Consider the following 72,089-nt stretch of genomic DNA (forward strand, 5'->3'; position numbering starts at 1 on the left):
AAAATTAATGTGTGCTAATTGAAGGGAATTTAAGAAATATGGAAAACCATGGCAGACTCTGGGTTAAAGATGAAAGAGTAACTAGGCACCGTTAACTTCCGTTCCCTCCTGGAACACCCGTAAAGCACAGCAAGGTGGTGGTGGTTGGTTTGTACTGACAGGTGTGATGTAGCAGATAAGCAGGAGAGGCCTGACTTAGCAGACCTAGGAAAGTCGGGGGAAGGCGAGAAGTAACCCATTTGCCTTGTAGAACCTCTCCCACCCATCAGGGCTCAGGAATTTATAGCACGCAGCACAGCTGGAATTAGAGATGAAGATGAGGCTAAAGAGGTGAGGACGGGTAAAACGTACATTTAAGAAGCAGTTACCTCTCAGTGCCTTTCTGCTCCCTTGGCAGGTAACTGACCCTCCCTAACGCCACTAGGTCACTGCCTGTTTGGCATCTGGAGAGGGGGAAGCAGAACTTTTCTGGATTGGGGGGGAAACAGGAGAATTAAGTGAAAGTTTACTTTCTCAGTTTTAGGACCCTCACTTTTTCTCCTACTTGGTTCCCCAGGGCTCTGGAAGCCAGGCTTGAAAGCTCTGGATGGGAGATTGGAAAGGACACGAAATGATCAGGGCACCTGGGAGGGCTACAGTGTCTCCTCCCTTCCCCACATCAGTTCTGCTTTATCTGGTTTTGGTTTTGGTTTTGTTTTGAGACAAAAATCCACATACCATAAAATTCACCATTTTATTTTTTATTTTTTTATTTTTTAAATTTTATTTATTTATTTATTTATTTATGGCTGTGTTGGGTCTTCATTTCTGTGCGAGGGCTTTCTCTAGTTGTGGCAAGTGGGGCCACTCTTCATCGCGGTGCGTGGGCCTCTCATTATCGCGGCCTCTCTTGTTGCAGAGCACAGGCTCCAGACATGCAAACTCAGTAATTGTGGATCACGGGCCTATTTGCTCCGCGGCATGTGGGATCTTCCCAGACCAGGGCTCGAACCTGTGTCCTCTGAATTGGCAGGCAGACTCTCAACCACTGCGCCACCAGGGAAGCCCAAAATTCACCATTTTAAAGTATGGTTTTTAGTATGTTTAGTGGTTCTTAGTAAATTCACAAGGTTGTTCAATCATCATCACCACCATCTAATTCCTGAACATTTTCATCACTCCAGATAGAAACCCTGTATCCATTACAGTCACTCCCCATTCCTTCCTCCCCCAGGTCCCTAGCAACCATAAGTCTACTTTCTGTTTCTATCATTGGCCTATTCTGGACATCTCATATGCTTGGATTGTGATTGGCTTCTTTCACTGAGCACTGTTTTCAAGGCTCATCTCTGTTGTGTAGCATCTATCGGTACCTCATTCCTTTTAACGGCTGATTATCATTCCACTGTATGGATAGACCACATTTCGTTTATCCATTTTCCAGTTGATGGCCAATTGGTTGTTTCTACTTTGGGGCTATTATCTGTTTTACAGATAATACTTGGTTTATCATCTGTCATAATAGCTTGGTTTTTATGTAAGCTTTTCTTTAAACAGAGATCTCTAGCTAAATAAAAGCCTGAACATTACTGACTTAGTGGAACCCCTTCATTCTAGGATTTGAAGATGGTGGCTGTTGATTGCCTGAATCTTTTCATGAGGATTATGAATACACCTCTCTCTAGGATGGCTCCTGACACCCTCAAGGTCTGACCCTATTTCCACATCTATGTGGCACCACATGCAGTGTGTACCAGCCACATGGACTCTTCATGTCACCCCATGTGGCACTGTCTTCTCTTGTCACTGTGCCCCTGCTGCCCCAGTACCTTCTGCCCAGAATGCCTTTCTCTGACTGTCCAAATTCTGCTCTCCATTTTACAGAGTTATCTTTTGTCTAGAAATTTAGGGCTCCCGCCAAGTGGCCCTCTCTGCAAAATCAAAAAAATGCCTGCTACGCAGAACCTTGCAAAATGCACAGCTGAGTCCTGTGTCTGAGGGCCAGGAGGAAGGACTGTTGCACATCTAAATCTTGGGGAGGGGGTTGGGCTTGACAGGATCCTTTTCTTTTCCTTCTGCAGCCGTTAGAAAGCCCTCCAGTCCCACAAAGTCCTGTTTTTTCTTTTGTTTTTCTGTTTTTACTGTAGATGTTCTCTCTCCTACAGAGGAGAGTTCAGTCAGTTCTGGGTCCAGAGAGCCCAGTCGGCCCGGAGCACACTCTGCCCTCCCTTTTTTTTTTTTTGAATCATAATTGCTTTTATTTTTTTATTTTTATTTTATTTTTTTAAATTATTTTTTAACATCTCTATTGGAGTATAATTGCTCCACAATGGTGTGTTAGTTTCTGCTCCACAAGAAAGTGTATCAGCTATACATATACATATATCCCCATATCCCCTCCCTCTTGTGTCTCCATCCCTCCCACCCTCCCCATCCCACCCCTCCAGGCGGTCACAAAGCACCGAGCTGATCTCCCCACGCCACGCAGCTGCTTCCCACCAGCCATCGGCTTCACACCCGGTAGTGTACACACGTCTATGCCAACCTCCCACTCCGTCCCAGCCTACCCTTCCCCCTCCCCGTGTCCTCAAGTCCATTCTCTAGTAGGTCTGCATCTTTAATCCCATCCTGCCCCTAGGTTCTTCATGACCTTTTTTTTTTTTTTTAGATTCCGTATATATGTGTTAGCATACGGTATTTATTTTTCTTTTTTCTGACTTACTTCACTCTGTATGACAGTCTCTAGGTCCATCCACCTCACTACAAATAACTCAATTTCGTTTCTTTTTATGGCTGAGTAATATACCATTGTATATATGTGCCACATCTTCTTTATCCATTCATCTGTCGATGGACACTTAGGTTGCCCTCCCTTTCGCCTGGGGCTATGCTGACTCCCTGGATGAAAAGATAGTGCTGTTCAAGGGCATCCTTCAAAGTGGAGAAAGGGCTTGGATGTGAGCTGGTGCTGCCTCATCTGCACCGCTCAGCCAGGTCTAAAGATGATGCCCTGTGGTCCCCATTTGCCTGACACAGAAATACCACTTGCCCACAGAATAGGGAGCCCACTTCACTGCCTGACCTCAAATTACGGAGGCATCTTTGTCGTCTTGAAATGGAGGCTACCTCATTGCCTGCCCCACCACTCCGAGTTGTTTTCTCCATGTGTAGATGCCATGGAAAAGAACACAATGTGATGGATCAGAGTGCTTGAGCACCACCCCTCCCCCCCACCCCCGCCAGCTTTCAGTGATGAAAATACACAGGATGTAAAATGATGAAGTTACTGAAGCCTCATAATTATCCAAGTTCTGTTGCACTTTTGATTAGAAAATGCAGTTACTTTTTTTTTTTTTCACACACACACACTGTATTTTATTTTTACAAGAGATAAATAGACTGACACCAAGCATTGTACATGGATGACCACAACAAAAGCAACAATGATTGCAATTACCAAACACGAAACACACTCATACTGTGTCATAATATTGACATTCAGTCCAGTAATCCTCCACTGTAACAGCTCCTTTACTTTGCAGTGAAAATTGATTTGTATATTCTTTGCCTCTGAGTCCTTGTGGGATTTTTTTTTTTTAATTCAAACAGAAAGTCACAAAAATTATAATCATCCTCATCAGTTCACTCAGTCCCATGTAATTAATTTTTTTTTATCTTGATCTTTTGTTAGCACTTTTATAAGTGCTATAAGTGCTAATAAGTGTATATATGTTCCTATAAAAGGGTTTCCTCTTCAAGAAATTCATGGAAAAGACTCTGACAAGTACAGGTTTCTGGTAACTGACTGTACTGCTGAACTGAAGGAATAAGCATTTTCAGAACTCTAATGAAAAACTGATGAACTTATAACAGTTACGTTTATAGTGTTATAATCTCACCTGTCTTTGTGTTTCTGAGGAAACTGCAGGAGGATGCGTCTTCTGGAGCAAGCGGCCCTTGCTAATCAGTTGATTCATGTCTCCGGAAGATCTCAACACACTTACGCTAATGAAGAGAGACTGCTTCTCCCAGGCCCTCGGCTCCACCCGCCCTCCGCCCCAGAATAGGGCTCGTTTTTCAGAACAAACATTCCTGCCTCAATTCTTTTTTCCTCCTTATAGTAGGAGACAAAAACACCTGGCATCTGAGTGTGAAAAAACTGATTCCTCCCTGCCCCCCCCCAAAAAGATCTGCCTTCCGTTTTTTCTTATTGTTTTCTTTCATTCATTCAATCCTTTATTCATTCATCAAACTGCCATTCGGTGCCTTATTAATTCATGCTAGGTATCATAGTAGGCACTGCGGATACAAAGTTTAAAAAGTTAGGGTCCATGCTGTTCAGAAGCTCACAGGACCGTGAACGTGGCAGAAAAGCAGAGACAAGTGAAAGCCAGCGTGCCTGGGGCCGTGATTGAGGTAAGAAGAGGGTGTCAGAGGGGCTCAGCTGAAAGGATCAAGCCAGTCTAGAGGGAAGAGTGGAAGAGTAGAAGAATGAAGAGCAGGCTTCTAGGGCAGAGGTGGTGTTTGAGTTTGAAGTTCACATAGAAGTAAGACAATGGTGGGACAAGGGGAGGTGTCCCATGTAGGGGAAAGGCGTGGATAGGCTGCAGGGTGGAGCTGCACGTGTTTGGATTCACCCAGTCGTTCAGTATGACTAGAGCAAAGAGTGCAAGTGTGTGTGTGTGTGTGTGTGTGTGTGCACGCGTGTGTGTGTTGGATTGGAAGGGCAGGAGGGCTGGTAAGAGGTGAGATGGAGCATGGATAAGGGCACATCATAACGGTCTTCTCAGCTTCCACGTTGGACTTGGTGCAGAAAGCTTGGTGAACCATTGGAGAATTTTAAGCCAAGAAATGACATGCTCAGATTTGTGCTTCATAAAAAAAATCCTTCTGGCTGCAGTATGGAGGAGGCAGGGGGACCTACTGGAGGCAGAGAGATTAATTACTTTTAAAAATGCAAGGTGTTTTTATGAATTCTCTTCTCCCAGGCTTGGCTGTAATGGAAAAGACAGGGAACCATGTTGGAGCAAATTTCTATCCATGAGGCCCATTTCTTCTGTTCTTGGGTAACAGACTAATAATCCCACGGCTTCATCGGCTGTGTTAGGGTACAATGTGGTGCAGAGTCTATGAGCACAGGATTTCTTTGGTTATGCAGAGAAGTCAGGGATTCCCATGAGGTGTGATCCAGGAGCCCTGGCAATGGGAAGACCTTGACTTCCCAATCTGGCCTTGACTGGGTTTGTGACTTGGACAAGTCACTTCTTATCTTTGGGTATTAGTTCTCCCATCCAAAAATGAAGAGATTGAATTAAATTGTTCCTTAGGTTTCTTGCAGCTCTGAAACCAATAACATGATAGTTTGGAGAGCTGATTGTAGAATCATATGGATCTCAGTTTGAATTCTGTTTTTGCTACTTCTCACTGCAAGACCTTGGGTAAGTTACCTAAACATTCTAAAGCTAAGTTTATTATCTATCTATCTATCTATCTATCTATCTATCTATCTATCTATCTATCTATCTATCTATCTATCTATCTATCTATCTATCTATCTTTGGCTGTGCCATGCAGCTTGTGGGATCTTAGTTCCCCAACCAGCGATTGAACCCGAGCCCTTGGCAGTGAAAGCGCCAAGTCCTAACCACTGGACCTCCAGGGAATTCCCTAAAGCTAAGTTTATTTTATATTTTTTTTAAATTTAATTTAATTTATTTATTTTTTATAGCAGCAGGTTCTTATTAGTTATCAATTTTATACATATTAGTGTACATACGTCAATCCCAATCTCCCAGTTCATCCCAGCACCACCACCACACGCCCCCACTTTCCCCCCTTGGTGTCCATATGTTCATTCTCTACATCTGTGTCTCTATTTCTGCCTTGCAAACCAGTTCATCTGTACCATTTTTCTAGGTTCCACATATATTCGTTAATATACGATATTTGTTTTTCTTTTTCTGACTTACTTCACTCTGTGTGACAGTCTCTAGATCCATCCATACCTCTACAAATGACACAATTTCGTTCTTTTTTATGGATGAGTAATATTCCATTGTATATATGTACCACATCTTCTTTATCCATTCATCTGTCGATGGGCATTTAGGTTGCTTCCATGACCTTGCTAGTGTAAATAGTGCTGCAATGAACATTGGGGTGCATGCGTCTTTTTGAAGTATGGTTTTCTCTGGGTATATGCCCAGTAGTGGGATTGCTGGGTCATATGGTAATTATATTTTTAGTTTTTTAAGGAACCTCCATACTGTTCACCATAGTGGCTGTATTAATTTATATTCCTACCAACACTGCAAGAGGGTTCCCTTTTCTCCACACCCTCTCCAGCATTTGTTGTTTGTAGATTTTTTGATGATGCCCATTCTAACTGCTGTGAGGTGATACCTCATTGTAGTTTTGATTTGCATTCCTCTAATAATTAGTGATGTTGAGCAGCTTTTCATGTGCCATCTGTATGTCCTCTTTGGAGAAATGTCTATTTAGGTTTTCTGCCCATTTTTTGATTGGGTTGTTTGTTTTTTTAATATTGAGCTGCATGAGCTGTTTATATATTTTGGGGGTTAATCCTTTGTCTGTTGCTTCATTTGCAAATATTTTCTACCATTCTGAGGGTTGTCTTTTTGTCTTATTTATAGTTTCCTTTGCTGTGCAAAAGCTTTTAAGATTCATTAGGTCCCACTTGTTTATTTTTGTTTTTATTTCCATTACTCCAGGAGGTGGGTCAAGAAAGATCTTGCTGTGACTTATGTCAAAGAGTATTCTTCCTATGTTTTCCTCTAATAGTTTTATAGTGTCCTGTCTTACATTTAGGTCTCTAATCCATTATGAGTTTATTTTTGTGTATGGTGTTAGGGAGTGTTCTAATTTAATTCTTTTACACATAGCTGTCCAGTTTTCCCAGCACCAATTATTGAAGAGACTGTCTTTTCTCCATTGTATATCCTTGCCTCCTTTATCATAGATTAGTTGACCATAGGTGTGTGGGTTTATCTCTGGGGTTTCTATCCTGTTCCATTGATCTATATTTCTGTTTTTGTGCCAGAACCATATTGTCTTGATTACTGTAGGTTTGTAGTATAGTCTGAAGTCAGAGAGACTGATTCCTCCAGCCCTGTTTTTTCCCTCAAGATTGCTTTGGCTATTTGGGGTCTTTTGTGTCTCCATACAAATTTTAAGATTGTTTTGTTCTAGTTCTGTAAAAAATGCCATTGGTAATTTGATAGGGATTGCATTGAATCTGTAGGTTGCTTTGGGTAGTATAGTCATTTTCACAATATTGATCCTTCCAATCCAAGAACATGTTATATCTCTCCATCTGTTTCTGTCATCTTTGATTTCTTTCATCAGTGTCTTATCGTTTTCTGAGTACAGGTCTTTTACCTCCTTAGGTAGGTTTATTCCTTGGTATTTTATTCTTTTTGTTGTAATGGTGAATGGGATTGTATCCTTAATTTCTCTTTCTGATCTTTTGTTATTAGTGTATAGGAATGCAAGAGATTTCTGTGCATTAATTTTGTATCCTGCAACTTTACCAAATTCATTGATTAGCTCTAGTAGTTTTCTGGTGGCATCTTTAGCATTCTCTATGTATAGTATCATGTCATCTGCAAACAATGACAGATTGACTTCTTCTTTTCCAATTTGTATTACTTTTATTTTTCTTCTTCTCTGACTGCTGTGGCTAGGACTTCCAAAACTATGTTGAATAAGAGTGGTGAGAGTGAACATCCTTGTCTTGTTCCTGATCTTAGAGGAAATGCTTTCAGTTTTTCACCATTGAGAATGATGTTTGCTGTGGGTTTGTCGTATATGGCCTTTATGATGTTGAGGTAGGTTCCCTCTATGCCCACTTTCTGGAGAGCTTTTATCATAAATGGGTGTTGAATTTTGTCAAAAGCTTTTTCTGCATCTATTGAGATGATCATATGGTTTTTATTCTTCAGTTTGTTAATGTGATGTAGCACATTGATTAGTTTGCATATAGTGAAGAAATGTTGCATCCCTGGGATAAATCCCACTTGATCATGGTGTATGATCCTTTTAATGTGTTGTTGGATTCTGTTTGCTAGTATTTTGTTGAGGATTTTTGCATCTATATTCATCAGTGATATTGGTCTGTAATTTTCTTTTTTTGTAGTATCTTTGTCTGGTTTTGGTGTCAGGGTGATGGTGGTCTCATAGAATGAGCTTGGGAGTGTTCCGTCCTCTGCAATTTTTTGGAAGAGTTTGAGAAGGATGGGTGTTAGCTCTTCTCTAAATGTTTGATAGAATTCACCTGTGAAGCCATCTGGTCCTGGACTTTTGTTTGTTGTAAGATTTTTAATCACAGTTTCAATTCCATTACTTGTGATTGGTCTGTTCATATTTTCTATTTCTTCCTGGTTCAGTCTTGGAAGGTTATACCTTTCTAAGAATTTGTCCATTTCTTCCAGGTTGTGCATTTTATTGGCATAGATTTGCTTGTAGTAGTCTCTTAGGATGCTTTGTATTTCTGCAGTGTCTGTTGTAACTTCTCCTTTTTCATTTCTAATTTTATTGATTTGAGTCCTCTCCCTCTTTTTCTTGACGAGTCTGGCTAATGGTTTGTCAATTTTGTTTATCTCCTCAAAGAACCAGCTTTTAGTTTTATTGATCTTTGCTATTGTTTTCTTTGTTTCTTTTTCATTTATTTCTACTCTGATCTTTATGAATTCTTTCCTTCTGCTAACTTTGGGTTTTGTTTGTTCTTCTTTCTCTAGTTCCTTTAGGTGTAAGGTTAGATTGTTTATTTGAGATGTTTGTTGTTTCCTGAAGTAGGATTGTGTTGGTATAAACTTCCCTCTTAGAACTGCTTTTGCTGCATCCCATAGGTTTTGGATCGTCATGTTTTCATTGTCATTTGTCTCTAGGTATTTTTTGATTTCCTCTTCAGTGATCTCTTGGTTATTTAGTAACGTATTGTTTAGCCTCCATGTGTTTGTGTTTTTTACGTTTTTTTCCCTGTAATTGATTTCTAATCTCATAGCGTTGTGGTTAGAAAAGATGCTTGATATGATTTCAATTTTCTTAAACTTACTGAGACTTGGTTTGTGACCCAAGATGTGATCTATCCTGGAGAACATTCTGTGCACACTTGAGAAGAAACTGTGTTATCTGCTGTTTTTGGATGGAATGTCCTATAAGTATCAATTAAATCTATCTGGTCTATTGTGTCATTTAAAGCTTGTGTTTCCTTATTAATTTTCTGTCTGGATGATCTGTCCATTGGTGTCAGTGAGGTGTTAAAGTCCCCCACTATTATTGTGTTACTGTCGATTTCCTCTTTTATAGTTGTTAGCATTTGCCTTATGTATTGAGGTGCTCCTATGTTGGGTGTATATATATTTATAATTGTTATATCTTCTTCTTGGATTGATCCCTTGATATTATGTAGGGTCCTTCCTTGTCTCTTGTAACATTCTTTATTTTAAAGTCTATTTCATTGATATGAGTATTGCTACTCCAGCTTTCTTTTGATTTCCATTTACATGGAATATCTTTTCCCTCCCCTCACTTTCAGTCTGTATGTGTCCCTAGGTCTGAAGTGGGTCTCTTGTAGACAGCATATATAGGGGTCTTGTTTTTGTATCCATTCAGCGAATCTGTGTCTTTTGGCTGGAGCATTTGATCCATTCACATTTAAGGTAATTATTGATATGTATGTTCGTATGACCATTTTCTTAATTGTTTTGGGTTTGTTTTTGTAGGTCCTTTTCTTCTCTTGTGTTTCCCACTTAGAGAAGTTCCTTTAGCATTTGTTGTAGAGTTGGTTTGGTGGTGCTGAATTCTCTTAGCTTTTGCTTTTCTGTAAAGCTTTCAATCTCCATCGAATCTGAATGAGATCTTGCCGGGTGGAGTAATCTTGGTTGTAGGTTCTTCCTTTTCATCACTTTAAGTCTATCATGCCACTCCCTTCTGACTTGTAGAGTTTCTGCTGAGAAAGCAGCTGTTAACCTTATGGGAGTTCCCTTGTATGTTATTTGTCATTTTTCCCTGTTGCTTTTAATAATTTTTCTTTGTCTTTAATTTTTGTCAGTTTGATTACTATGTGTCTCGGCATGTTTAACCTTGGGTTTATCCTGCCTGGGACTCTCTGTGCTTTCTGGACTTGGGTAGCTATTTTCTTTCCCGTGTTAGGGAAGTTTTCGACTATAATCTTTTAAAATATTTTCTCAGGTCTTTTCTCTCTCTCTTCTCCTTCTGGGACCCCTATAATGTCGATGTTGGTGCATTTAATGTTGTCTCAGAGGTCTCTTAGGCTGTCTTCATTTCTTTTCATTCTTTTTTCTTAATTCTGTTCCACGGCAGTGATTTCCACCGTTCTGTCTTCCAGGTCATTTATCTGTTCTTCTGCCTCAGTTATTCTGCTATTGATTCCTTCTAGTGTATTTTTCATTTCAGTTATTGTATTGTTCATCTCTGTTTGTTTGTTCTTTTATTCTTCTAGGTGTTTGTTCTTTAATTCTTCTAGGTCTTTGTTAAACATTCCTTGCATCTTCTCAATCTTTGCCTACATTCTTTTTCGAGGTCCTGGATCATCTTCACCATCATTATTCTGAATGTTTTTTCTGGAACATTGCCTAGTTCCACTTCATTTAGTTGATTTTCCTGGGTTTTATCTTGTTCCTTCATCTGGTACATATTCCTCTGCCTTTTCATTTTGTCTATCTTTCTGTGAATATGTTTTTTTTCCACGGGATGCAGGATTGTAGTTCTTCTTGCTTCTGCTGTTTGCCCTCTGGTGGATGAGGCTATCTAAGAGTCTTGTGCAAGCTTCCTGATGGGAGGGACTTGTAGTGTGTAGAGCTGGGTGTTGCTCTGGTGGGCAGAGCTCAGTAAAACTTTAATCCACTTGTATGCTGATGGGTCTGGCTGAGTTCCCTCCCTGTTGGTTGTTTGGCCTGAGGTGACCCAACACTGGAGCCTGCAGGCTCTTTGGAGGGGCCAATGGCAGACTCTGGGAGGGCTCCTGCCAAGGAGTAATTTCCAGAACTTCTGCTGCCAGTGTCCTTGTCCCCATGGTGAGGCACAGCCTTCCCCTGCCTCTGCAGGAGACCCTCCAACACTAGCAGGTAGGTCTGGTTCATTCTCCTATGGGGTCACTGCTCCTTCCCCCTGGGTCCTGATGCACACACTACTTTGTGTGTGCCCTCCAAGAGTGGAGTCTCTGTTTCCCCCAGTCCAGTCAAAGTCCTGCAATCAGATCCCGCTAGCCTTCAAAGTCTGATTCTCTAGGAATTCCTCCTCCCGTTGCCGGACCCCCAGGTTGGGAAGCCTAACGTGGTGCTCAGAACCTTCAATCCAGTGGGTGGACTTCTGTGGTATAAGTGTTCTCCAGTCTGTGAGTCACCCACCCAGGGATTTGATTTTATTGTGATTGTGCCCCTCCTACTGTCTGTGGATTCTCCTTTGTCTTTGGATTTGGGGTGTCTTTTTTTGGTGAGTTCCAGTGTCTTCCTGTCGATGATTGTTCAGCAGTTAGTTGTGATTCTGGTGCTCTCGCAAGAGGGAGTGAGTGCACGTCCTTCTACTCTGACATCTTGAACCAGTCTCCTAAAGCTGAGTTTAAAATGGGGATAATAAAACTTCTTTCAGGGTTGTTGTGGGGATTAAATGTTATACCGTTATGTATAGCATTTAGACCTGTAACTATAAATGGATGATGCTATTATTATAATACCTTCAAAATGAAACCTTGAAAAATGAAAATGGCTACCCTGTAGATACCATGAAACAAGGATGCTCACCCCAAGATCACACAATGTCAAGGCACTAGGCAACCAAATGATTTACAGTGTTTACACATTCAGCCAGATGTGCAATCTTCTCTTTGTAAAGCCAAGCAACACTGCAGGGCTGAGATCATCGTGCTCATAGACTGTGACGGAGGGCCCTCTAGTGGTTTTAGATATTAACATTTTCATTAAAAAGATTGAAGAACAAATGGAGTTTTGTGGATTTATAAGCAAACAGCAAGGATTTGGGGTTCGTTAATCTTAGATAAAGCTAATAAAGCTAATCTTAGATTAAAGCTAATAAAGGGCCATTAATTATATCACTTCTAATAGTAATTCTTTAGTCAACTTTTTCCATAAAAGTCATGTTCTGGGCATTTATTAGATCTTGCAGTTCTGAAAGACAAAATTACATTTTAAATTAAAACATAAATTATATTGAAGATTTGAATTGCACATAAAATCTTCAGAGTAGTTCTTTATGCCATGAAATTAAAAATAATTTGGAATCACTCAAAAGGATGGTGCAATAGCAAAACTGTGGTTTTTCTAGACGTAACCTTGCTACAATCTTGACTGTATGACTGGGCAATGCCTTGCTTCATTTCTATGGACCTCGGTTTCTTCATATTAGAAGATAGGACTCTAAGCCTAAACGTTTCCAAGGTCCTTTCCAACTTTTAAGATTCTTTGATTTTAGGCGGATACGTTATCCATTTTCTTTTAATACTCGGGCTCTGGCACAGTAATTTAAAGTCCATTTGAAGATGAATTCATAACATTCTATAAAACCAACCCTAGCCACCTGTAACAGAGATGGCTAGTCACTAACAAAGATTCGTGTTCTCCTTCCACAGTGTAGAATCTTGTGAAGCAGTTGTGCAATCAGGACTCCATTGAGCGGCCCACCTTGGCATCAAGGTAGGACCATATGACTAGTTCTTAAAGAAATGTGAGCAAAACCGTTGTGTGTACTCCAAGCCAAGGTCAATTATCATGTGTGATTCTGTTCTTTCTCAACCACCTGTCCTCAAATGGATGACACCTGCGCTACTTAGAGTCACAAGATGCCAGAGCCACATGGGAAAGGAATCTGGGTACCCGAACTACCTGTGGGAGTTGAGCTGCTCAGGGGAGCCACCCAATCAGAACAGCTGCAGTGCACTTTGTGTGAGAAATAAACCAGTGTTAAGACACTGAAAATTAGGGGTGGTTTGTTCTAGCAGCTAGCTTTAATTATCCTAACATACTCTCCAAATCTGTGATGTTGCAATCTAATTAGAGGTTTTGCCTAAAAGCAATCTCTCTCTCTGTCTCTCTCTCTCTCTCTGGCAGTGCGGGGTGGGGGTGGGGGGTATGTGACAGGGACGATTAGTCTACTCATTGTTTTGTGATTAGGAAGATGGTTCTGAAAAAGGTCTTATCAAGATTTCCTTTATTTTGTTACACAAAGGGAGTCTGATGTGGACAATCTTCTGGGTATCGATGGTTCAAGATGCCACAATTACCGCTGAGTCCTAATTATGAGGTGTTTTGGAACAAAAGAAAGTTCAATGATCACTAATCTAGGTAAAATGAACTAAGCAGTGAACTCGCTTTCAGAAATTGTCCAATTCTTCCGCATTTTGAGGTGAACTTGTTAATGGGGGAAGGTGGGAGAGGAATCATGGATTATACCCAGTAACAGGTATCAGAGTTATTAACTGATAAGTTTTGTTTTTGATAGCAGGAAAAATATGGAAGACAAAAGCAAGTTTTTTATTTAGCTATATCTCTCTGCATATACTGACAATATTGCATATACTGACAATATTGTATTTAAGCTAGCATTCTATGGGAAGATAATTGAGAATCAGTGATGTAGAAACACATCAGCAACAGTAAGAAAAACCATCATTACAGTACAAATTAGATTGTGGGACAATGCTGGTCTGGAGCTACAGGCTATGACGCTGGCCAATCAGAAAATTATAGCAAATGCTTAATTAGCAGGAATCCATAACAGCTGTACAGCCTTGTGGAATTAGCACTCTTAGGATTTTATTATACTTTGCCACCTAAATTACTTTCATTTAGGAGCCTGAATTCAAATTGGTTCTGTAAACAAGATGATGAACGTGGCTGTACTACTATGAGAAAAATTAGCTTGTGGAAATTGAAATTTTTTTCTGCAGATACTAACAAAATGTAAGGGGTACATAGATCTTCATTTAGCAATTAAACACCTAGGAATCTATTCAGAGAAATTTTAGAAGTGTGCAAAAATTATTTTTCATAGAAAAATGGGAACATCTAAAGTTCATCAGTTGAAAACTGATCAAATTAATTATGGCAAATCTATACTACAGAATGCTATGCACCTCTTGCAAAGAATGAATAGATGTTTATGTGCTGAGATGGAAAGAAGTCCTCAATAAAAGGACAGACATTGAAGATACGTATGTACTGAATATACACAAGTCTGATCCTGTTTTTCTGTTTTTGAAATTGATAGGTTTTGCAGAAGATAAGGACTGGGAAGTTAAGGACCAGTTAATGAGTTAATTCTAAGGTGAGAATTTTCTGTCAATTTATACCTTTTGTATCCTTAGTTGGTTGACTGAATGTGAATTACCTTCATAATTAACATCTTCACATACCCTACCCTCTGGCCAAAGACTCACCACTCTAAATCTTTTTTCATTCCTTACCTCCATGCCTATGCTCTAAGATCACTTCTCTCTGGAACATCTTCCCCAAATGTCATTTTGGTTTAAAGGTGATCTCTTCCGAGCAATCTCACTGCTTACATTCTAGAGGATTCTCATTTATCTAAAACACCTCTTACCCTTGAAGTCTTACAGGCATTTGTAATCAGTTCCAGTTTGTATCCTAGTGTCTTAGCTACCTATGTCAGGTTTTATGTTTCCCACTTATTACGTAGTAGGTAGTAGGATTCTTGTGGAAAGAAACCAAGACATTCATCTTTGTGCCCCTACAACGCCCAACAAATGTTTGCTGAATTAATGGGGCACTGTTTGTAATTCAGTGTGCATGCTGCTAATGATTTAGAAAGCAACCAAATGATTCACCACTTTACTTTCAAAATTTTATTTATATAGAATCTTCAGAATGTTTCCCTTTAAATTTTACAAGCTAAAACCCCAAAGCTTAAAATCAGATATTTTATGTCACAGTACATAAAATAAAGTACAAGGAGGAGAGTTCAATCATTTTGAGGAAAAGCTTTCATAATTGTACAAACATTAATATTTACAATATTCTTTATTACAGATATAGACAACATGGCATATTTAAAAGCACAGAATAGTTGAAATCATTATATTTTATTACAGAACATTCCAAAATTCAAACTAATAAAGAAATCCATAAACACTGATAACATTTGGGGAAAACAACAGCAACAGGTTTACCAATAATCATAGTAAACTTATACATAATACACAATTTACACATCAAATCGACAAATTTAAAGATATATATGACCTATCTATTTAAATCATGCTACCATCTAAATACTATTTTATAATCCATAGGTTGAAACAAATGTTCTGTGGTAACCTATGAAACAGGAATACAAACTATAAAATCATAATTAACATACTTCTTAATTCGTAAGAGAGTACTCCAGGAAACCTCAAAGACAGCAGATCAGGCATTTTTTGCTGACATTAAAGTTCTTATGAATATATTCATAAATATAGTCAAAGGTATAAAATAAAACAACCCAGATACCACAAGTTAAGTTTACCTTCTCAAATTTAGTTTGGTATAGAGCCCCTGGCATAATCACAGCTTCTCTGGGATATTCTGACTTTCTCCTGACTTAGGGGGGATGACATATTTATTCTTTGCCTTGTTCCAGAAAGGATTTAAGGTAGCTTAAAAGATAAGATTTAGAAAATACCAGAAAGCACAATTATAGGTTAAATGAAAAAACAGAATTTGGGGGAACAGTACACATAAAACCATTTAAGAAAAGGTCAGGAATTAAGCTAAAGTATATTACATTATTCTCCACAGTGATTTTCTGGAAATATTGCAAAATATGGCATTAATTTGTAAGAAAACTATTAAACCACTGGTAAATTGGAGGTGCAGATCAAATTTCTTTGTTAAATTTTGTATTAACCCTGATGAAACAGATGATGTTACAAATGTATGTGCTTTTTTCTTCGTGCTTGTGAGAAAAAAGTTTTCCTAAATGTCATAATATGTGACTCTAGATTTAGTGTCTAGTTCTGGGTAGAGAAGAGCATAGGTAAAAAAAAAAACAAAACAAAACAAACCACAACATTTGGGTACTCTGACTTAATTTCTACTGAGAAACCCACCAACTGGACGCTTGCTGATGACCTGAGGATGGTAGCTACCTTCCAGGTGGCCAGGTGTCCTATGGCTCTATTGTAGGGACAGGACAAAGCATCAGTTCTAGGGCCTCCTGACTGCATCAGTTCCTCCAGGTCTTACAGCTCACTTCATTAGGACCCAGCAAGACAAAGAAGAAGAAGGTAAACTGAAGAGCAGGAAGCCCACTCAGGTTGGCATGCTGAGACCACAGTCTCCTCTGCTGCCCAGATGGTCTGCATGCCACAGCCCTTGCCCCAGTCCTTTGGGGGAGGAAAGTTATGGAGAGAGGGCTGGGGCAGCATTAGTCAGCTTCTGGGAAATATGAATGGGTTTGTTCAACTCTATTCTTCAGGCCCTGCTTTCAACACATGACAATGAAGGATCTTGTACCTATACACTGTCAGGTAAGAAGTGAGGGAGTGAGGATGAAAAAAAAGGGCTTGACGGAAACACAGGAAGAAAAGGCGGCAGGACATGTGGCATGAGTTTCAAAACTATCGATTAAGAATAGAATAAAATATCTACCTGAAAACTGAAGTTAGCCACAGCGGCCTATCGTTCTTTGGGGGATGAATGGTCCCAAGTAACACTCCTGAATTTTGGTCACGTCGGTAAAGAACAAAGTTCAAGTCTATGGATCTAAAGCTGCAGGTACTGCAATGTTCTTGGCTGTGTGGCAAAGTTCCTCTAGGGTTTGTGAGGTGGGTTTATAGGGGAGCGGGTAGTGACTGCCATTTTCCCAATAGTACCCTTCATAGCATAGGCAGGGCCAACTTATCTATTAGGCACCAGGTCTCAGGCCCATAATACATTCAGAGGCCCCCCAAAATGTTTTAATTTCTTTTAAATTCGTAAGAAAAAAACCAAACTTTTAGATTTAAGGATGTGTTTATATATAATATAAAATTCATTTTATACAAATGCAATTGTAACATTAATTTTTAATTTTTTATGGAAGAAGAGGCCTAAGAAGGCAAAAGTGTCTAAGGCCTATGAAAGTCATAAAGCTGCTCTGAGGGCCAGTGGTTCAAGGCTAAAATTACAGAGGGGTAAGGAGAGTCTGATCTTGTGGGTCTCATTCCACTGATTTTTCTTTTTTTGAATGTTACTTTGGGATTAGATTTTTAAGAGTGCTAGGTCAAATACTAGTGAAGTATTTGTGTCAATTTCCACCAGGCAAGCTGGAAAAGGAAAATAAATTAAGCTCATTATTTTATTGTCATTGTGCAAAAGAAAGAACCAAATCAGGATGAAGAGACTTGGATGTTTTCAAGTCCCATCTTCACTCTGTAAAAATTACTAGAGGTAGGTTTCCCTCTGAGACCCTCCCTGCCTCCTAAACTTCCTGCATTACACTGCCACTCTCAGCCCTAGACATCCTCTGTGCTTCTCAAGGCCTAGCTCCTACTGCCCTCAGCAGGCCAAGGTTGGCAGTGACAGGAATGTGGGCACCTGTAGTTACAAAAATGTTTTAAGAATATGATGAGAGAAAAAAAAAAACAATGAATGAGGGAGGAGGGGAGGAAGATATCAGATTTTAATCTAAAATTACATGATGCAAAAAAAAAAAAAAAAAATGGGGAAAGATTTATACCAAAATGTTAACTGTGCTTTCTGCTTTTTAAAAAATATTTTCTCATAAGTGTACTCTATCATCAGAAAAAAACAGTATTATTTTAAAAATTGTTCTCTCAAAGCTCTGAACTCTGAATATTAGCACCTTTGAGAGTCCCTTATAGTATGGCTTCGGTTACTAAATGTGGTGAACCACCAGCATGCAGAGGACCCAGACTGAGAACAGAACTTTCAACAATTTCCACTAGTTTCCAACCCCAATTCATCAATATTACTGGGAAATGTCAATCAAGAAAGCTAATTAATACCACTTTCTAGGATCTGTTCCTGATACAATGAAGAAAGTATGTCAAAAGGAAGGGTAGAAAGGAACGAATCACTACCCTTTTACAGAATCACAGACTTTCTGCCCTTGAATTACAGGTGAAGATTCTGAGGTCCAGAAGGTTATGTGATCTTACCACTGCCACACAACAAAGCTGGTAAGAGAATTAGGGTAAAAACTCAGGGTTCCTGATTCTTGGTCTATAGCTCTAATAAGCCCAGTCCCAAAAGTAACTGCTTTGTAAGTTATGTTTCACTGTTTATCCTAAATACATATAGAAAAATGGAAAATACTACCACTTTTCTTTAAAAACATTCATTAATTTGGGAACTGTAACATCTCAAAATACAAGCTCCAGGTGGGTAAGTCCAACAATCAGAGTGAATCATAAGATTTTAGACCTGAAAGGATGCAGGGCAGATAATTTAGACCTCGGTTACACATGAATTTAGGCCCAGAGAAGGTAAACTATATCCCCCAAATCACAAGGCTGAGTCAAGACCCAGGTCATCTAAAACTGGCTCACTGCTCCTTCCAATACTGACTTATTTTCCTTGGATATTCATTAAACCAAAAAAGGCAAAAGTACAGAATCATATGCAGATTAGAAGTAATAAAACTGATATTAATAAGAATGCTTGGAGAAAGGACATTAGTCAATTCTTTAGTTAACAGAAGTAAACTAAAATCTATCAGAATAAATCAGGCAGCATGACTACCAACTTTCATTTGAAAACAAACTTAAATGTAAACCACAATTTTTAGTTTTATTGTTGTTTGAAGATGATACAAGACCTTTCAATGTCTCAGGCTCATGCATTTGAAAATAAATTCTAAATGTTTGCAATTCTCTGGAGCAGGGTTTGGAAGATAATGGCCAGCAACCTGTTTTCTGTGAGCCTCATGAGCTAAGAATGGTTTTATGTTGTTAAAGGGTTGTTAAAAAACATAAAGAAGAATGTCTGATAGAGATGGTGTGTAGCCTGCAAAGCCTAAGTTACTAACTGCCCCTTTACATAAAAAGTTCACTGACCCCTGTTCTGGATTCAGCAAGTACATGAAACGGGGCTGAATACATAATATGTCCTGGAAGGATTTTTTGTTTTTAAAATTAAATCTGATCTATTTAAGCTTTATTGTAATCTGCCTCTTTCTCCTCATAGCAGGTAGTAGGAAAAAATAAAAGTCTAGTTTAAGGGTTATGATTACCTGTGTTCTAGTTAACCGAGGCTTTATCACACAAATGAACATAAGTGGACCTATAGTTGAAGCTTATTATGTTACGTATCTGAAATCCATACAAAATGTTTCAGCTGAGAAAATGGCATATCCTATAGTAGTGTTGTTATACAATAAAATGGAAGCAAATATCTGTAATTAAAAAACTGGTAATTTGATTCTCTCCTTTAGGTCTCTAGTCTGTTTTGAAGATTTTCTCCTGATGCCTCCCCTGGCCTCCCACAGCATGTCCTTAGATTCATTAAACCAGCAGTTCTCAACCATGTTAATTACCGCTGTGACCACCCACCCGTATCTCATTTGCAACCATAAACAAGCCTCACCAAAACACATGAAAAGAATAGAAGTGCTCCTCATGAGACAGGAGACAGCAAAACTGGAATGACTAGTTCAGGGGGAAATAACAATCTGAGACACACTGCACTTATCAACCTGAAGAGAGCAGGGGGGCCGCCCTTCAGTCCACACCCTGCTGACCGGCCGAGGAGGACTGAGCGCCACATATGAAAACAAGTCCAAGCCCGTGTCTCTTTCTTGTCACATGGTTTATGTGGCAAAATTTGGATTTCATGAACTAGCAAAAAAATAAAAATAAAAAAAAAATCACAGCTGTACCACTGTTAACTGAATTACAATAATTTCAAGGCTATAACTCTGAAAGTACGGTCTACTGTGTCGCGGTTAAGACGTCTTACTTTAAAATAGTCACGTTAACAGCACCTTTGGCTCCACGGCGCACTTCTCTTCGGCCGCTCCGTTCTCTGGCTGGCTTTTGTAATTGGAAAGGAATAAATTTTCTATTTGGGTCAAGAATTCTTCAGCAATGAAGCAATTGGCCACTTTGCTCAGAGTTTTCCTCAGACACTCCAAAAGCTAGTTGAAAAGGAAAGTTTTATATTTAAAACAAAAAGTGGTAAGAAGAGGGTTTGCATCACTATCACTATTTTATCCCTTTCCAAATCTCCCCTTTTCTAATGCTTAAATGAGAAACATTCTCCTTAAAGGTGACTGAGGATAAACTTGTGTTTAATAACTGTACAGCTGAAGTGCAGGAAGCCATTGCTGAGGAATGCTTAGCAAAGCTTGTCCTGAGCCCAGCTCAACAGAAGAAGCACAATTCTTCAGTCTGCTACAAATTGTTTGTGGAACTTCTAGGGGTTCCCAGGACCCCGGTCGCCTCCCAACTGCTGTCCATGTCCTCACCCCACCCCCCATCCTGGGGCAGTGCCTCTCCCCACAGCGGCCTTAAATCTAGGTGTGTTAGTCCAGCACCTCCTTGGTGAGTAATTCTTTGAGACTGGGGGGTGGTGTGGGCGTCAGGCCTGCCTCTTGCAGGGCCTGAAGCTGGGCCTCTGACTGGCGTTTGTCCAGGCCCAGGTGCCAGGAGAGTCGCACTTGGGCTTCCAGAAAGGGTACCAGAAAAGGGTGAGGGCTCTTGTCCCACAGCAGCTGTAGGGCCTTCTCACAGCGTGCCCGGGACTCCCCAGGGTCCTCCAGCTCCTGGTGGCACACAGCCAGCCCCACCAGGGTCAGCAGAGGGCGGTCTGGGCCCGACGGGACACCCAGCTGGGCCTGCAGCTGCCAGGCGTTGGCCCAGAGTGCCAGGGCCTCACGGTAGAGGCCAATGGAGGTGAGGTGCAGTTCCTTTCTGATTTTATATAAGGAGATAAAACTGAGATTGCATGTATGATGCTTTCTACTTTGGACAAACTTGTGACTTTGCTTCTTTTTTTAGTAGTTTTATTTACAAAGCCAAGAATCCTATGGGATAAAAATCTATGTACATAAAAATACAGGATTCTACCATTTCAAAAATAGGATGATAGAGTCTATTTCCTGGGAAATGTGCATATTAATCTTCCAACAGAGCAAAGAAAAAGTGGCTATAATAGGAGGGGGTAAAAAATATTAAAAAGAGGGACTTCCCTGGTGGCGCAGTGGTTAAGAGTCCGCCTGCCAATGCAGGGGACATGGGTTCGATCCCTGGTCCCAGGAGATCCCACGAGCAACTAAGCCTGAGAGCCACAACTACTGAGCCCGCGCGCCACACTACTGAAGGAAGGCTACATGCTCTAGGGCCCGCATGCTGCAACCACTGAAGCCCGCCCACCTAGAGCCCGTGCTCTGTGACAAGAGAAGCCACTGCAATAAGAAGCCCGCACACTGCAGTAAGAGTAGCCCCGGCTCGCTGCAACCAGAGAAAGCCCACGTGCAGCAATGAAGACCCAATGCAGCCAAAAAAAAAAAAAAAGTTAAAAAGAAATTTAATGTTAAAATTTTCTATTCCCAAACTGTTACCAAAGGAAAAAAAGAAAGACCAATGTTGCCAATCTTATTGAAATTCATTATACTCATAGAAACAAAACTAGAAGTGAAATAAAATAATTCAAGACTCTTTTTTCCTACCAGAAAGTTAAGTAAAATGACCATTTAAATTTTTTTTTTTTTTTGTTAAAGGAATTCCTTTATTTTTATTATTTATTTATTTATTTTTGGCTGAGTTGGGTCTTCGTTTCTGTGCAAGGGCTCTCTCCAGCTGCGGCAAGCTGGGGCCACCCTTCATCGCGGTGCGCGGGCCTCTCACCACCGCGGCCTCTCCTGTTGCGGAGCACAGGCTCCAGACGCGCAGGCTCAGTAGTTGTGGCTCACGGGCCCAGTCGCTCCGTGGCACGTGGGATCCTCCCAGACCAGGGCTCGAACCCGTGTCCCCCGCATTGGCAGGCAGACTCTCAACCACTGTGCCACCAGGGAAGCCCTGACCATTTAAATTTAATTGTTAGATTTATACTACCGTTTTTAAAAATGATCAATTGTTAAAGCTAAATGGAAACATGGCACTTTTGAATTTAATAAAATAAGAAAAATGTTCTCCATTGTGTACAATAATAATCTGCTAAGAAATTTATCAGCCAACATGAACAAATTTTTTCTAAAACAGCATTATTTCTATATGCAAGCATGGGCACCAAAACACATTACTAATTATCTCCTAGAAATTAATTTTAGAAAGAAAAAAGCAATAAAGGAAATACACAGAAGGTGTATCCACAAAGCATTAGGCATCATGGGAAAACACATCAAGATGAATAGCTTTGGAATCTGTGAGCAATGAAACCAATTAAAGTGAAGGCAGCTTACTTTCTGCAAACAAGTCAGGTCAGAATCCCGGCGAAAGATTTTATCCATGGGGACACTGCTGTTGGAAGAAATATGAAAACAAACCAATGAAACAAATACTATAAACGAATCAGTTTTGTAATAAACTATCACTGATGCCATACATCACAATTTTATATTTAACTTGGGTTTTTCCTAAAACGTAATTTAATGAGAAACACTGCAGATGTGCAACCATCTCAAACCACAGTACATACCTCCGGGATAGCCCGTATTTTTCTATTATCCATTTTGTCTTTTCAAACACTAATCCCCACCGAGGTTCTTCTAACATCTGTTGTACTTCAAATTTATAAGGTAAACCTAGAAAAGCATAAAGCAGCACATTTTTACCAACTATTTCTTAAATCTCCAATCTCCTTTTAATTACTTAAAATTCCCCTTCGTGTTTTCACAACCGCAGTTTGGCAGACCAGCTAAACAGCACGTTAAAACATAGTGGGCATTCATTAAATATGCACTGCCTGGCTGAACTTGGTTCATCAAGCGTATTAATGCCAAGCAATTAATAAAGAAAAGTAAAAGTGCCATTTTCATGACAATTCTATGCAAGGAACTGTGACAGGTAAGATGATCACATAATTTATCATCCAAACCAAGACACTTTTGGAGTGAAAGCTGGCACTATTAATAATTGTGCCAGAACCACAGGCTTAAATTGGGATTGACCTAGGCAAACCAAGATATATTCCATCCCAGTGATATTTTTTTTTTAACACATGTTATCAAGCTTACAGCACTGCTATAAGGTAGGTAGCATTATTCCTATTTAACAGATAAAACTGAGGCTGAGACAGGTTGAACAAGCTCCTTCCACTAGTAAAGCAAAGAGCTTGGATTTCAAACCCCACCAGGCTTGCCCGACTTCTGAGCCCACATTCATTCCACCTCCCTCTCCGTGCTGATCTAAGACTAGACAGGGGCTAGGTTTAATTCTGGAGAGCCAGTAACTGCACTTGAGTCACGCTAAACTCTGGAGGAAACAAGTCCAAGGGGTAGATATCACGTACATAAGTTAGAAAGGAAAAAATACCAAAAGACGAGCCTACTTAGACATTTCTCACATATCTTTCAAAATCTCCATGTAATTGTATTTGCAGTATATTAAAGGCTCAGCTGATTCATTACCAAAGGCCAATACCATAATAACACTTATATAATGCTTACTCTGTGCCAGGCTTTATATATAAAGGTGCTTTTTATATAGATGTAAGGCCAGTTACATGAACTAGCTACCAGTGTTGTCCCCAGTGTTTTTTTTGACGAGGACACTGAGCCACAGAAAGGTTACTAAATAACCTGTTCTTGGACATATCTAATTAGTAAGAGGTAGAGCCAGGATTTGAACCCAGGCAGTCTGGCTCGAGTTTATGTCCTTAATCTTTACATTATACTGCCTCTCAACTTGCATTTTTGCCATCGTAGGCTTTTCGAGTAAACAAAATGTCAGCAAATCAGAAGGTATTAAGAAAAAAATCATAATTCTACTTCCACACAATACAAGCATAATTTGTCAATGTGCCCTAAAAAGGCTTTTTCTCCCCATTTTTTTTCAGGTGTATGGAAGGAGAGAAAGGAACAGCAAGCCTGATGATAACTGATCTTTTTTCATTTCTCAATTCTCTTCTATTTCATTTTCCCCCTCCAGGAACTTAAGAAGAGTGACACATTATAGTACACAAGCTATTACACAAACTCCTTTTGTGATAACAATCATTTACTTGATATGTTTTGATTACCTACTAAGCACAGACAATAGCTATGATCATAACTACCTATTTTAGACCTATTATTTACTAAGCACCTTACATACATTACTGACAATCTCTACAACCTCCCGTAAGCAAGTTAATAATTTTTTCTCATTTTACAGATGTGGCAAATGAGAATGAGAGGGATTAAGTAACCTGCCCAAGGTAAAATAACTAATAAATATCAGAGCTGGGATCTGAATCCAGGTAAGCAACTCCTACTCTTAATGAAAGTAAAAAATGAGACTAAAAGAGAGGTAAATAAATAAATACATTTTCAGTCTGTGCTCATAAAAAAACCATGAAAATACACACACACACACACACACACAACACGTTATACACCTCTATTTGGTATTAAGAATACTTTCTAAGTTAAAAAAACGGCACTAAAACCAGTAAAAATTTCTTTTTTGTACTGATTATTTTTTGATATGCTTATTATTTTTTTAAATTGAGGTATAGTTAATTTACAATGTTGTGTTATTTTCAAGTGTATAGCAAAGTGATTCAATTACACATATATGTACTGATTATTTTTATCCACTAAAGTGTCAGAATAAAACGAATCACTAAGTATATTTCTGGCCTATTACAAATAGAGAAAATGATTAACCATTAGACATACTGTAAAGATAGGATTTGGGTACACACCTAATAGAGGGGGAAAAAAAAGAATGAATCAATGAATGAACAAATAAATAAGTAAAGGACCCAGTTCAAAGTACTGTAACACAAGGTATCCCAGGGCTTCTAGGAAATTTTAATTCTTGAACCAGAAGGTTTCCAAGAGGAGCAAAGAGAAGAACCGAGGATTAAGACCTAACAAACAGGGTTAACAACGGTCAAGTCATGTAAGAGGCAGCTCTGCCCAAGAGAACTTTCTGCAATGATGGTAACGTGGAATACTTGTGTGCTGTGACGGTAGCTTATGCAAGAATCCAGCACTGTGCCCGCTAATCTTTCGGGTGATTCTTTCCCATCTGGGGTAGTCTGTTCACACACATGCATTGGTCTTTATCTTGCTAAACAATAAATTTGAACCTTCTACAAATCTTTGGAGTCTGCTCTCTAGGCAGCTTTCTGCTCTCTGGTACAATGTCTTGCAAATTTAGTTGCCCTGGTCTCCTTGCTCTTACCTCCATCACCTCAACTCAGAGTCTGCTAGGCTCTGGGTGGGTTTCTCCACCTTGTGCCACACCTGGAAGTTCTTTTAAGTCAATAAGCTAGGTTAACTTGGGCTCACTTTGTTTCCCATCTCTCAGGAATCATATTCCTTCACTGTTTGATGTTATATCCTAAATACCACTGTTCTCTATATTTTGTCCAGTTTTTTGGTTGTTTCAGACAGGTCCTTGTTACTTCATTTTGGTCAGCAGTAGGATTCTAGGAACTGAATTTTAAATTTCATTTAATTCTAATTAATTTAAACAGTCACACGTAGCCACATGTGACTGTATTAGACAGCATCAGAGTAGAGGCTCACTCCCCAAATCTAGCAGAATGTGACAGTAAGACATGGTTTAAATGGAGGACAAGTTCACTGTGATTCTTCCTTTTGTTAACTTTTTGTAAAATTATACTGGCGTAAAGAATGATGTATATATGCGCTATGTTCAAAATGGGCATTTTGGACTAAAGTTAATGTCAATACTATTCATTCAACAAAAACCTATAGAGCACTGACCACTCCTTAGGTATAAGGCAATTGATTAGGTACTACAGGAGATACAAAGAAGGCATAGTTCCTGCTCTTTGGGGCTCACAATTTAGTGAGACAGGCTAAATAAATAAACTATATTAAAACATGCAAGCAACCATGAAGGCAGGAAACAAATGTTGCAGGTGCACAAAGAATAGAGCAACTAATAGTAAATGACATGAGGGGTGGTAGTGCTGGGGTCTTTGCCAAAGAGGGTATTTTTGTGACATTATTAAGAATGAAGAAATTAATTTGTTAAACATTCATTTAGTACCTACTTTATGCCAGGCCCTGTGCTAGAAACTGAGAATAGAAAAATGAGTACAATATCATATCTACCTTCAAGGGGCTCATGAGCTAATGGGGAAGAGTATCATGTAGAGTGACAGTATCCAGAGAGGACAGTCAACCAGAGCAGTGGTATTAAGGATGAAAAGAGAGTATCCTAGAGATGTAATTGTTTCCTCTCATCTTTTCCTTCCATCCACACTTGCCTCTTACACTCCCCTACTTTCCCTAGTCTGCTACACTAATTCTCTATCCAGCCAGAGCTGACTGGAACAGCAGCGGACATAAATTCCAAAGGAACCAAGTCATATGATGGGCTAAACCAACCAAATTCTTTCTTGAGAGAGACAGATATAAAAATCGTTAGGCACTGTTGAGCCTAAACTGGGAGATCATGGATAGCTAGTGGTAGGGTGGTCATTATTCTTTATTAATATTATTTTTTCATTTGAATGTCATTGCAGAGAAAGCCAATCTGCATTTATCCAGAATTTTCAAGAGAACAGAAGGGACTTTGTTTTGCTTACTGCAATGTCTCCAGGACCTAATACACACACACTGCTTGGCCATAAGTTTTCTCTACATGGTAATGTTTTTGCCCAGTGGCCATGGTAACACAGTGGGAACTTTAATGCAGAAGGAAATCATAAAAGGAAAGAGGGTGGCTGCACTACATGGTATGCAAACAGTGATTCCCTAGTTGAGGACACAAACTTTTCCATCAAATCGCTTTCAACAGGTATAAATTCTGTGATTTGTAAGATTCAAAAAAAATGAAAGTAGAAGTCGGATTATTTTTGTTGAAAACTTACGATAAGAGCCATCTGGGCTAATTTCATCACTTATAACCAGGCAGGTAATCTGAGAATAAGGTAAAGGATTATTTCTATTATAAGGACTAACAATCATTCCAATGAACTTTGCACCGCCTCTGGAGAAGTAACTCTACAATTTAAAAAAAAGTATAATTAGTTTCAACCACATAAATTTAAAAGTCAGTATTTACCCATACCAACATTTTAAACATCCAATAGAGGAAAAGGGAATGCAAAAGTGTGTTAAAAACTTCACTTCCGAACAGCAACTAAATTTATTCCATACCCTAAAATTTTCAGGCCAAAACATGTCCAACCCAACCTGAACAGATCACTTTTTTTTTAAGATCACCCTTAAAAAGATCACCTGGCCTGCAAAATCTATATTTGCCATGAATACATTTACAAATTATATTCACTAGCCCCTCAGCTGTAATCTTTATCTATATGGTAATAATTTACAAACAGCTGTCTACAGCAGAAACATCCAGATATCAAACATAAAATTGCAGAATAAAACAAAACTCTGTTTTTTCCAGAGGTGCAAAATATATTATATTTCCAATTATTTCAATTGTACCCAGCCCCTATCTTAGTTATCCCCATCATTTTTAAAGGCTCTGGGGGGAATTATCACTGTTACTTTGATGGCTTGTCTATATTACACAGAATAGCTAATTTTCTAAATGTGTAAATAAACATGTATTACTCTTATAATCACTTTGCTAGAAATGTTAAAAGTGTATTTATTTAACAGAAAACAATGAGAGGGGAGAAACTGTGCAATTATTTACCGACTACATACAAAAAGACCTATAAACACACCTGGTATTTGGCTTGAGTGTCAATATCTCGTAAGGAAGGATTAGGATCAAAGGCAGGATGAGAATGATACCATCCAATAACACTATAGCCCCTGACAGCCAAGGTTTCCGAGGCTTGTGTTTGTGAGACGGGATCCATCTCACACTGTAGTCCTGTACTCAGACTGTTACATGGTTCTGCTGCACAGACCTATAAGGGATTAATCCTTAGATGATTATACTGAAATCCTGTTAATTCTATTGTTTCAGTCCTTTCATACACAGATACAGGAACTTTTTAAAGCCAAGCCTTTTATCTGCCTATATAATAGGCAGCCTTTAACTTGCAAACGAATTACTCTCCAAAAGTGTGATTGTATTCGAGGAACTCAAAATCCATTTTCCTACTCAAGACAAGTTACGGGTTAGTTTTCCAGGTTGGCCTGTATAGTATCTGTATAAACACAGTCTTTCAATGACCCCTATTACTTATGCTAATAATTTCTAGCAAAATGATGTATACCAAGCTTCAATTATAAGGTTAGCGCATGTTTCCTGGTCTCTGGCCTCTTAGGAGTTGAAGCTTTTTACTGGCAAAGGCAAGGAAGAACTAAGGCCTGGTAACGTTCCCTCTTTCTCGGTGGTAAAAGGAAACAGGTGCTCAATATATGGAATGTTCAGTCACCTCTGGGAATATGTAACTGTCCACATTTGCATATTCTCATTTATATCATAGATAAGGTTTATATGTTAATTGTACACATTGAAATCTATAAAAATATTTGGTATGGCAGCAGGACTAAATAATTTTAAAAATTTTAAGAGAAAACTTACCTCAACTATCTTATCAACTTCTGAGTATCTTCCTCCTAACAGACCAATCACTTCTGCCATAGAAACATGAGCATGCTAAAAGAAATACAAGATAGACTTAGCCCAAACATACAAACCAAACCCACCTGACCAAAAAATCAGAATAAATCTCACTTATCATAGGAGAGTCATTTGCAAGTACAGTAATTATGCTTCTCTAAAATGAAATAGCATAGTAGAGGAACCAGATGCTAGGCTCAGCACACAGACACTTAAGATTTTAGACCTGTCTGTACTGCTTGCTGGCTGAGAGGCTTTGAACCAAACATTAGAACACTCCAAGATGCCATTTTTTTCATTTACAAAATGAAGATACCATTTGCTCCCCCTACTGAGGAAAGGTATCATAAGGATGCAAAGTAAAAATCACTCTGGGTCCTCCTACAGAAAACACCATAAACACACACAACCGCTGGAGATCTCTGTAGTTTAGTGCAGAACAAGGAGTCTCCAAACTATAAGAGTTGTGCTTTGTTGCAGTTATCTAGAAGGCAGCAGACAAGGATACTAGGAAATTAAAATAGGGTTAATGATGATAAACAGTCTGCAAAAACTCACATTAATTTATTTTCTCTAAAATATGGAAACATGCAATTGTTTGGCTTTTCTCCAAAAGAAAAGACTTATTTTTTAGATTCCTTGTAAAGGAGGATAGTTAAGATCCAAAATACACGTCTTCCATACTCTCTCTTACGCCTGCAATAAAAATACACAAGAATAGAAATCAGAATAACTAAGTAAACACAATATAATATCCTTACCAAATCCATTATTAAAAGTGCTTCTGAAGCCACTTTCACCTGAAATGGCTCCTGAAATATAAAAAAAAAAAAAATGGGGGAGCATAAAAATAGAGATTTTGTTCCTCCTATCGGAATGCCCACCCTTTTCTCCTTTATCTATCACACCAAGTTCTCACCACCAACCAAGGCTCAGCACAAATCAGACTTTTAAAGAAATATATGTATAATTCAAAGCCCTAGCATGGAGAAATTCTTTTCTCATTTTCCATCTGTATCACTCATCTGACCTTCAGTGTACCCTGCCTTATCCAACCTTTCTTATACACATGCCTTGCACACACAGAAAAAGAAGAAATATTTCATGTCTGAGAGGAGGGTATTATTTACGGTCATTCAGTGATGAATAAGTAGTACCTGCTTTTCTTCACTGAAAAAATTACAAGGTATCAGTTGGAAGGGATCGAATGAGCTGGAAAAGGAAAAAGAAGAAAAAATCATTCCTAATATAATTTCAGTAACATAACCAGGAAAATAACATTCATTTACAAATTTGAAAATGTGTACCAATAATCTAAACCTAAACTCTGAGTGAAAAAAATATTAAACTAGGAGAACTTCTTGTGATATAACCCTTTTGAAAGAAGCACTGTTCTTTCAGACTTGATTAAAAATTTGGGAAACAACATGACCTTTGGGAAAAAGTAATTTTGTTGTCTTAATTTCTTTTAACACCCAAAGAGGAGAACATTATAAATGGCCAGACATGTGTCCTACACTGAAAGTAGGTTTCAAAAGTTCAATGAAAACCTAACCCTGACATTAAGATAGGAAACAAAGCTCAAGAAAGATGGAAGTTTCTCAGAAACACTTCTGTCAGTACAATGTGTTCAGCAGAGTAGGGACTCAGTAAGTATTTGTTGAATGAATAAATGACAAACAGTTCTGTTAAAGATATGAATGGATATCGAAAGTTCTATGATAAACTCATCTTTTAAAATGAAAAAGTATAAACGATGGAAAGAGGGATGCCTAAGCAAGGCTAGATACAAAAGCATGTGTAAATCTGAGAGAAATATTAGAAAGGCTTTGTTTGACCAATAAAGAATTGAGGTTTGAGAAAAATATTTAAAGCGTTTTTAGGCTACAGGCAGAGAAAACAAACAGCGAATATGTTCAAGTTAACAACTGGAAAAGAGCAGAACTATTTAGTTCCTATTCTACCACACACATAGTGCTAGGAGATCAGATACTTTGTTTTGCTGAATACTGTATCGCAAGTACCTAGAACAGTGCTTGACACACAGTAGGCATTCAAAAAGTGTTTGCTGAATGAGGAAGATCTTCAAGTTAGAAAGTGCTTTGTCAATGCAAATAAAAAGAAATGAAAGGTCAAGATAGATGAGAAAATAGAAAGAAAGCATATGCATCCCAGAACACTTTGAAGAACCATCATGTGAAACCACCATCAACCCTTTTTGAGGAACCATAGAGAATGAAAAAATTATTGGAGGACTAGGAATAGGCAATTATTGGGCCTGTTTTCAAAACACAAAAAAAGAAGCAGAGGAATTAAATGTTGAGTATCAGGAAAATTCTAGAAAAGATTAAACAGCTGATTTGTGAGCCTTTAGCAAGTGAAGAGGTGACTACTAAGAACAATAATGGGTTCATGAAAACATAAGTCATGACAGGTATACCTAAATTTCATTTTTGATAGGAATGATCTGCTAGAAACTAGCAGACTCATAAAGACTCAAATATAGTTACTAAATGTAAGCAAGACATCTGCTATGATTATTCTTCTGCATAAGATGAAGAAATAAGAGTTAATTGTGGTAGTATATAGCTCATTGAACAATGATGTCTGAGGTTTACATTTATCTCAGTTAAATATTTTAATCAGTGATCAATGGTAGAAAAGGCAAGCTTATTGAAATGTTGATTCAAAGCTACGAAGAAAAGTGGATCTGGATTCAAAAAGGTCCTCACAAACTGGAAGAATGACTTGAAATTACAGTAAGTATGTCTCACATTTAGATTCTGAAAATCAAATGTGCGGACACTAGATGAGGAGTCCTAGCTTATGGACAACTGTATTTTCTTACATGGTTAATCTCATTTAATTTATTCTCACAACTCTAAGTTTTGATTTTAATTTTAGAGAGGTGATATATAATGTAATGGTTAGGAGTATGGATTCTTAAGCCTTAATGCCTGGGTTAAATCACAACACCGCCATTAACAAGCATGGGCAAGTCACACAACCTCTTTGTGCCTCTCAGTTTCCTCATCTATAAAATGGGAATGATTATATTAACTACTTCATAGGGTTGTCATGAGGATTAAATGAGATAATATATATGAAGTGCTTAAAACATACCCAACAGTGTTAGCTATTATAGACATTATTTTATAAATGAGGACCCAAGGCTTATAAAGGCTTTGTGTAACTTACCCAGGGACATACAACTGCTTGAGTATTAGGGCTCTTTCCATTGAAAATAACCAAGTGGCATTCCTGGATGTCTTGTTTTAAAGGGACACTGACAAAACTATAGTCTCTTTCATGGGTCATCTGCAGGAAGTGAGGGTCTACAAAGTCAAGGCATTTAACTTATTTGGTGACCCTTAATGTTACAAGTTAAATATTTTAAATTATTAAAGAAAAAAACCTAACATTCAGCATCAATCAAAGAGAGAACTAGTCATTTCATGAGGTTACCTGTTCATAATGTCTAAGGAGTTAAATGACCACCTGTCACAAACAAGGTCCCCTTACAACATATGTTGGATCCTATATTCACTGAACATGAACAAATTAACACTTTTGCTCAAGGTCTCCCAAATTAATAATCAGTGAAATAAAAAATTTCAGCAGTATTTTTTTTTAATTTATTTATTTTATTATTTTATTTTATTTATTTATTGTTTCTGGCTGCTTTGGGTCTTCGTCACTGTGCGCGGGCTTTTCTCTGGTTGCGGCAAGCGGGGGATACTCTTCATCGCGGTGTGCAGGCTTCTCATTGTGGTGGCTTCTCTTTTTGCGGAGCATGGGCTCTAGGTGCGCGGGCTTCAGTAGTTGTGGCACGCAGGCTCAGTAGTTGTGGCTCGTGGGTCCTAGAGTACAGGCTCAGTAGTTGTGGCACACAGGTTTAGTTGCTCCACGGCATGCGGGATCTTCCCGGACCAGGGATCGAACCCGTGTCCCCTGCACTGGCAGGTGGATTCTCAACCACTGCACCACCAGGGAAGCCCCTTCAGCAGTATTTTTAAACTTAACGTGGACAATGTAATGTTGCAATATCAGATATCCCTTCCATACATTTTCTAATCACTTGTGATACGTTTAAAAAAAAAAAATCACACTTATATGATGTCACACTATACCTTTTTGTTGGCCTTGGCACTTTTGAAGATTTACCAGGTTTGCATTTTTCCTCTTCTCTTCTTCTTGCCAACTCCTCAGCAGAGAGATGCTAAAAAAAAAAAAAAATACCATTTGATCAAAGAGTCCATCAACCACTGAGAGGGAAAGTTAATAAAGAGACACCACAGCATAAAGCTAAAGAGCACAGATTCGGCAGACAGAATGCCTGTCTCTACTACTTACTAGCTGCGTGACCCTGGCCAAGTTACTGAAGCTTTCTGTGTTTCAGTTTTCCTCATCTTTAAAATGAGAACAATAATAGTAATAATAACAATGTCATGATGTTATCATGAAGATTAAATGAGTTAATGTTTCCAAAATATTGACAATAATGTCTGACACAGTAAGTCCTTTATAAATATAAAATAAAATAATTCTCTTTCATTTCATTTCTATTACCAATCTTATATTCCAGCCCTTATGAACTATGTACCTTTTCCAGAATATATCTGGTATTTTCCTATGTCTGTACCTTTGCTTATGCCTCTGCTTCAGCTTGGAGTTCCCTCATCCACATTTCCAAACTTTGAGATTCTCCTGCTCATCCTTCAAGTCACAGATGAAAAATCCCATCTTCTGTGAAACCTTCCCTGATCACACCCTTAGGGAGGACCTTATATTTCTTGGAACCAATCTCATAGAACTTACCATAGGTTTTATCTTTCCTACTAGAAATGTAAGTTCCTGGTAGGAAGGAACCATGTGTTACTAATTGTTGTGCCTAGAATAATGCTCAGATGTGAGGCTGGGGGGCAGGGAATGGGGAAGAGAAAGAAGAGAACTAACATTTATTGAGTACCTGGTACATGCAAAGGCTTACTGAGTACCGAGTATTAGGACCGTCATACATTTTATTTCACTTAATTCTTACAACAATCTTTGAGGGAGATGTTATCACCCACACTTCATAAATAAAGCCCTGAGATTTGGTACAGTTACGCAAGGTAACAAAGCCAGTAAGTACACATTCCCATATTATTTCCATTTGACTGCACTGGTTGTTCACAAACAAATTATATATGCACAGAACACATTCGTGTGTGTGCACGCGTGCGTGCACATACACACATATACTCACTAACTATGTTTCTTTTTAGGACCATAATTTTTGTTAGTAGAAATAATACTTTAATATTTGTAATTCAATTTATGTCTAATGCATGGAACAATATTTTGATTGGTATATCAGAACATCATTCAGTGACTTTACTGAAATGAATAGGGCACAACTCCCTGGCACCTTGGCAGATATTCTGGAGCTAGAGACCAGAATATAGAGACAGATAATCAAAGTTCTGAAAATTAGTCAAACTCCTAGTTAACTGTACCATCAGTGCCTTCTTTGTTGTTTACTGATGACTTCTAGACAAACAAATTAACGTGGGAAAGAGACATATATATATATATATATACACCCACACATAAAACAAGTGTAATATATGTGACATTAAGATATACAAATGTATACTGACAAAACAACTTTCACTTTTGAGTCATTTGAAGGGATCAAAGTTACCTCAAACGTTTGTCCTTCTAAGTCTTTTGCATCACACCAATTTCCCCAGGGGTCTCGGACCCTACGTCTCCTTGTGCGCTGTGATGAAATTAAAAATAAAGCAAAAGGTCACAAGATTAGCTTGGAGAAATCACAGCACATTAACACACAAAACCAAAATGATAATTTTCTAAAATTCAATTTCTCCATTAAAATACCATAATCCCTGATCAGCAATGCCTGACTGTATTTTATTAATTTACATTGAATAGTTAGCACTCTGCTCAGAAATAAATCAGTGATGATTTTCTAAATTTTATTTCAATTTCTCTTTAATTTTCGTTTCCTTTCACCATTTGGGAGTTACAACTCTAGGACAAGAATATTTTTTAGGACCAAAAAGAATCACCATGAAAATGACTTTGTGGTAGAAAACTTGCAAGAACACACAGCCAGAGGTATAATATTGAAAACTAGAAGCAAAATAATTATATCTCAGGCTTAGGAAAAGATTGCCTAGTTAATACAAATAGTAAAAAATTATAAAGTTGGTTGACTGGATTAGTAATATCCAGTTTTGCAAACATCAGTACTGAAGCCTTTAAAATGGACCGGCTGCCAGAAGCCAGTGTATGACTAGCACCACCTCCAGCAACTGTATATGAAAACACCCTTTCTTAAAAAAATAAACTAGGTAGAAATGGTTTACAGCCTAAACACTCTGAGAAAAATACCTACTCTATTATCTATACTTTTTCCATTTATCTTACCTATTACCAATTTAACCTATTTTATTAGTAAAGTCAACAAGACCACAATATGACTCTGCCTTTTAGGAGACTTGTTGGATCACTTATTTTCAAAATAAGATGCATGCATTTTAAAATACTGTAAAACTCACTAACCTCAAGAATTAAAAACTAAAGGCTAAAATATTTTGAAAGGCACTTCTACAAAGCTAAATCTTATGGTAAGAATTTTCAGCAAACAAAAAACAAATGAAAGAAAAAAGAGCTAAACTGTATAGTTTTAAAAGATACATTAGATACAGAAATCAAAACAAAGCAGTCTAAGACCACTTTAGCGAAACATCATGCTCTGTGTGAAGTTTGTGAGTGAATTTTTAAATTTTGGGGGTTTGTTTTTTGCCTCATAAATCAACATGAAACTGAATGGAAACCAAAAAAGTGAATGGCTTGGGTGAAATAAAAGCGAAAACATGTTCTTCTACTAGATGGCCATTTGTTAAACAGGGGAGGAGAAGTAGGCATATCTTTCTTAACAGGGTAAGGAGCAATCAGGAAAGATCATTTAGTGAGAGAAGGGACTGCTTACCATAGACTGCAGACGCTGGGCAAGTTGGTACGCTTCTACTGTGTCTTTTCTGTCTCTGATTCGTACTTTATCAACTGGCTGTGGCCTGTTATATACAGCCTGTTCTAATGGAATCCAGGAAAAACAAAACAATCTATTATTTTATGGAACTTATTTGTTAAATAGGAAGGCACATCTATACTATTAATTATAAGCCAATATCTAAGTTTTTAAAAAACTATGAGCTTATTTCCACAATACACATTTGATGTGCTACTTGGTAGTTCTCACATAAAAGTATGCTGTTATTCTAAGGAAATCTCAATAAAATGAAACATTTAGGAAATGGGTCATTTGTTTAATTTCTGATTAAATGAGTGCTAAGCCCACTTTGTTACCTTTGCAAGTCTAATACAGTAAACATGATTTCATTTTTCTTTTAGTGGCTAAGGAAGGTATGACACCTTAGTTTTCCTGTAAAGCCAGTCCTAATACCGTGCTTTGGGCAAACAAGGATGCTGAAATGTAGGACAGATCCCAGGGCAAACTATAAATTCTCTCTCTACATGAAATGAAATAATCTCTCACAGGACGTTTTCTGGTTGTCTTTTCATAGACACAGAATACAGAATATACTCCTCTCAAACTATGGGTTACAAGATTCTAATTAACTTATCACTTTGCAACTATAACTATTATCTTTCTTCAAAATTTGTCATGTTAATTCAATAAAAGGACAGAATACATTTAAAAATGTGCTTAAATTTGAGAAAAACTAGAGTGAAAGAAACTTTCTACCACGAAAAATATTTTGGCACTTTTATTACATTTAAGTGTAGAGGTTCATAAATTATTTTCTTTATTTAAACACTGCTAGACAGTATTTCTAGCATTAACACAGTATTTCCAAATCAAATGGGCTTTGATTGGACTTTTCATAAAATTACTTTTACTTGACAAAGAACTGCATCCTTAAATCATTTCTACCAGTTAGACTGAATATTCTTCCTTTAAAATCATACCACCAATTTTCAATGTAGGTTAAAAGGAAATATAGTTTATCAACAGAAATCTGTTTCAAAACAAAATCTCAATAATACATTTATTCTATAATGTTATAGCATCTTTCTGTATTCTATATCTATAATAAGTCTAACTTGAATTCTAACTATCAAAGAAATTAATGGGTGCTATAAGGATAAAAAATGTCGAGTAAAAGATGTTGTTGGGTTTTTATTTTTACCACATCCAAAATTGATTGCTCCTATCAACTCGAGGTATGTATGAATCCGTCCAATACAATTAACATCCCCACAGTTCTTCAGGCCAGGACGTACTGAGGTCTTATTTAAGTATTTCGGTTTGCATATCTCCCTAAGAGATGGAAGTACAATTATTTTGGATAAAAACATAAAAGAAGATTTCTGGGGGAAACTTTTAATCTTTGAAATATTTTAAAAATGTACCCCCTCTCAATATGTAATGTGTACAGACAACGTTAATACATAATACCCAAGTGTACTTTCTTTTCTGAAATAAAATATCTTTCAACGATACAGTAACTTACAAGTATAGTGTGAGTTTTACAAGTATCATTTCTTCCCCAATATTAAATTCAATAGATTTCAGTTATCCCAGGACTCTGAAGTTAGAGCGTTATATATCTACAGATCCAAATGCAAGCCTGAATCTTTGAATGAAAAGGGCATATTCATAATATATTGAAAATATTTAGTATTAGACACTCCAATTTTTAATAAATTGCTTAGGTTCATTTACTTTTACTTTGCTGGACAACATCTTTTAATTACAAGCTACCTTATAAATGCTTAAAAGTTTTATATTAGTTTTTAATCATTATGCTAGTAAATATTAAGTGCTCTCAGTGGAAAACAGAAACGGATACTACAGGGCATTCTAAAGGAATAAAGAAACGCACAAAGACTATGAAAGAAATAAGAGGTTTCCATAACAAAACACGTATTTACTAAATATACTTAATGTACCATGTTAGATGGTACAACATAAAGTTTAAGTAACAGAGGACTTAATAACAGTAACAAACAATTACTGAGTGCTTATAACAGATGCTGTACTAAGGGTTATATACAACTCTACAAAGCAGATTTTATCATTCTTATTTTAGAGGAAAGGAAACAAGTAGGTGAGAGGGATTAAAGCACTGACTTAAGGAAGTGACAAGATTCAAACACAGACTTTATAAACCAAGTATTCAGATATATCATATAACATAGGTATTTCTTAATCAATCTTTATTCTACAAATATTTATTTTGTGTCCTATACACCAGGCACTGTTCTAGGCACTAAGGATACAGAGATGAATCTGAAGTTCCTGAACTTACAGACCTTACATTCTAATAGTCAATAAATTAATGAATAATATATACTATGTTGTCAGGTGGCAGTATGTGCTAGGAAGACACAGTAAGAAGGATAAGAGGATAGAATAGGACAAACAGCTACATACTATTTTAGATAGGGTGTTTAGGGAAGGCCTAAGCAAAAACCAAATTGAAAATCATAAATTCTATAGAAGTTCAGGGAGGGTAAAAAGTAATCTGTGATGTGGGAGGGTATCAGAAGTTCCATTACAAAGGTGAGATTTCAGTGTATCTTGAAAGAAAAGTAAACAAACTGTGCAAATGAAGGCAAGAAAGCTGGAATGGGCATGGTATACCCAGCCATCCAAAAACTGTACGAATCTATGAACTGTACTGGCCTAATTAAAGATTATCCAAATTGAAAGGCTTTAAACAAAGAGCTTAGTACTAGTACCGCACTGAACAAATAGTAAGGCCTCTACAAATATCTGTTTATGATATAATGATGATTCACTCTTTCAATCTGCCTCTGTATTCCAAGCATTGTTCTAAGCACTAGGGACGTAACAATGAACAATGAACATGGAGCCTACATTATCATGGGGGGTTGGGGAGAGAGGAGACAACACACAAATAAAAATATAATATTTTCAGTGGTAATAAGTTCTATAAGATACATAAAATGCAGGGTTAGAGAATGACAGGGAGGAGATATGTGAGTTACTGTAGACACAGGGTGGTCAGAGAAGGCCTCTAATTTCCCTTGAGCAGAACGGAAAGAGAAGAGGAAGCAAGATTCACCAAGATCTGGCGGGGGGAAAACATGCAAGGCAGCATGAAAAGTCAGTCAAGGCCCAGAGCTGAAAGTGTGAAAATAATGGGTCAAGACTGCAGTCTCTGGAACCACCTTCGCCTAATGGGACCTGGAACAAGTTCCTTTCCCTCTCTGAACCTCATTTTGCTCATCTGTAAAATGAGGACAAGGCTGTCAAGAGGACTAGAGATGACTTAAATACAACGCATTGCATTTGGTAAGTATTCAATAATGATACTGACTACTATTTTAATAAAATATTCCCCTAAACAGGGAGTTAACTGCATGTGCTTTTATGGAAAGGATCTTTAAGCAACAAACAAATTTAGCAGGACTTTTTTTATCTTTAAAACTTTAACTCTTCTATTTTTTTAATACTGCCTCCAGTCTCTAAACACTCTCTTCTATTTCTGAAGAGAATAGGTTTGAGTTCCTGTTCAAAACATTCCTTTTTGCTTTCACACTCTGACTAAATCATCATACTGAAACAGTAATATTTAACTGGTTTCATGAACTAAGGCAAATGACATTAGGAAACTACTGCCATATAAGTTATGCTATCCATATAAATTATTCTGCCTCATAAATCCAAAATTCAAAGTAACAAATGAAATGTGATTACAGTAACATTAAGTAGTCACTGATAATTTATAGACACTTCTGAGTTAGCCATTATTTTGAAGCACTTTTATTTTGGCCATTCATGCTCTTATTTCCAAAAACAAAATTAGATACCAACAGAGATTTAATTTAATTTGTCTTTTTTAATAGTGTGAATTAGGCAATGTGGAATAATGGAAAGAGTGATTTACAGAGTTGAGACTTGCACTGAAGTCCTTCTTTTGTCAGCAGCTGGTCTGTATAATTCAAGGCGGCTCCCTAAACCTCTCCTGACCTCAAGATCATTCTATCAAATAGAGAAAATACCACCTATTTTACAAGATTGTTGTGAGGATGACAGAGAAAAGACAGAGAATCTGAAAAGACAGATGACAGAGAAAAGCTTTCTGTAAACTATAAAACACTATGCAAATGTCAGGAGTGGTTCCTTACAGGTATTGTTTACTTTGATACCACCCTTACCTAGAATTTTCCTAACCTCAACCATTTGTGAGATAACCAAGAGTCAAGAACAAGAAAAAAATCTTTCTTTTAGAATAAGGCTATCTTTAGATGTCAAAATACTTAATACTGTGTGGGTAAAATGAAAGTTACTAATTTAGTAAGTCTGGTTATTTTCCTTTGGTAATCTTCCTAGGTTACAGCAGAAGCCCTCTGTAAAGATGGCTCTACACAATTCTGTAGCTCCTAAAGCAATAAAAATTATGCATGTTTGATGATGTCTTAATTAAACTATTATGAAAAATGCAAATCACTTTCAGAGCACTTAAGCTAATAAGGTGGGAAGTTTTTGGTTTGTTCCCCATCCCTGAGTAAATAATTCAAATAAAAGGCACTGAAAATTTAGAGGGTAAACTTAATATATCAAAAAATTCCTGTATCCTGATGAAGGAATTATTAACACATTATGTCACAAGTTCAAAGCTGAAAGCATTTAAGGCAGCTATTTAGAATGGTTTCTGAAATCTAGCCACATTTAATGATACTATCCTGTCACCAAAGTTTTCTCTCTTTGTACTTCAAAGTACATCATAAACTAAGAAAGACATTCTCCCCCTTTTCCCATGCAGTTAGTGTTTTCTATATCTTCCTAACATTGTCCTAAGAAACCGCTTCTTAAGGCAATCATCTATCCCTTTTTCTTCTAGGACCACAGACTCTTAAAGAACAGACAGATGGGTTAAGATAGCTATAGATGACAATATTTACCAAAACTTTCAAAAGATTTCATTATGAGAAATTTTAAGTTTTACCTATTGAAATATATAATATGTTAAAGCTCTCTGGAACACTAGGAATATAAAATACTAAATTCTGCATAGGCCTAAGTAAATACTCTATAGAGTATCATAAGTTTTAAACCAGCACCAAAAATACAATTTTTCCTTACCACTGGTCCAAAATATAATTCCTAATTTTCAAATAGCGTTCTGGTGTTTTAGCTTGGCGTCCCTCAAAAAACTCAGGAATTGCTTGTTTTTCTTCCTCTTGAATGATATTTCTATCAATTTCTATTTCTTGTTCTGGTGGCTTAAGCTCTTCTTCCTCATGGCTCTCCTCCTCCATTTGGCAGGAAGAATGAAAAAGCAATTCATTATCACTCAAGTCTTTCTGAACTTCACAAGGCTCTGGAGAAGGTAACTGCCTGGCATCATCTATTATTCCATTTCCATCATGCTTATTACAGTTTTTCATCAGTTTATTACATTTCTGATCATATAATTCAACTGATTTTTGGTCACTGGTGTTGTGATTTTCAGTCCAAAATGTATTTCCTGAGCTTGAAAGTGTTTCCATCTCATCTTGCTTTATATTCTGAAGATACTCCTTGGAAGATTTAGAAATGGGATCTTCCTGGCTGTCAGAAGCAATGAATTCTCCTTTACTGGTTTCATGACTTTTATTTTTAGAGATATCTAATAAGAGATCACTGCTAAGATTCTTTTGGGGAGCTTGAGAAGTCAACTCATCTGCCTCATCTGTGATGTCTACTTCTTCATCATCAGATAACTTTTCAATTTTTACAGCATTCCAGTTGGGATCAGCACGACCCCTTAAACCTGATGGTGTCCATGCCTTTGTGCCTTCATCTTCATTTTTCATCTGAAAACCACTGCTGTTTTTCTGATTTGGTGTTTCCTTCTCTGGACCATCTGATTTTACCTTATTAAAAATCAAGATAAAGCCTCCATATTAGCATTTTAAAATGTAATCATTGGCACAAAAAAATAGGATAGATACAAAATTATTAAACTGAGTATATGTCAATGGTATATTATACCTTTATTGTGCTTTTCTTTGAAGGGTTTACAACTGCATTTTAAATGTAAAAGATCATCATTTCAAATTTCCATAAATATATTTGACTCATTCATGGTCTGGTGATTTTTATTAATGAAATAATCATGACCTACTATTCAATACTTAATTTTCAATATTAAGTTTAAAACAGGAATCTGGCTCAGATCAACCATACAGAATGAAGCAAACAACCGTCATACAAGGTATTCTCTAAGATATTTGTAAAGGCTTATTTCTCAGAATGTCTGATACCTCAGCTGATCATTTTTTATAATGCTAAAAAAAATCCTTTAGTTAAAGGAGTCTATCTCACATATCTTCACTTAGTAAATTAAAATCATCTTTTATTTAAATACAAAGACAATAGAAACAAACTGGTTTTTGCAGGTTCATTTAATGTAGCTCCAATTTAAGGCATGAAATTATCTATCATATCTGCTATTATAAACATAAATATCTTGTAATGCAATAAGGAAAAGAAAATAAATGTCAACGAGTATATATGATTTGAAATAAAACCTTTGTTACATATAGTTTTTGAAAAATCTTGTACGACTGATAGACCCAAGGGATGACAGCTTCCAAAGAGAGATTATTTATAGATCTTTTATCACAATAGACTCCCAGGATCTCATATTTGAGGTTAACTGGCTTACTATGTAGAGGAGAAGGAGAAGGTAGCAGGAGGGAAAAGGAGATTTGGACATTTAGCCTGAAATAGCCATTAACAACCTTGCTATTTATTTGAAGTCTCCAGTTTTTAGCTTAAGAATTTAGATAAAATTTTGCATTGTATTTCATTATATATTAATGTTTCTTTTAATATTAAAATGTACCCTTTCACCTCAAGCCTTTGAGTAAAACTGACACTACAAGATGCCCCGCACATTCTACTCTGAGGAGCATGGGAGTAAGAATAACTAAATTAGGCTTATTCTGTTCCATAATACCTTAACCTTAGCAGGCTGTCTTGAAAATGCTTTCGCTGATTAAACGAGGTAGTAGATGATTGATTTACAATGAATCCATTCCATTACTTACTTCCTATGCCCAAATGACACTAAGTTAGATAAATCTTGTATACAGGGTAAAACCCATTACAGCTGACCCTTGAACAACAAGGGGGTCAGGGGTGCCAACTGTCCACACAGTTGAAAATCTGCATATAACTTATAGTTGGCCCTCCGTATATGCAGTTCCTCACCATCTGCAGTTCTTCCACAGCTGCAATTCCGCACCAGCAGATTGTGCAGTGCTATAGTATTTACTATTGAAAAAAATCCACATAGAAGTGGACCTGCTCAGTTCAAACCCTATTTACATTAAAAGAAAATGTAAATAGGGTCAACCCTATTTACATTAAAAGAAAATACCAAATTTCACTTAAGGGCCAACCCTATTTACATTAAAACATCAAATTTCAGTTAAGATACTTTAAAATTCTGTATAATTATGTTTTGAGAACTCAAGCAGAACATATTAGAAAAATTCTAAGTATCAAAACTATATGGTTGAATATAGCACAAATTACTTGAAAGACTAAAGAACTAGACCATAACTGTACATTTCTGAACACTGCAATTTATTAAAGTTTTCAGACAATTCTTCATAGTAATTGTACAAGTTTCACTGCTATTAAAAAGATTTTAGAATCATGTTAGCATTTTGGGCCCTTAAGCTCTAATCATTCTTAAAAGTTTAATGCAAGGGCTTCCCTGTGGCGCAGTGGTTGAGAATCTGCCTGCCAATGCAGGGGACACGGGTTCGAGCCCTGGTCTGGGAAGATCCCACGTGCCACGGAGCAACTAGGCTCGTGAGCCACAACTACTGAGCCTGTGCGTCTGGAGCCTGTGCTCCGCAACAAGAGAGGCTGCGACAGTGAGAGGCACGTGCACCGCGATGAAGAGTGGCCCCCGCTCGCCGCAACTAGGGAAAGCCCTTGCACAGAAATGAAGACCCAACACAGCCAAAATAAATAAATAAATTAATTAAGTAAAAAAAAAAAACAAAAAAAAACTTAAAAAAAAAAAGTTTAATGCAAATAGTTAAAAAGAAATTTAAATTTCCAGGAAACAATGACCTCTAAGGTTTTCTCTTTGGAATATTATTTGCTTTATAGGATGTTTTTGAGCAATTAATATTTTGTCCTATTTAACTGCATGAAATTAAGTGGAGTAAAATAATAATACCTATTTAATAGCAATGCTCAATACATTGAATATATGCTTTGAGATTTTTGAAGACAAACATTTATAGGGTACTTTATGGGTATAAAATACTTTCACTATAAAAACTTTGAACATTAAGACTTTAATGCCTGAATTAAAGAAGTATTTCTGCTTATTAATTTTGTTTATTTTAAATATTATCACTAGGGTGTTTATATTCTGCTTACCTTATTTTTAAAGTACTGTCTGGCATAACTCTTCACTTGTAAAACAGTGCGACTTCCAATTAGCTTTGCAATTTTGGTCCACCTTCGGCCAAATTTAGCCTATGTTATCAAAATGGAAAAGAAATAGCTTTTGATTAGCTTAATATTCCAAACTACTGTCATACTAAAAAAAAAACCTATCTTTATTTATTTTCTAAAGCACACAATGAAGCCTCACATACAATATATAGTTAAGACTCCTAAAATCAAAGCCCACATTCTTCTTTTCAAATCTTGACTTCTGAAAACAGACCAAGATGATTTAGAAATTTGTTTTCTTTTTATAGCTACCTAAATGAAGACCCATCACTTCTATGTATTCCTAACAGTATGTATTAGTAGTGTACATTATGATGTTCCAAATTTAAGATAACTTAAAAAAAAGTGCCTGAAATGGAGGCAGGTTATATTTTCCAAATATAGAATCAACTGAATATGTTCTGACACTAATTTCAAAATATTTTTTTTTACCCAGATTCCATCTGTTACAATACCTATTACATATTCCATAGCAGATACTTTTACACTATACAGATATCACAGTAAACTGACTTACAAGAGTGAATCACAAATGAAGCAACCTGCAACCAACATCTCCCTACATCCCTCCACTGTCAAAGGCTGTATACCTACTTACACTGAAGCTGTGCAAGGAAAAGCTGAGAACCTGAGGGAGCTCTGGTGTGTTCTGCAGCACAGACAGGAACACATTATAATTTTAAAGCGAGACAGGATTTTTAGGTATCAAGCCTATCATTTGATACATAAATCTCCTTTACATTATCTCCAACGCAAGATATTCTCTACTTCCCAAAGTAGCTCAACAATCCTTTTTTAGAATTCTTAAAACTATTTAAAGAAAAAAAAAAAACCCACAACAATTCAGAGAAGCTGATTCCAGGGTCAGATTTACAGGTCAGACAGTCATGACTTATGGCAATAAATCGTCTTCAAAGTTCTGACCTAAATGATAAACCTTAATTTATACACTTATTTCTGGTATTCATTAGAAAATCTGACATATGGACAATTTCTTAAAACTGAAAGTACTTCTGAGAAAATGATTACTAAGTATAAATTAATTAAGATTTTTCTTAACTAATACCTAACTGAGATCAACTTACTGAAGATTTAGTTATCTGTATTGCGTGATGAAGGCAAATAGGTTACTTGGTAGCATGGATCACTTTTGGAAACAGGAAGGATCTGGATAAAGTCTGACTAGTTAGGATTGCAGGGGCTTGGACACTATGAAAATTGGAGAGGGGACACTAACAAGAGGAGCAAAGAAAACAGTTACCAATTTAAAAACAGAGCAAAGGGACAAGACAGAGAAGGAAAAATCTTTCATCATTCAGTACCACATAATTTCCTTCTCTCAAGCCTGACAGAATTCAGTCTATAAACAAATGATACTCATAGGTTAAAAAGCTGGGAATACAACCAATGGTTCCATGTATTTTTGTGGTAAAATATTCTAGGTTTAAAATATCTATGTATATAGATAGATAGGTAGATAAAGATATAGATATCTACATATGTACCTAAATAAATAGACACTTGCTTTTACAGGGACAAAGTATCTCTGGAAGGATATACAAGAACAGATGACAATGGTTACCTGAGGCAAAGAGAACTAAAGGTTGAGACAGGAGTCAGAGGGAGACTTAACACCCTACAACTTCACGTACTATTTGAATTTTGAACCATGCAGATATAGCCTTTATAACTACCACCAAAGTCAACAATAACCTAAAAATTCACAACCCGTGTGTGTGTGTGGGGGGGTGTGTGTGTGTGTGTGTGTGTTCTGATCTTTGGTAATGAACAAAACAGCAAAGTTGTCAGCAATCTTAAATAAACGACTGGTTAATTAGATTATATAAATGATAATCATGCAACAGACTAAAATACCAATATAAAAAACATCAACAGTACAGGAGAAAAATCTCAGGAGATAAAACCCTCAAAATAGTTTATGTATTTATATAAAACATCACAGAACATAGATGTCATGGTGATGTTAACTATAAAAATATAAACACATTTTATTTCCTGTCATCTGCAGAAATATTAACAATGATGTTTCAATTTGCATTCATGAATCCTACATAATATTACATAAATATTCTATATATGTAATATATAAATATATATAATTTCAAAATTAATTAGTACAATACTGGTAACATGTAAGAAAAAGATATAATCTACTATTGACAGTTAAAAAAATTCCTGCATGTTTTGTTAAGCTTCATTATATTATGGAGTTTTCTCATAATTAGAAACTTGTGCACATATTTTTTTCCATTATGCAACTTATGGACATTTAAATAGATCTCAGTGAAACATTCATGCAAAAGGAATGTTTCTGGTCTTTAATTACATCCACTAAAATATTTAGACTATGTGCACAATGCCAAATATCTGAATTAAAAAAAAACTCAGCTGATCACCCAGACGGTTCCAAATATACATGTTTTTTCCCTAGAGAAAAGATCAGGTAACCAAATAATTTTGCCTTTTAATCCAGGTAGTTGGTGTCATGTATGCAGATACAGTACAATTTCTTGGATTTTATTAATACAAAAAAGGGGTGAAAATCAATATTGATCCAAATCTATTTTAATATTTTAGTAACTTAGGTATGAGTTAAAAGGAATTCTCTTATGCTACACTACAAACATCACTCTAACTACAGAAACACTATAGATATGATCACTGTAATTAAAAAGAAATTTCCAGTCTCTATAAATTAATTTAACCTTATAATTCTATCAATATTTGCTTCTAGAATTATTTTACTATAAATTAAAAATTGCTCTATTTACCAGCCCTTGTTCAAACAGCTCTTTTTCTTCTATCGTCCACTTTACTGAGTAACTGGCTGGTTTTGTAGGAGAGTGTACCCTGAGGGGAAAAAGAGGAATTGCAAAAAAAATTTCTGAAATGGAACAGTCCATATTTATGCAGCTAAAGGTTATACATAGCCATGGGCTAAATTTAATACTCTGAGTCTAAGAATTAAAGAGAGAAGAAGAAGGCTGCAGTCTCCACCTGGGGGAACAGATTTGCCCTGTCTCGTATACTTCTCTAGCTCAGGATGATAGGAGCCCCCAAAAACATAACCCTTGGGTCTGAGTGAAGATAATACTAAAAGACATCAAAGGAAGTCAATGTGACAACAAATAGGCTTCCTCAGACTGGACACAAAGCAGCAGATGTTAATATATTTCCAAATCCATAGTTTAAGTTGGCTTGCTAATTGGCATGTCAGAGTTTAAATTGGCTCCAGAAATATCATCTCTCTTATTCTTCTATGTAAATCTATGTAACTATCAAGCCAGAAAACAGGTAAAAATACTATGACATTACATTTATTGATTTTGAAATGCAGGACATTAAGAAATTAAAAATAAAATAGTGATGAAACTCACTAATTTAATTCAAGCAAACCATTAATCTTTTCATTGACTTCATTTGGTTTCTGTTTGTTCAGCAAAATGCAAAAGCCAAAGTCTGCTCAGGGCTCAAACTGTTGGTAATTGGAAATCTACCCTCTAAGGGATTATAAACATGAAAGTTTAGAAATACTAAATAACATCAAACTTTCAATTGTAGGGAAAGGATGTTTATAAAACAGTTAATACTTAATTTCTCTAGATAATTTTTGAAAGCCACAAATTCAAATTAAATTTTTGTTTGAAACGACTGAAAACTAAATGACAGGGCAACAGAAATCAAGTCAATTCCTAACATATTAAAGGGCAGCTTTATAAAAATGTTCCCCACAAATCCCTAGAAAACCACCTTTTTGTAGGGCCTGAAAAAAATTCCGACAAATAAATAACATAATAAAATTATCTTGTGACATTCCAACATCTGTACAAGAAATTTTGACTTTATATTTTTGTATAACCCAAGGTCAAGAGGGCTTTTCTACAGGCCAGCTGTAACTTTTTAATTTTTCCATAATTTTTAACTAATCAAAAAGATATTAAAATATAAAACATAAGTACATACATGATTTTTGCTGGTTTCTGCAGACTGCACCACATGAAAAAAGAAAATAAGGAAGCTTGTGAAGAAGTTTTTAAAAATACAATCCAGACTTTTAAAAGTATTATAAATTGATTTTACCTCTTCATGTATTTTTTATCATCTTCCTTTTGATCAAGCCAGAATTTTCCTGGAAGTGACTTTTTGGATAAATAATACCTGTGTAATTATTAAGGAACTTTTAAAAAAATAATAAAGTCCTATAATTTTTATGCAACTTAAAGTAGGCACTCACATACTTGTGAAAGTCACACTTGAATTCTAGCTAAACCAGGTCTGCAAAAATTATGACAAAAATGTTTATACCTCACAGGGTTGTTATATGGATTAAATATTACATGTGAAGTCACACATAACACAGTACCTGCACAAAACGTGTGCTACATAAATGTTAGTTTCTTTTATCTTATTTAGTGGCTAAGAGAAGATATATCCTCAATGTTTTATTTAAATCTTTTTTTCTAAAACACATGGAGAATGTAACAGATGAATCTGATTGGTTGTCCAGGGTAATTTAGGAGTATTTGCTTTCATATTTCTGAAAGTAACAGAGAAGAGTTTAGGGTTGCTCTATCTTAATAAAAATAACAAACGCTTGGGTCAAATTTACCAGAGTCTCTCTCGCAGACTTTTTAAACTTACCCTATACTGCAATACTTTAGATTAGTCTGAGATATTCTTCACTTAACAAATATTGTATTTTGTGTACATGTATTGTGTACATGAGGCACTATGCTAGGTACTAGGTGCTGAGGACAAAGAGAGAAAACATTACCCCTGTCCTACAAGAGCTCACATAGCTTTTACTCTCATTATTTTGTTTCCAAATCTGGAAGTGAACCAGTGACTACTTAAATATTCATTAATCTAGAATGGCACTGTTCAACATATTAGCCAATAGCCACATGCGTAGCTACTGAGTACTTGAAATGTGGTTAGTACAAACTGAGATGTACTGTAAGTACAAAATACACACCGGGTTTCAAAGAGTATAAAACAAAGAATGCAAAACATCTCAATAATGTTTATATAGTGATTAAATGTTGAAACAATATTTTAAATACACTGGGTTAAATAAAATGTTATTACAATTATGTGGCTACTAGAAACTGTAAATGATATGTGACTTGCACTGTTTTTCTACTGAAAAGCAATGATCTAGGCTATAACTGTAATGTTTGGGGAGAGTTAGAGAGTAAGAAAGCCTAAAAAGGGTTAACCTATGATAATTAAAGGTACAAAGACACCCTGAAAACAACGTAGCAATAACTGGGAATAAAAAGAACAGATATTCTGGCTTAAAGAGGAGATAAAAATCCATGAAACACAGGTGAGTTGAAAATAAACCACTCACTATTTATTAGAGTAGTATCAATAATCTTTATAAACCAGAAATCTTTTTGTTCAATCCTTTCATTTTATATATAAAAAAATGGAGTCCCAAAAAAGTTAAGTTGCAAACATCACAAATAGATGAAAAAAATAAGGACAAGAAGCCAGTGGCTGAACTGTGAATAAGGACCTACAATTTCTGGTGGAAAAAAATCTTCATTCTAGTTTTATGCTTTTTACTTGGATTGCTCCCATTAACACCTGTAAATTGGCAGAGCAGGAAGTGAGAACTTTTACGTATTTTAATTCTATGTCCTTGGACAAATTAACATCTCATATAACTGAAAATGGAGGTTTAGACTGAATGATTTGGACTTCAACTAAAGATTCTAGCTGATTTAAAACACTCTACAGGGAATTCCCTGGTGGTCCAGTGGTTAGGGCTCCATGCTTCCGCTGCAGGGGGCACAGGTTTGATCCCTGGTCGGGGAACTAAGATCCCACATGCCGCGTGGCGTGGCCAAGAAAAATTAAAAAATGAAACACTCTATAATTTCTACTCAATATTAAGATAGTATAAAGAGTTGGTTGACAACAGAAACTCAAAAATATTGAGTCAGATCTCAGACTTAGTGGTAAAACAGAATAGGTAGGTAACACATTATATACTAGCAGTTATATACTATCTAGTAACTAACAGTGGTCTCTTCTGTAAGTTTTGCATTTATGGATTTTTAACCCTGAAATCTTTACTTTCCTCATAATCGTTAAAGGATACTCTTCTTCCAACAACATTTTCTCAATGACAGCTCTGTTCTCTTCACTGATGGTGCTATCCAGAGTCCAAGGCTATTAAAAAAAGGAAGAATAAATTTCTTTATTTACTGCTTTTTGAAATTATCTTGTTTTGTTAAATAAAAATACACAATACAATGATCACAAATAATAAAGCTACCATTTACTGAGCACACAGACCTATCTTTGATTCCCACAATAACGCTATGAGACAGGCATTACTTCTTCACAGGTGCATCCACAGAGGCACTCACTGACATTTCAAGCAGGAGAGAAGAGATAAAGTAATAATGGCTATCCTGTATGAGGAACTATTAGGTATTAGGCATTTTGCTAGATACTTCACCTACTTCCAAAACTCACAATTCTTTTTTTCCCTTAAGCCACACTCTCTGCTTAAATAATCATACTCCTTTTTAACTCTCAAAACTTAAAAATTTTCAGCCCAGGTCTCTTCTCTCTATTTAGACTGTTATAACTAACTGCCCACTCAAAATTTCCACTTGGATCTCTAATAGGCTTCTTTTTTTAAAAATAAATTTATTTATTTAATTTTTAAATTTTTGGCTGTGTTAGGTCTTCATTGCGGTGTGTGGGCTTCTCACTGCAGTGGCTTCTCTTGTTGCAGAACACAGGCTCTAGGCGCGTGGGCTTCAGTAATTGTGGCACGTGGGCTCAGCAGTTGTGGCTCGTGGGCTCTAGAGCGCAGGCTCAGTAGTTGTGGTGCATGGGCTTAGCTGCTCCCCAGCATGTGGGATCTTCCTGGACCAGGGCTCGAACCCGTGTCCCCTGCATTGGCAGGCGGATTCTTAACCACTGTTGCACCAGGGAAGCCCCTCTAATAGGCTTCTTAAACTTAACATATTCAAAATAAAACTCACCATAACATACATTCACCTGCTTCTCCCCCTGCCTTCCCTATTTTGTAAACAGTACTACTAGTCACCAAGCTATTCCAGCTAGAAACCCAGGAATCATCCTGGATTCTTTCCTTTTTCCTCAATCCCCACACCCAATATACCAAGCATTTCTACCTCCAAAACATAATTCAAATCTGTCAACTTCTACCACAACCTTAGGCCAAGCCACCACCAAATCGCGCTTAGATTCCTACAAATGTTTCCTAACTAGTCTCTTTGATTCCCCTCATTTGCCTTTCCAACCTTGTCACAGCTGTCATCCCCTCCCCTTTCCCACTATATTCTAGACACTGGGTTTCAACCAGAGCCTTTGTGCTGCTACTCTTTCTGCCTAGAATATTTTTCATCAACTCTTCACGTATCTACTCCTGTTTTCAACTTAAATGTCACCTCCTCAGTTTCCCTCACCAACTTTATCTAAAGTAGGTTCCCCACCTTGTAACTCTCAGGTCAGCATCTTGCTTATGTCCTTCATGATCTATAATTAGTCTACTTGTTTACCACCTGACTCCCCTTTAGAATATAAGCTCCTTGAGAGCAGGACCATATCTGTCTTGATTACAGGTGTATCCCCCAAACTTGGCCTAGTGTCTGGCACACAATAAGTACTTGACAAATAACTGTTAAATGAAGAAACTAAGCATGCAACGATCTCGATTTTTTAGATGAAGAAACTAAGGTTCACAAATCTGATAAGTGGTAGAGCACTGATTCATACCTAAATCTAACTGGCTCCTAAGTTGATTCCCAAAAGGCCATTTTTTCAAAGTCAAAAGAAGAAAGAATAAATTCCTCCTATTTTTAAGTTAAGAAAAAGGTTTCAATATATTACCTCTGTGACTGCTGAGAATTAGCACCAAGTTTAAAAAAAAAAAAAAAAAAGAGGTACTCTGGGTACTGAGTAATAGCTTAATGCACCTGATATTCCCATAAAATACTTACAATAAGACCATTCTCAGTTCTCCACGATGAGTCAAGATAGTGGTCTTGTAAAACAGATGCTGTATTTTCATCACTTCTGTAATAATTAAGAAAATGGGTATGAAAGTGAGATTATACCAGTTAATGAACATAATTTACAGAGCACAGTGATTGCAAGGTTTCAGATGTTAAGCAAATATTTAGTTCCTTTCCCCCCTTAACAGATTTAACATTGCAGATGCCTGCTCTACCTTTGGCCTGTGAAATATATAGTGGCTTTAAGCCACCCTATTTCAATTGCTAAATATCAGACTTCTCCTTCTCCCAATAAACAACTTCATGAGGGAAAAAATACCTCCAAACAGCAACCACAACATATTCTGTGGCTATGAACCAACACTTCAGATTTCTTTTGATGAATATGCATGTGTATACAGGAATTCAACTTTACAATTAATTCTTTTAGTTATATCTGAAGCATAAAAGCCACCCATCAACAGTACCACCCTCAAAATGAAGACAAAGCAAGAACAGATAGAAGAACCAAAAGAAAATACTCAAAGGAGGACAGTACAGTGAAGAGATAAGAAATGTGATGCTTTAGTAACAACTCACATAAAAAAAAATTAACTTGGGTTACTTGGGGGCTTTTCTATGTCCATGGGGGATTAAACTTTAATTCTCACTCTTTTCACTAATTAGAAGTTTCTAAAGTCACACTGTTCACTTCATATGGAAAAAGCCTGAATAGTTAAGTTTGAGGAGGCCCAATCTGTGATATAATTAAATTTAATATTTGCTTCTGTACATTTTGAGGTTATAAAGTTTCCTAGTTACTGACTTTTCTCAGTCTAGTGGAAAGAATTTGTACCTCTTAGACTGCAAAAACCTATCTACAGGTTTATCTCCATCTGGCATATATATAAGATTTACTGTCTGTCTCATCCAATAAGAATGTTAGTTCTAAGAGAGCAAGGACTTAGTTTGGATGACTGCTATATACCCAGGGCTTGGCATATAAAAGATAATCAATATTCGCTGAATGACTGAATGAACGAGATAGGTGGGGCATGGATCACACAGGTCTCTAGGAGTTAAGGAATAAAGATTTTATCATAAAGCTAACTGAGGACTGAAGGGAATAACATGATCAGATCTGGATGTAAGAAAAGACTGCTCTAACTTCAGAAAAGACTAGAAGGGAGTCAAAGAGACAAGAAGTGGTTAAGACGGAGTGATTATACAGATACTAGAGAGAGGTGACAGTAACTTAGACCTAAAGAACAAACAGTGTGAATAGGAAGAAGTGAACACATTTGAGAGGATACTCGGAATCAACAGACTCTGACAGAAGGAGAGAGGTAAGGAAAAGGGATAAAATCTAGGTCTGGGCCTTGCATGACTGGGTGGATGGTGCCACTCATTGAACTGGGGAACTTGGAGAGGCAGGTCGGGTAAGGAAAGTTTCTATGAAGTGAAGCTGAGGTGCTTGTGGAAAGTCCAAGGGCAAACAGATTCAGAGAATTGGATAAATGGATCTGAAGCTCAGGGAAGAGATTTGGGAAACATCAGCATGTACTGGGTGGAACTTAAGAAACTGTTGTTTTTGTAAATCAAAAATGGTGGAACGTTGGGAAAATTTCATATGGTCCAACTTAACAGAAATTTAAGTCTTGAGAGCTGCACTGTGTGGTTAGAGAGAAGTCTTATGACAAAAATCCCCTGGAACGTTATGATTTAAAGAATAAGCAGAAGGAATGGAGGATGACAAAGAAGGGAAACCAAAACATTTCAACACCATCTTCTAACTTTGGCAGCCAGCACTTAGCAAGGACTTAAAAGTGTGTTTTCAATTAATCCTCCAGGGTTCCACAGATGTTATAATCAGCTGTAACTACGCAATTCAGAGGGGCAACTAAGTGTTCACTCACACCAAATGCCATGTGATCAGAGCCCCCAACACCAAGGAGCAACTTTCACCAGAATATAATGTTAATGATGATCTGTGGAATTGTGTAAGGCAATGGCTCTGACCATCAGGAACCAATAATCTGTTACTGGTTGCCTGAGACTAATATGATTACAGGTGCCACCAGCAGACTTAAGGCTCAGCAGAATAATGAGAAAGGAAAGAAAAAGGAAAAAGAGAAATAAAACACAATCAGAAAATAAAGAAGAACCCATGGAAAGGGGTAAAGCCAATGCTCTCAGATGATCTTTAGTGTTTCCAAGGCCAACTCATTTCTCTCTGGACTGCATATAAGAATCCCTCCCGTTCCTTAAAAAACTAAAAACAGAATTACCATACGACCCAGCAAACCCACTACTGGGCATATACCCTGAGAAAACCATAATTCAAAAAGAGTCAGGTACCAAAATGTTCATTGCAGCTCTATTTACAATAGCCAGGACATGGAAGCAACCTAAGTGTCCATCAACAGATGAATGGATAAAGAAGATGTGGCACATATATACAATGGAATATTACTCAGCCATAAAAAGAAACAAAACTGAGTTATTTGTAGTGAGGTGGATGGACCTAGAGTCTGTCATACAGAGTGAAGTAAGTCAGAAAGAGAAAAACAAATACTGTATGCTAACGCATATATATGGAATCTAAGCAAAAAAAAAAAAGGTCATGAAGAACCTAGGGGTAAGATGGGAATAAAGACACAGACCTACTAGAGAATGGACTTGAGGATATGGGGAGGGGGAAGGGTAAGCTGTGACAAAGTGAGAGAGTGGCATGGACATATATGCACTACCAAACGTAAAATAGATAACTAGTGGGAAGCAGCCGCATAGCACAGGGAGATCAGCTCAGTGCTTTGTGACCACCTAGAGGGGTGGGACAGGGAGGGTGGGAGGGAGGGAGATGCAAGAGGGAAGAGATATGGGAACATATGTATATGTATAACTGATTCACTTTGTTATAAAGCAGAAACTAACACACCATTGTAAAGCAATTATACTCCAATAAAGATGTTAAAAAGAAAAGAATCCCTCCCATTTATTTCACCGACTTATTGTGAAAAGTAAATCAAATCATGCATGCAAAAGCACTTGATCAATATTAACTTGATCTACACAAATGTGAACAATGATTGTTATTAAAGGCTTCCTACTCGTTTGTACAGACTCGGACTGCTTTGCCTAAAGATTTGAGGGAGAATGACTAAATGAACTTAGTCACTCCTCATTTTTATAGTGGTTTAGAGTTCAGGAGAACTTTAAACCCACTATCTTGGTGCCTCATGAGCACCATTCTCCACAATTTACAGGGGTGCTATTATCAGGTTGGACCATGTGAAATTGCTATTTTATAGGTCAAAAATGGTCTAAGATTGGCAGTTTTACATGGTTCAACCTAGAGACTTCTAATGAAGTTGCTCATAGTTACAAACAACATAGATGGCTGAGTTTAGAATTGAGGTCTTCTGATTCCTGACCAGTCTAGGCCTCTTCCATTACTAAAAGAAGATTCTGAAAGCACATTTTTAAAATGGCATGTATCAACTTCTCTCTCTGCAAGCAAGGAGTCAAAGAGCTAGATGTCTCAAGCTGGAGGATGCTGTTTAAAATCACACTGGCCTGCTCTGCAGGAATTGGTACTAAATAAATTATGACCCCCTCACTGGGTCCTCAAAATACTAGCCCTGGTGGGATGGTAAAGAACACAACATTTAGAGAGCACCTACCTTATGCTAAAACACATCCCATAATTATTTCATTTGATCTTCACAATAACCGTATGAGGTACATAACATGATTGTCAGCTAACACATGAGCTGAGGCGCAAGGTCACACTGCTAGTAACCGGCAGGGTCAACCCAGAGCTGTCCAACTCTAAAGTCCAGCCCCTTTCCTTCAAGTCACGCTGCTTCTCGGGAAGTTTTTCATAACTATCCCTACATGGAAAAGGAAACCGGTGGCCGGTAGGGATAAAACGACACGCCCAAGGTCACACGGCCTGCAAGCGATGGAACAAGACTCCTAAGCTCGGGTACTGTCCAGGGGCCGCCCTTGTTCTAGTTATTGTTGGGCGGTGGCAAGGGGGCGGATTCTGAGGTGGCAGTAATGGAAAAAGGAATCTAACTGCTGAAGAGTGGACAACGTGCTAGGCGCGGCCGGCGCCCTCACAGCATCCCCGGTAAAAGGTGAAAGGGCCGTCGGTCACTAGCCTCCGGTACCCGCCCCCTGGGCTCAGGAGGAGCCCGCAGGCGGGATGGGCGAGGCGTCTCCCTGGCCGCTAGGAGACCCTGGCCCAGCGGATGGTCTTCCGCTCCCCTGGCCCCTGCCGGAACCGCAGCCTTTCTAGGATACCCTCCTCACATCTGCGCCCCTCCTTGTCTCTGCAAGACCCAGTCTCTACGCCTCACCCAGACGGTGCCGCCGCTGGCACCACGTCCCCTTCGATATCCACATCCGCCTCTTCAGCCGCCATGATGAGACCTGACCCCAGCCGTCCTCTCGAGAGATCCCGCGAGAGGTGGAGGGCCTGAAGGCGGGGTCCTATGCGTCACGGGGCGGAGTCGAAGCCTCGGCCAGCCTTTCCCGTGTACAGGAAGCGGGGCTTTCAGAGGAGAAGATGTTTCGGAGCCCTGCGCCTTGGTCCTTTTGACTTTTGTTGACTTGTAAAGACCTTGGCAAGTAGCCCAGGCTTGGGTTTTGAAGAGACCGTGCTCTTGCATAAATTCTTTGGCGCCTCACTTCTCTAATTTGTAAAACGGGGATAATAGTTAATATCTAGTGTGCTGAAAAGATCAAGTCAGACCTGCTTTGAACTGTGAAGGTGGCAACAGTGACCCTTACCTGCTGGTTTTCTTTTCTTCCTTTCTTCCTTCCTTTCTTCCTTTCTTTCTTTCTTTTCTTTCTTTCTTTCTTTCTTTCTTTCTTTCTTTCTTTCTTTCTTTCTTTCTTTCTTTCTTTCTTTCTTTCTTTCTTTCTTTCCTTCTTTCTTTTCTTTTTCTTTCTTCCTTCCTTCCTTCCTTTCTTTCCTTCTTCCTTCCTTTCCTTTTTTTTTTTTAAGAGGATTATTCAGCACTTATTGAAGTGCTGAACAACATCTGTTTTAAAATTCAAAAGAACATTTAAGAATGTAACTTATGATTGCATATTTTATTTCATAGAGATCTTTACAATTAATTTAAAAATCACTCTCATGACCATTGATCTTCACAATAACCCAGTGAGGTAAGCAAGACTAGTATTAGCAGTCACACATTACAGATGAGGAAACTGAGGCTCAGAAAGCTGAAATGACTAACATAAAGGATAGACAACTAGTCAGAGACAGAACTGGGACCAGAATCTAGGCCTTTTGACTCTTTATGAGTACTCACCCTCTACAGATCATGTTATTAGGAACTGTGAAAGACAAGCACCATTTCTCTCAGAATTTATGGCTCCTCAAGAAATTAGATATTGGCCTATGTATTCTTCTACCTTGCCATCTATCACTCACATTATTGTAGCTGTTCATTCACTTGCCTCCACCGCTGGACGGTGAATTCATTAAGGACAAAGACTGTATCTGCTAGTCTTTGCACTAGTCCATATACTACCAACATTCAACATGGTGTCTGACACACATAAGGTGTGCAATAAATATTGAACTGATGAATGAACCAATCAGTTAATGGAATGAGTTCACTTCCCACACTGTTGTGAGTTTGTCCCATCTCACCTTTGTGCTCAAGCCATAAGATGAGCTGTACTATGAATGTGATGGCAGAAGATGGAGAGAAAGTTTTGTAAAGAAGGAGATCCAGTGCTCAAAAACTGAATAATGCCCCATCCTTAGGTCACCCTGAGGGTGCTTTTCCTGTTGCCAAAGGGCTTTTCCAATGACCAGTCCCACTGATAACTGGCATGCCTGTAACAGAGTAGGCATTCTAAGATATTTGTTGGATGTAATTTACAGCAAGTTTAGATAGATGGATATAACCAGATAGTCAAAAGAAAATAGGGACTTCCCTGGTGGCGCAGTGGTTAAGAATCCACCTGCCAATGCAGGGAACATGGGTTCGATTCCTGGTCCGGGAAGACCCCACGTGCCGCGGAGCAACTAGGCTCGCGCGCCACAACTACTGAGCCTGCGCTCTAGAGCCCGTGCTCTGCAACAAGAGAAGCCACCGCAATGAGAAGCCCGCACACCACAACAGAGTAGCCCCCGCTCACCACAACTAGAGAAAACCCGCTCGCAGCAACGAAGACACAACGCAGCCAAAAAAAAAAAAAAAATTTAATAAATAAATAAATAAAAATTAAAATAAAATTAAAAAAAAGAAAATAGATGCTTTTCATTGATTTTACGTAGCAGGCAGGATGGGAACCCTGGTAGTACTGTCTGGATACACATGATATCAAATGCTTTCTAGACCATGACACAGGATACTGTGTGAAGAGCATCTCCTGCAACACAGAGCTAAAGGCTTTCTGGCCCAGTGCCAGGCATCAGTAGGCATTAAAATATATGTAGAAGGAAGTCCTGCACAGAATTCAGATATGCCCCAAGGCCTTTGATATAAAGGCCTCCCTAAACAGAAGGACTAGTCTGAAGCCTCTCCATACATACCCCACACTGTGCTCTTGGTTTGCTGGCTTTATGTGAAACAGGCTCCATAAGGGTCTAGCCCAACCCCACCTGCAAGGATACAGCTATAACCCCACAGTCGGGTGGACTCCTGAGGCCTGGTCTACTATTTATAATTCCTTGTTCTAGAGGTCTGCAACTCTGTGACTTGTTTAAAGACCTATTTTCTCACCCATTTTCTGAAAAATTCAGAATTCAGAATTCACAAATATTTATATTCCTACTGTACTCACTACTAGGGAAATGACATTGAACGAGATGCACTCAGTCTCTTCTCTCATAAAATCTATCAAACATGCAATTTCAAGATGATGTAATAAGTTCTATGATGGAGGAGTTACAGGCTCCTATGGGATCACAGGGGGGTGGGCACTTATCCCAGAATAAATACTCTCCTATGTCACATTTTTGAGGATGATATTCATCAGTTAAAATTTGAGAGTAATGCTCTAGACTCTGGGGACTATGAAATAGAAGACTCTGTCCCTAACTTGGAGAAAAAACCAATGGAAAAAGATTAGAAGAAATAGCGTCTGATACTTACACAGAGTTTAAAGACAAGATCTGAAGGGCTCAAACTGTTTCCAGGTAAACTTAACTACATTTCGCCTCCCTCACCAAAAAGCTCAGGAGTACTTATAAGAATACAAAAATAGGTAAGCCAGACAAAGAAAAATATCATATGATATCGCTTATATTTAGAATCTAAAAAAAACAAGAAAAATATACAAACTTATTTACAAAACAGAAAAAGACCCACAGACATAGAAAACAAACTTATGGTTACCAAAGGAGAAAGGGTGGTGGGAGGGATAAATCAGGAGTTTGGGATTAACATATACACACTACTATATATCAAATAGATAACCAACAAAGATCTACTGTATAGCACAGGGAACTATACTCAATATTTTGTAATAACCTATAAGGGAAAAGAATCTGAAAAAGATTATATATACATATGTATAAGTATATGTATATATCACTGTGTTGTACACCTGAAACTAACACGACATTGTAAATCAACTATACTTCAATAAATTTTTTTTTTAAATACAGAAATACCCAGCACCCAATAACTTTCAAAATCTCTGGCATCCAATTATGAGGCATGCAAAGAAGTAGGAAAATATGACCCATAATCAGAGAAAAAAATCAATCAATTGAAACCCACCCAATACTGTCACAGTTATTAGAATGAGCACACTAAGGCATTAAAATAGTTGTTATAACTGTATTCTATATGTCTGTATGTTAAAAAAGTTAAGTAGAGACGTGGAAAATATAAAAATAATGAAACTGAATTTCCAGAGACGAAAATTACAATGCCTGAGACAAACAATACACTGGGTGGGATTAATGGTAAATTAGACATTGCAAAATAAAGGATTAGTGGACTTGAGCACATAATCAAAGAACTATCACTTTCATTTTAGAGGTGAGGAAACCAAGATTTAGATAGAGTTACAGAGCTGAGTACCAGAGCTGGGATTCCAACCCAAGTCTTTCTCACTCTACACTTACTCTGTTATATTTTCATTTACCACAGAAAGAATAGGGTATTTTGCAATACTGTGTGTGATATTTTCTCATTTGGTTTAAGAATAAATCACAATCAGGTATCTCTGATTTCTTTGAGGTGCTTAGGTCTAGAAATGAGTAGAAAGTGTATTCTGAAGGCTGGAAAACTGTCTTGGGTTTCAGATTTTCTGTCCCCCATTAATACACTCTATTTGATCCTTTGTTGATCCTAAAGTAGAATTAGCAGGAGGTGCCATACCTGTAAATCCTCCTGAATGCTGTTAGAGAAACATTCAGTCAATTAAGTGTCTGTCACATATCTCAGCTACATTGTGTTTGAATCCTTTGGAGAGCTTATTTATTTCCTTTTTCCCCATTTCTGGTGAAAAAAGATCACTGCATTTTTATTGAAAAAGCAAAGTATAATGGCAATATTAATCCATAAAAGCTGGCATTTTAATATTCATTCTAATTAGCTCAGATTTGTAACGTGCTTTAAAAGTGGGAAGTGTCATACAACTGCTCACTAATGTTGTTATTACATTACGATCCAAACTGTCAGCTAAATGATTGCCAGGGATTCAAAAGAGTTCCCATTTTAAAAATAAAATGGCCAGTTAGTGGGGAGGAAAACCACTTTATCTAAATAGAGGTGAGATAATAGATGAATGCAGACATAGAATTATAGGCTACACTTGGCAAGCATTGGATATGGCTTGAATTGTTCCAGGAAAGCAAGCTGCATTTTATTTTATTTTCCCTCCCCAATTCCCTGAAATCACATAAGGTAGCTACTGCAAAAGCTGTTCTCAATATGTTGTAAGGAAAGCCTGCCAATGCACTTCTTACATTTTAATTACAGTAATGTTACATTCATCTGACGTTATTCGGAAGGAGAAGAAAAGATGCCAACATTAATGAGCTCCTACTGTGTGCCATGCATTTTACATACATTATTTCCTTACAGCCCATTGAGGCAAGGAACTGTTATTTCCATTTACAGATGTGGTAACTAAGGTTCAGAATAGTTAAGCAATTTACCCAAGGAAATGTAGCTTATCATCTTTTCATTACATCATGCTATCTCAGGTTGGGTACTAATAGCATCATTCAGAATCGCATCTTTTCTTCTCAGCAGCCCCCAGTGGAAGGATTATTCCTCTTTCTCAATAGCTCCGGGAGGATGAGTGGGGCTGGCCAGGCTTGGGTTTCATGCCATCCCAGAAGCCAGGTGGACTCAGTTCCACCAGCACCACATGGAATAAGAGGAATGGTGGCTCCCCAAACAAAATAAGGGTACCATTTCCAGAGAGAGGAGGAATGGATGCTGGGTAGGTAAGACAGCAGATGCCCACTGTACTGTTCCATGTTGCATGTCCCCTCTGTTCCCTCAAGCCTTGGATACAGTCTGTGAACCACTACAGGCTCATGTTAACATTGTTATCAGGCAAATTATTCAGCCTCTCCAGTCTCCTGCTTCTTCATTTGTAAAATGACCTATGAAATAATCTCTTCCGGGGTAAAATTCTTTGATCCTGCTCTTATTCATCTCACAAACATTTATTGAACACTGTTATGGGCAAAACAGGGGGATGGGAATGTCGGAGTTTGCATGGGTTTATATATAGTTCTCTGGACCACAAACAAAACATGCCCTCTACTTTAAATCTGCATCTCTTCTCCCATTCCCAGCCCATCCACATTCTCAAGGGCACTCTGCCTCTCTCCATCCCTCCCCTCTCCCTCCCTCCCTCTCTCCCTCCTTCCCTCCCTCTGAAAGGGCTGGTTCTGACTGAACTCTGGTCTTCTTTTGCCCTTTTGAAACTCTGGCTCAGAGTTGCCAAATCCAATTTTTCTTTTAAGACCAGCCAGAAATCAAGATTAATTTGTGAAAACCAATTCAAGTTTTTAAAAAATGCTGTTGAAACAAACACTTATGAGGGCTATATCTGACCTGCAGTTTGTGACTGTTGTCTTAAATCCTTCTCTCATACAAAATGTAATGCTTCAGTGTTTTTGTTTTTGTTTTCACATATGCTTGTCCTGCTATTAAAGACTTCTTAAGGGCAGGGAAAATGCTTCTGTTCTTCTTACTCATGACATCTAGCACAATGCCTGGTACACAGTAGGCACTTAATAATTGTTGAATGGATGAGTGAATCAAGTGGAAAGAATATGGCCAGAGTTTTGTTTTAATTGAAAACAAAGAAACTTACTTTATAAATACATAATCAATGAATATTTTAAATGAGAAATATATATGGCAATTGAATTATGATCCTGACCAAAAATACACAACCCAATAGACAAGGGGAAAATTATAAACCTAAATAGATTCCCGAAGTCCCTTTCCATTACTGAGGGAGAGACACATGAAGTTCTACTGCCTGACTATTTATTTAGAGTCTATACTTTCAGGGGGAACCGAGGGGAGGCAGAAGATAAGTAATTAAATTGAGGAAAATAGTTCACTGTGTATTGCTCCTAAAGGACTGTTTAAGATCAACACCTGTGCTGGCTCTCATTTCTATAACTCACATGTGATAGAATCCTTGTGCACAAAATCCAGTCCAGTGTCCTTCACTTCATCATCTTGGTAGCTCCATTTCTATGTGAAAAGTCAGCTTTAGTGTTATCTCCTCACTTAACATCTTCCTGACCATCCACATACAAACCCTCCCTGTTCCACAAGCCTAAAGCCACAGTGCATGCTGTGTCAGGGTGCCATCACTCCGGCATATAATTGTGACCCTGCCCATGTCCACACTAGCCTGGGGCCTTTTATGAGGATGGGGTCCATGTATAGGTTATCCATGCCTAGCACTTAGTGGGTGCCCAGTCAATGTTTGGAGAATTGCATCAATGACATGTCCTCTACATTAGGAAGCATATCATCTCCAGAGCTTCAAGGTATTCAGATCAATCCAGTAAGTGTTTATTGAGCACCTATTATGTGCCTGACACTGTTCTGAATGCTTGGGATATGCCAATGAATAATAAAGACAAAGTCCCCTACCTTGGTGGAACTCGCATTCTAGCAGAGGGGAAAAGAAAATAAACAATGAACATATATTAATTAATTGTATATTTGTTAGAAGTGGTTGAGTGCTAAGGAAAAAGAAAAAAAGTAAAGCAGGACAAGGGGCCCAAGAGTTCAGAGTGGTGGAGGCCTGCAGGATTAAAGAGGGGGCTCAGGGTAGGCGTTATGGGAAAGGTGGCATTTGAGCAGTCTTGCAAAACTGAGGGAGTTGCCCACCTGATGTCAGGAGAAAGGGTTCAGATGGGAGAAGCAGCCAGTGCAAAAGACTCCAGGTGGGAGTGTACCTAGTGGAGGCCAGTGTGAAGGAAAGTGAGCAAAGAGGAGAGTATTTGGAGAAAAAGCCAGACTTGTGATAGGACCGCATTTTGTAGAGCTTTAGGTGTTATTATAAGGACATTAGTTCTCATGCTTAGTGAATCTGGGAGTTATTGCAGGGATCTAGAGAGATTAAAGATAGATTTTAGCAGTATGAGTTCACTGAAATTTACTTAAGATTACGTACTGAGTGGTTGATAATGTATTTAATGTTTCTTAAGAAACATACAACATATGTCAGATTTCTTAAGAAAAAAATCCCATCAAGTATAACGGACACTTTTCTCAAAATAATTCCTTTTTTCCAGGATCATGTATGATCACCTTTTTGTCTCTGCTGACTTGGTTTTCAATCCACATGACTTATTTCTCCTTTTTTCACACTACATTATAATGTCTCTTTTGAACAGCCATATCAACTGCTTGAGAAATAGACTGACTGCCATAAAATTTCCCATTAATTTAAAATGTGTGTTTTAAGTATGGAGGTTCCCTAAAAAACTAAAAATAGAACTATCATATGACCCAGCAATCCCATTACTGGGCATATACCCTGAGAAAACCATAATTCAAAAAGAGACATGTACCACAATGTTCATTGCAGCACAATTTACAATAGCCAGGACATGGAAGCAACCTAAGTGTCCATGGATAAAGAAGATGTAGCACATATATACAATGGAATATTACTCAGCCATAAAAAGAAACAAAATTGAGTTATTTGTAGTGAGGTGGGTGGGCCTAGAGTCTGTCATACAGAGTGAAGTAAGTCAGAAAGAGAAAAACAAATACCATATGCTAACACATATATATGGAACCTAAAAGAAAAAAGTGGTTGTGATGAACCTAGGGGCAGGACAAGAATAGAGACACAGACTTAGAGAATGGACTTGAGCACATGGGGAGGGGGAAAGGTAAGCTGGGATGAAGTGAGAGGGTAGCATTGACATATATACACTACCAAATGTAAAATAGATAACTAGTGGGAAGCAGCCGCATAGCACAGGGAGATCAGCTCGGTGCTTTGTGACCACCTAGAGGGGTGGGATAGGGAGGGTGGGAGGGAGGCGCAAGAGGGAGAGGATATGGGGATATATGTATACATATAGCTGATTCACTTCATTATACAGCAGAAACTAACACACCATTGTAAAGCAATTATACTCCAATAAAGATGTTAAAAAATAAATTTTACACTAAATACATTCATTGAAAAATAATAAAATAAAATGTGGATAATAAGACCTACCCACTGCAAAGGGTTGGTATGAGGATTAAACTTTGAGTCATTATATATGAAATAGCTTCATTTTTTCTGAAATGTTATACAGATACAAGGGGGAAGCTTTCATTAACACAGATATCTCTGTTTTGCATTAAAAAATGTACCCAGCCTGTGGATTATACCAGGAATTAGCAAACTATGTCTTGTGGGCCAAACCTGACCTGTTGCCTGTTTTTGTAAATAAAGCTTTATTGGAACACACATACACACAAAATAAAATGTGTGTTTTAAACTCATAGAAGAAGAGACCAGATTTGTGGTTACCAGAGGCAGGGAGAGAGTGGGGAGGGGGGAGGGGGGAACTGGGGAAAGGTAGTGAAAAGGTATAAACTTGAAGTTATAAGATAAATAAGTACTAGGGATGTAATGGACAACATGATAAATATAATTAACACTGCCGTATGTTATATATGAAAGTTAAGAGAGTAAATCCTGTGAGTTCTCGTCACAAGGAAAAAATTTTATGTATTTTCTGTAATTCTGTATCTCTATGAGATGATGGATGTTCACTAAACTTACATGGTAATTTTATGTTGTATGTAAGTCAAATCATGATGCTACACACCTTAAAAGGTGCTGTATGAGAATTATATTTCAATAAAACTAGAAGAAAAAATACCCAAGAGAAAAAAATTTAAAAAATAAAATGTGCGTGTTGACTCCACTGAGGGGGCCTTAGTCTATATGGTGTATGCTGGTTACTCTGCTGGATTCACTAGCTACTGAACAAAATCTTGCCGGCACTGCTAAGAAGTTCATACCTAATATAGAAACTGTTTATCAGAAAGCAAGAAGACAAATGCCATGAGGCAGAGGTCTGTGCCTGGCACCGTGGAGGTCTGATGGGGCAAGGCTAATTCTGTGCAAGTTAGGAAAGAGAGACCTCTTCTGCATGGCCTCATCCTCTTAGCCCATCTTTTACTCCAGCTGTTGCCATGGCAACCAGCATCACACAGGTATAATCTGATAGCACTACGCATCTCTCATTTTCTGTACCAGGACTTCTCTGACTCATGCACAGTCTGGGAAAGCAAGGATGTTAACATCCCATAAGGCAAATAATGACCCATGGGGAGTAGGATTTCATGAGTAAATGCCCTTCTCTTCTATCCCACAGGTAATAATTCTGAAGTGCATCCTGTGCAGATCCTGAAATGATCCCTGTAGGATGGAGCCCCAGTTGCTTACAGAAAGGAACAAAGCAATAACTTACTCTTCTATTGACTTGGTCTTCTTCACTGTTAATCTCTTTCCAGTCCTCCTTCATAATCTTTGGGACTCAGATAAATCACCCTCTTCAAGCCCTGGTCCCACACCCTTTTTTCCTGGGGAAGCCCAAGCTAATACAGTGGTGTTAGACCTGGGTTTTGAAAGTTGAGCATGAGTTTTCCAAGTATAGAGACAGGGAGAGTGCATCCCCGGCAAAAGGAAAAAGCAGGAGCAAAGACAATGAGGCACGAACAGTACAGGCACATCTAGGGATTTGCAGTAACCAGCTGTGGCTGAAGCATGGGGTGTTTGGAGGATGTGAGGAGGAGAAAATTCCTAGTGGGAAGGTTTGTTGATTGAGAAATAACTTATCAGATACACTAAGCTGAGAACATTGAAAAAACATTCCCTCAAAAGTTTTGTTTGTTGTTTGTTTTTCATCATAAGCACCTGCATTGTTCTTCATTTCTGGGAAATCAGTGGCCCATGGACTGGATAATAACTTTCAGCCATGCTGAAAGTTGAAGACAAAGTTGAATATTTCGGTGAAAGACCAAATTCTGGAAAATAAAACTGCTCTTAGTGTGCATATTATCTACAGGTATGTAAAACAATTTACAACCATCTTACCATGACCAAAAGAAGGGAACCCCAAAAAATTTCAAGGAAGTAAAGTAAATGGAAATGAATTGTGTAATATGCATTGTTATTAATTAGTAAAATAGCAGTGAATTTCATTGTTTTATTATGATGAACAAAAAAGGTTTACAAGTGCTTTTGTGTAATAATTCCCACATTATTTACTTTTATTTACCCATTAGGTCTTAAATTCTTTAACCACAAATACTCTTAGGGAGGGGTGGTACATTTACATTTGAAAAGAAATTTTGGACCTCTTTATTTTAGTACTATGTTCTGATTTATATAGTAATGACCATATTTCATCAAATCTTAACTTCATTATAATGGATAGTAAGTTATTCCCTTATTTTATATGCCGTTAAGAATGAAAAAGCACCTGCATGCCACAACTAGAGAGCAGCCTGCGCCGCAGCGAAGAGCCCACATGCCACAATGAAAATTCCGTGTGCATCAATGAAGATCCTGTGTGCCGCAACTAAGACTTGATGCAGCCAAAAAAATAAAATAAAATAAATTAATTAATTTTTTAAAAAATGAAAAAATACTGCCAATTACATTTTGACATGCATCCTGATTTCAGAGATCTGAGAAAATAGGCAATGTAAATTAGATGTCTGTAATTTCATTTCCCTTGCCTGATTGTGGGCTCTGGGGGAGATGGGAATTTGACTTGTTCAGCTTTGACTTTTTCTACCACTGGTACAGTTCCTGGTACATGTATAGTTGATATGTGTTCACCAAATGTTTGCTGAATTAAACTAAGCAGATCTCTATCTATCTTTACCCATGGTGGGTATCCTACCACAGACTAGGACATTCCTTGGGATGAGAATTTCATCACCCATCTCAGAACCCTGCATAACGTAATGACATAGACCTACTACTGTTCAGTATCAACAAAAATATCATATTACCATCTTCTTGTTTATACTCAGTTGAGAAGTCAAAGTGTGTGAAGATTTTCCACAATGTGTTTTATGTATGTTTGTCTCCATGCCACAGATCATATTCTATCACATGTATAAGAAAACCAAGGCCCTCTTTAAAAAAATCATTGTTTATAAGTGGTAGTAAAAATAATTTTGAAAGTACAGATATTGTGTTAATTGTTTACACGGGAAGGTGTGTTTGGGAGGCCACGTGCTGTTTGTAACTCTTCTAAGCCTTTGAAAGGATTTACGTAGAAAGAAAAAATTGGACATCAAGGAATTATTCATATACATTCTTTTGTGGTTTTCATTTAAGGCAGGAAGGGATTTTTCAAGGTTTTCCATGCTTTTATTTGATTTAATTTCATGCTCACTGAGGCCCGTTTCCATCGCAGCCACCAACACCTTGAACTTGCTGTGATTTTCCTCTGCTAAGCAGCCCAGATGATATTTGGTAAGATTCTTGGCATCTAAGCTCCATGTCTTGGAAACAGACCTCCCTGCATTAGTGAAGATTCCGGGGCATTCTTCTTACTGATCCGACTAAGCCTTTGAAAATATACTATGACCACGAGGATTTTTCAGCCTTAGTCTGGATCTGGCATAAAAGGAGCTGGGGACCTTGGAAGGCTCTGATGCCTGGGGTGCAGTGGTTACACCTCATTAGCCCCAGAGCAGGGGCTCCTTCTCCCCCTTGCTCTTGTGGTCTACACCTTCCTATCCTGGCCCATGGCCTAGACTGCCCACGCCTCCGGAAGACAGCACTGTCATCTGACGTGCTTCCCGGGAGAGTACAGACAGACACACACCCACCCTCATACTACCGCTGCAGGGATTTCATCTTTATTTTTATTTTGTCTGCTCATGGCTTGTCCTAACTTAAGAGCTTAGGTGGATTCTCTGAATGGAAAAGGTGATGTTTGCCAGAATGAACAGCGAATGGAGGAGTGGAAAGTGAACAGGAGGGAATTCTGGCTTTGCATTTACTGGCATGATGCATTTGAAAAGTACTCATCCTTACTGGGTCTCTGTTTCATCATCTGTAATGGTGGGTAAGGATCCCTACCTCGGAGGGCTGTTGGGAGGATGAAATGACATGAAACAAAATGAAATAAAGATAATGTAAGTGGAAAGGCTTAGCCCAGGATATGACACAAGGTTAGGTACTTAACAAATGTTATGCTGCCTCAGGCGACAGTTGTTCTTGGCTATGGCTCTCCTCCAAACACAATGCGTCTGGGTTTGACCATAATGTCTGCTGTAGGTCTGTGTTCAAAACAGTCGCTCCTTCAAATGGGCACTAGCTTGCCTGTGAGGTGCAGCTGAGAATGTCACTGGGGACCAGGCCTTTGCTGCCTGCCCAGGGAGGAGAGCTCTGCATTTCTGGTTATCATGGCCCTTTGCTGTCAGTTGCCGCTTGAGATGACTGACATGGTCTGTATTAAATCTGAGATCATACGGCCTTGCCCACATCCTCCCCGTTCAGTGAGTAGGACAGACAGACTCTAAAGCTGTAGAATGATTTAAACATGAAATCTGAGGTCTAATAATTCCCCTTCATGTTGTGCAAGCCAGAAGGTTTAAAATCACACGAGAATGATTTAAGGGAAAAAAACACTCATTTCTGTTCTTGGCAAACACAAGCAGCTAATGCTTTGCTAGTCTGGTTTTCTTAAATGATCTTTACTTAGAGAAGGATCCATTGCCCAAAGAGAGTATCTGGGTCAGGAATGTGCCAGTGGGAAAGTGACTGGCACATGCTCTGGAGTTCAGATGGTTGGGGGCTCAAAGGCCTGCCCTGGTGTGTGCTGGCCTCAGAGGGAAGCCGGGCTTTAATGTGCCTTTACTGGATCTCGATGCTCCACCCAAGGATCTGGAAATGAAGAAATCCCTTTGCGCATTTGTCTCCTTCCCTTCAGATGACATATGCCAGCAAAGGGGTAGTGTCTCTGCTTAATACCCCTTGTCTTCTCTCTTTCTTTATTTTCTCTCTGCTTTCTTTCCCCCTTTCTCCATCCTTCTCCTGCCTCCCCTCTTTGAGTAAAATCTAGAGCAAAGTGTCAACTCAGAAGGCAAAGCTCTCTGTCTTCAACTCTTATGAACTGTGTGACCTGGAGCAAGTCACTTAACAGCTTTGAATCTTTTTTTAAAAATATCTTGAAAAATAGAGGGACCATATTTTTCATGTATCCAAGCATTTGTAAATTAACTTATTAATCACATATCTACTAAACACCTTTGGATGCCAGACCCTGGACTGAAGATACGGGGGATGTGGATACAAAGGTGATTAAAATACAGTCCCTACCCGATGGGTGATCACACTAGAGTGGAGAATGGTACTCAACTCACAGTGCTGTTTCAAGAATTAAATAAAATAATGCAGTTTAAAGTATTTTGTGAACTGAATAGCTCATTATGAAAAGTAAAATATTAACACTTCTGACTTCCTTTCAGTAACTTCTAAAAGGCTTAATTTCTGCCATCAAAATATCTCCTTGGGTTGACCTAGACTTTCAGATTGCAAGCCCTGTTGGAACTCGTGGAATAAAGAACACATGGCTATTATGTTAGGTATGATGGACATTTGACAACTCCGGCAGAGACCTAAAGTAAAAGCGCTTAAATACTGCAGAAGTGTCTTTCTTTCTCATGTAACAAGCCATGCATTGGCAGACCAGGGCCGATGTAGCAGCCCCTCCTTGGATCATTCAGTGGCTGCTTAAGGTATTGCCCTTCTTGGGATGATCCAACCTGGCAGAATCCAAGGTGGCTACCAGCATTACAGCTAAAAGTCAGCCAGCAAGGCAGAGGTAAGAGGCAAAATGGAGAGTACCCCTTCCCTTTGGGAAGTTACCTACCTCCTTCTGCTTATGTCCCATGAGCCACAATTTAGAATTAGGTGACCTCACCTACTTTCATGGGAGGCTGGGAAATGAAGTCTTTACCCTGGGCATCTGTCCCACCCCACATCCAAACTGTCAAATGTGTCCAGAATCCAACCCCTTCTCGCCATTACCCTGTTTTTCCTATGGTCCAAGTCACCATCATTCTCCTTTGAATGACTGCAGTAGCCGCCTAACTGGCTTCCCTGCTTCTACTCTTGCTCTCACCTGGAATCTTCACTCAACACAGAATGAATCTTTTGGAAGTCCGATTTTTAACTTCTTTACTCAAAACTCTCCAATGGCAGGTGAGACTCTCAGGATGAGATTCCTGTTACCTGTGACCTTCTCCCCTCCTCCCTCACCCACTCCAGCCACACTTGCTTCCTTGCTGGTCCTCAGGATGGCAGACACACTCTTGTAGGATGCTTTTTACTGGCCATTCCTTCAGCCTGGAAGACCCTCCAACTGAGATATTTACATGGCTTATTCCCTCACCTCCTTCAAAACTATGCTCAAAAGTCACTTTCTCTTAGAGGTTTACCATTACTACCCTGTTTAAAATTGCAAGCCCCGTTTCCTTCCTCTACCTATCTACCTTATGTATATTTTTCATATTAAGCACATTTTCTACTATTTGGTATACTTTACTTATTTATTATCTTTACTGTTCTTGTGTATCTTCCTTTGCTAGAAAGACAGCTCCATGAACACAAGGATTTTTATCTTTCTTTTAAACTGATGCATTCCAGCACCTGGTACAGTGCCTGGTACCTAATAGATACTTAACAAATATTTGTTGAATATAAGATTGAATGAAGAGATGGAGTCAAACCCAGTTCTGAAATTTGAGTGCTGGATCCACTTTGTCTGAAATAAGACCAATTCTAGATTTTTAAGTTCCGCAGGTCAACAAATTCATTTGAAAATTTTATTTAAGAAAAACTGTTTATTTAACTAAATCAATTAGAGTTGGGATTTTGTTATTTGCAAGAAAAGATCCCTGGCCTCCAGAGAGAGCTGATATAGACTGGGAAATAATGGAAGACCTCTCTGAGGAAGTAACAGTTAAGCTGACACTTGAAGGATGAATAGGAACTGGTCAAACCAGGATCAGGGAAGAGGATGAGCAGTGCAGGGAGAGTATTCCAGGCTGGTAGGTGATGGGAGCCCCAGGGCAGGCAGGCATTGAAAGCTGTCTGTTGAGACTGAAATATGATGAATGAGATGGAGAAGGGTGTGAGATGGAGCCAAGAGATGAGCTGAGGCCAGATCACAGGAGGGCCATGGAAGCATGAGGGAAGATTTTTAATGATATTCTGAGGACAAACGGAAAACACATTACGGGTTTTAAGCAGAAAAGTGACATGATCTAGCATATTTTTCTAAAAGATCACTTTGGGTATTGGGTGGTTAATGTATTTGTGTGTGTGTGTGTGTGTGTGTGTGTGTGTGTGTGTGTGTGTATTTTGGGGAGAGTATTGTGAAAATGGGGAAGAT

The 72,089-nt window shown here is 38.0% G+C and overlaps 1 protein-coding gene across 4 annotated transcripts; it reads right to left on the reverse strand.

Annotated features, from left to right (window-relative positions):
• Positions 1-14,820: 14,820 nt before the first annotated feature.
• MYSM1 (Myb like, SWIRM and MPN domains 1) lies at positions 14,821-56,631 on the reverse strand. 4 transcript variants are annotated; one of them, XM_036854158.1, is made up of 21 exons: positions 56,548-56,626; positions 52,190-52,265; positions 50,311-50,381; positions 48,282-48,359; positions 48,165-48,188; positions 46,973-47,051; positions 44,103-44,201; positions 40,797-41,569; positions 36,871-37,001; positions 35,649-35,752; positions 34,335-34,412; positions 32,779-32,867; positions 29,806-29,860; positions 29,410-29,460; positions 28,610-28,684; positions 27,798-27,986; positions 26,970-27,102; positions 22,614-22,719; positions 22,378-22,435; positions 19,935-20,112; positions 14,850-19,813 (listed from the first exon to the last, which is right to left on the reverse strand). In XM_036854158.1, exons 1-20 carry the CDS (start codon positions 56,610-56,612, stop codon positions 19,945-19,947), a joined length of 2,502 nt encoding a protein of 833 aa, XP_036710053.1. In that variant the 5' UTR covers positions 56,613-56,626; the 3' UTR covers positions 14,850-19,813; positions 19,935-19,944. The 4 variants fall into 4 exon arrangements, 3 of the variants coding, with proteins under 3 accessions (XP_036710048.1, XP_036710053.1, XP_036710060.1); XM_036854153.1 differs by having other exon boundaries at positions 14,821-20,112; positions 56,548-56,631; XM_036854165.1 differs by having other exon boundaries at positions 14,850-20,112; positions 26,970-27,018.
• Positions 56,632-72,089: the final 15,458 nt, after the last annotated feature.

Source organism: Balaenoptera musculus, chromosome 1 (genome assembly GCF_009873245.2).
Source record: "Balaenoptera musculus isolate JJ_BM4_2016_0621 chromosome 1, mBalMus1.pri.v3, whole genome shotgun sequence".
NCBI classification, from domain to species: Eukaryota; Metazoa; Chordata; class Mammalia; order Artiodactyla; family Balaenopteridae; genus Balaenoptera; species Balaenoptera musculus.

Coding starts and splice junctions, on each gene's coding strand:
- MYSM1 (XM_036854153.1), bottom strand. CDS start 56,612: ATGGCGGCTGAAGAGGCGGATGTGGATATCGAAGGGGACGTGGTGCCA. Junction 41,570..44,102: donor GACAGTACTTTAAAAATAAG/GTAAGCAGAATA, acceptor ATTTTTAATAAG/GTAAAATCAGATGGTCCAGA. Junction 35,753..36,870: donor AGCAATCAATTTTGGATGTG/GTAAAAATAAAA, acceptor GGATTCCATTAG/AACAGGCTGTATATAACAGG.